General features: G+C 43.3%; 4 protein-coding genes across 4 annotated transcripts; all 4 read right to left on the bottom strand.

Moving 5' to 3' along the window:
* Positions 1 to 24,541: 24,541 nt before the first annotated feature.
* Positions 24,542 to 27,347, bottom strand: LOC139262001 (protocadherin beta-15-like). Its single transcript, XM_070877170.1, has one exon. It carries the CDS (start codon positions 27,340 to 27,342, stop codon positions 24,733 to 24,735), a length of 2,610 nt encoding a protein of 869 aa, XP_070733271.1. The 5' UTR covers positions 27,343 to 27,347; the 3' UTR covers positions 24,542 to 24,732.
* Positions 27,348 to 27,764: 417 nt separating this feature from the next.
* LOC139262000 (protocadherin-10-like) lies at positions 27,765 to 30,518 on the bottom strand. Its single transcript, XM_070877168.1, has one exon. The coding sequence runs from the start codon at positions 30,516 to 30,518 to the stop codon at positions 28,137 to 28,139; it is 2,382 nt and encodes a 793-aa protein (XP_070733269.1). The 3' UTR covers positions 27,765 to 28,136.
* Positions 30,519 to 34,284: 3,766 nt separating this feature from the next.
* LOC139261999 (protocadherin-10-like) lies at positions 34,285 to 37,005 on the bottom strand. Its single transcript, XM_070877167.1, has one exon. It carries the CDS (start codon positions 36,883 to 36,885, stop codon positions 34,492 to 34,494), a length of 2,394 nt encoding a protein of 797 aa, XP_070733268.1. The 5' UTR covers positions 36,886 to 37,005; the 3' UTR covers positions 34,285 to 34,491.
* Positions 37,006 to 41,670: 4,665 nt separating this feature from the next.
* Positions 41,671 to 44,074, bottom strand: LOC139261998 (protocadherin-10-like). The gene has a single exon (XM_070877166.1). The coding sequence runs from the start codon at positions 44,072 to 44,074 to the stop codon at positions 41,690 to 41,692; it is 2,385 nt and encodes a 794-aa protein (XP_070733267.1). The 3' UTR covers positions 41,671 to 41,689.
* Positions 44,075 to 72,089: the final 28,015 nt, after the last annotated feature.

Genomic DNA, 72,089 nt, shown 5'->3' with positions numbered 1-72,089 from the left:
GCGGATGGGATGCAACCTCGGATGCTAAGGGAAAAGAGGGCGGAAATTGTGCAGGCCTTGATCATAATATTCCAATCGTCCATAGATGTGGAGGGGCCAGAGGACACAAGAGTTGCAAATGTTACACCATTGTTCAAAATAGTGTATGAAGATAAACACAGCAACAACAGGCCACTCAGTTTAACCTCGGTAGTGGGGATCTTTTAGAAACAGTATTCAGAGACAACATGAACAGTCAATTGCAAAGGATGTATTCAGTCAGGAAGGCACGCAAGGATTTGTTAAAGACGAATTGTGTTTCACCAACTTGATCGAGTGTTTTCATGAGGTAACAGAGAGGGTTGATGAGAATAAAGTGGTTGATGTCATGTACACAGATTTTCAAAAGGCTTTCAACAATGTGTCGCACAATAGGCTTGCCAGCAAAGTTAAAGTACATAGAATAAAAGGTATAGTGGCAGCATGGATAGGAAATTGGCTAAGTGACAGGAAACAGAGAGTGGTGGACTATAGGAAGGCTTACAGTGGTTCTAGGACCACTGTTTATCTGATATATATTAATGACTTGGACGTGGGTGTACAGGGCACAATTTCATAATTTGGAGTGGGCACGAATCTTGGAACTTTATTGAACAATGAGGAGAATGATAGACTTCAGGAAGATATAGATATGCTGGTGAAATGGACAGACATGTGTCAGATGAAATTTAATGCAGAAAGGTGTGAAGTGATGCATTTTGGTCGAAAAATAAGGAAGACATATAAACTAAATGGTGAAATCCTAAAGGTGGTGCACGAGTAGAGAGACCTGGGACTACATGCATAAATCATTGAATGTAAAAGGGCAGGTTGAGAAAGCAGATAAAAAGGCTTACGGTATTCTGCACTTCATAAATGGAGGTATAGACATCATAAGTGTGGAAATGATGATGAACCTGTATAAACCACTGATTCGGCCCCAACTGGAGTAATGTGTCCAATTTTGCGCACTAAACTTTAGAAAGGATGTGAAGTCCTTAGAGAAGATGCAGAAAAGATTTACGAGAATGATTCCAGAAATCAGGGACTTCAGTTACGTTGATGGACTGGAGAAGCTGGCGTTGTTCTCCTTGGAGCAGAGAAGATTGAGAGGAGATTTGTTAGAGATGTTCAAAATCATGAGGGGTCTGGACAGGGTAGATAGAGAGATGGTGTTACCATTGGCAGAAGGGTCTACAACCAGAGGACAGAGATTTAAGATCATTTGCAAAAGAACCAAAGGTGACATCACAAAAAATGTTTTTACACAGCGAGTGGTTAAGATCTGGAATGCACTGCCTGAAAGGATGGTGGAGGCAAGCTCAATTTTAAAAATCAAAGGGGAGTTGGATAAATATCAGGAGGAAATAGGTGCTGGGCTATGGAGGACGGGCAGGGGAGTGGTACTAGCTGAGAGTCGGCGCGGGCTTGGGCCGAATAGCCTTCTTCCATGCTGTAAATATTCTATGAATCTATGATTCCATGACCACCTTCCCTCCATTATAATGTCAGAAGTGGGGATGTTCCCTGATAATTGCACAATGTTCACTTCCATTCGCAACTCCTCAGAAAATGAAGTATTCCATGCACGCTTGCAGCAAGACTTGGAAAACCTTCAGGCTTGGGCTGATAAGTGGCAAGTAACATTCACGCCATATAAGTGCCAGGCAATGACCACTTCCCCTTGATATTCAACGGCATTACCATCGCCGAATCGCCCACCATCAACATCCTGGAGTCACCAGCACCCTGCCCTTGTGCCTTTCTCATTAGTGTGTCTACAAGAGCACGTCAGAGGCGGGATATTCTGTGGCGAGTGTGTCACTTCCTGATTTCCCAAATGCTATCCATCATCGACAAGGCACAAGTCAGGGATGTGATAGAATATGCTCAACTTTCATGAATGATACAGCTTGAACATCACTCAAGAACTCGGCACAATCCAGGATAAAGCAGCCCAATTGTTTGGCAATGCATCCACCACCTGCAACATTCTCTTCCTCCTCCACTAGTGCAATGTGGCTGCAGTGTGTACCAGATACATGATGCACTGCAGCAACTCACCACGGCTTCTTCGGCAGCACCCCCCAAACCGCAACCTCTACCACCTAGAAGGACAAGGGCAGCAGGTGCACGGGAGCACCATCAACTATAAGATCCCTTCCAAGTTACACACCTTGTTGACTTGGAAATATCCCACTGTTCCTTCATTGCCTCTGGGCCAAAATCCTAGAAGTGCTTCCCTACAGCACTGTGAGAGTACCTTCACCATAATGACTGCAGCGGTTCAAGAAGGCTGTTCACAAACACGTTTTCAACAGCAATTAGGGTGGGCAATAAATGCTGGCCTTGCAAGCGATGCCAACATCCCCGAATTAATTTAAAAATATTCACTAACCTTGTCCTTTCGAGTGAGGTTATTTAACTTCTTCCAGCAATGCATCCAGGTCCGAGGGGCAGCAATCTTGGCATTGACGTCCTTGACTATCTCCTCTAACTGCCTTCATAGTGTCTGAAAGAGGGTCTTTATCCCCCCCACCCCGTGGAAACAGGACCTCTCTCTTCCTTTCTGCCTAATGTACCAAGGCATCCAGTGCTGCATCTGAGAAATTTGAAGCCCTTTCTCTGGCCTGGATCTTTCTCAGGTTTAAATTCCATCAATTGGTAATGTCACACTGCGCCTCCCCCTTAAGAAGTGAATTCTTGCTTTAAGAAGTGCAGGCTGCCTTTAATTGGTGCTAGCCTAGCACGGAATTAAACTCGCCGCAGAGCATGAGCTAAATATGCTGGGCTGCACGCCAATATTATTTAAATTGGCAGCCAGTACGAAGTTTACAAGCTGCCTGCAATACGTTGAACAGGCGTGGGTTGATCACGCATCTCAATCCCAGTGCCCATTTTGTGGGGCTATCAATTTTTTAGCCCAATATAACTTCATACAATATCCATAATAAAACAGGAAGCTGGGAGCAATAATGTGTTGCAAGGAACCAAATATAGTAGGGATTACTCAGGCATGGCTACAGAAAAATCAGGACTGGGAAATAAACATTGCAGGGACAACATACTTTAAAATATATAGAGGCAAAAAGGGTAGCTGTACTCATTAGAAATAAAATAATAGAAGTAGATAAAGGTGAAGCAGCTATCAGAAAAATAGAAGTAGAATCCATGTGGATAGAGATAAAAGATCAATTACACTAGTATGGGTAGTCTACAGACCACCTAATAGTAGAAGCGAGGTGGAGGAAGAACTTTGCAAACAAATTAGGGAAATTACTAAAAAATAATAGAAAAATAATCATGAGGTATGTAATGCCCGACCCCACCCGCCACCCCAACCAAAATCAATTACCAATAGAGGTATGCATAGGGGATGAGAGTGAAGTTGCTCGAATGTGTGTTGAACTACTTTCTTACCTGGTATGTCAGAAGCCCCACAAGGGAGGATTCGCTCGTGGATCTAGTAATGGAGACTGAAGCAGAGCAGATAAGAGATATAACAATAGGGGAACATCTGGGCAATAGTGACCATAATATAACACACTATAAGTTAATATTGGACAAAAACATAAGTATGCCCTTATGAGGACAAAGGTTTGGAGGAAATCTGTTTATTGAGGGGCTGAGAATAGAAATTGGGAAATTAAATGGACAACAATATTGGAAAACAATGATATAGAAAATCAATTGGAAACATTTAAAACGGTGTTCAACAGAGTACATGAAAAATATATTCCACTAAAAAACAAGAACAAACTAAACAGATGAGATGCCATGCATAAGTAAGTTTACAAAAGGAAACATTGAAGGTAAGAAAAGAGACATGCACTCAGTGTATAGAATAACATCATTTATATAGTGCTTTTCACAAGCACCGGACATCCCACATTGTTTTACATCAAATGAAGTACTTTTTGAAATGTAGTCACTGTTGTAATGTAGGAAACACGGCAGCCAATTTGTGCACAGCAACTCCTCCACGACCCGCCCTCAACAGCAATGTGATGATGACCAGATGATCGGTTTCAGCGGTGATGGTTGAGGGACAATTATTGGCTGGGACACACGCGAATTACTGCCCTGCTATTCTTCGAAATAGTGCCAAAAGGATATTTTACATCCATGGGAGATGGCAGACAGGGCCTTCATTTAGCATTTCACCTGAAAGACGGCACCTTTGACATTGCAGCACATGCTCAGCAGTGGAGTGTCAGTCTATATTTTTATGCTCAAGTTTTTGGAGTGGTACTATGAATCCACAAGCTTCTGACTCACATGTGAGCATGCTACCAACTGAGCCACAGCTGGCACTACTATGAACAACAGGGGTAAGCAGGTCAAGAGGAAATACGAAGAGACTAGGAGAGAATTCAAAATAAGAGTTGAATGGAAAGCAGTAAATATGAAAATTAATATCAAGGAAAAGAAATAGCAAAATATTCTACGCGCACAGCAATAAAAAAATAAGTTGCGATGGGAATAGGGCCACTAAAGGATGGACAGATAAAATTACACGCTGTGATGGCGAAATGGCAGAAATATTAAATAATTACTTTGCTTGTGTATCTACATGTGAGACAGATCAAGTGAGATTAGAAATGACATAACTGTATTTAAAATAAAAAGAGAAGAAATATTAAATTAACCAATCAAAGTCAAAGAGGAGAAAACCTCTGGGTGCAGATTGTCAGCTCCATCTGCTCCGTGTTTCAGCCTGGAGTAGCTGTAATGGCGGCGGTAAGCCTCCAGCACCCCGCAGCGATCATCGGGTCCAGTTTGGCGACGGCATTGAGCAGCACCACCGGTGAGAGCTGCACCCAGTGTGCAACGGCCCTCGTTGCAACACAAGCGCGAATTTCGACTACTATCATTCCCTCCCCCGGCCCCCCACCAAGCACGCATCGCACTGACCGCCTGGGATATTAGGCAGTCCAACTATACCGACTGCAGAGAGGAAGCTAATGGACTCCTAAGGTAAGGGCGATTGTTTTTTCTTTTACTTGTTTGCATTTGGGTTGTGGTGGCATTGACAATGGTTTGGGAATGTTTTGTGGGGGGCTGTTTAAGGGTCCCCACCCCCCGCCACCCACCTCCCCCCCCCCCCCCCACAGGCGTCTCTCAGAGCGCTCCTGGCCTGGCAATTTAGATCGGGAGTTTCCCATACTAATGCCCTAAGAGAGATGTACAATGCCTTAGTCCTGCGTTCCCTGATGCAGGGCCCAGCCGACCAAAATTACCTACTGATGCGCAAACTATTCCCTGGCGCTATCTTTACGGCCCCACTGCCATTATAGCCCCAAAGACATCAAAGCCAAAAATCCAGTCCAAGCTTAAAGCCTCAAGGGATTACAATCTAGGGAAGAGATGGCAGAGGCACTATAACACGTATTTAATTTAAAAATTTTGAAAATACTGTATTGCTGCAGGACTATATATAAATCTGTAGAGCTCTGTATATGTGTGTGTGTGTGTATAAAAAGGGGGCTAGAACATATCCAGGAAAATATAAACCAATCAACTTAACACCAGTTGTAGGAATAATGGAGTCGCTACAAAAGGAGAAAATACAAAAACATCTAGCAACCAAAAATATAACAGGCAGCATGGATTTCAAAAGAGAAAGTCTTGCTTGACCAGCATTATTGAAGTCTATGACGAGTAAACAGAGAGTCAACAAAAGTTAATAGGTAAATGTAATTTATCTAGATTTTGAAATTTTTGATGAGGTGCCACATAAGAAACTAATGAATAAAGTCAGAGCATGCGGAGTCAGGGCTCAAGTAGCAATATGGATAGCTAGCTTGCTTCAAGACACAAAACAGAGAGATGGACTAAAGGGTGGTTATTCAGAAAGGCAAAAGGTGGAAAGGATTGGTGTTGGGAAAAATGTTGTTCACAGTTTATATTAAAGCTTTAGACTTTGGAATCAAAACATGTAGAATTCAAATGTGGAGAAGTTAAGATAAACGTGTAAAACATATGGGTAGACTGTGCAGTATGGTGCAAAATTTCGGTCGCCATATTATAAAAAGGATAGAAGGCACTGAAGAGGGTGCAAAAAGAATTACAAGGGTGATAGCAGAAATACGAGGTTTTACCTATCAGGAAAGGATGGACAAGCTGTATGTATTTTCTTTTGAAACGAGCAGGCTAAGTGGTGACCGAACAGAGGGGGCAGAAATTGCCCACCGCTGCGGTTCAGGTCGACTCTTTCAATTAATTGCGCTCTTTGGGTTTTTTTGATCCAGAAGTTGATGTAAATGTGTAAATGAGGCTACTCCTGCGGGGCAAAGACGTCGTGGTGACATCATCTGAGGGGCAGAAGTTGGGGGTTGTGCGGAGGCACCTACATGATGACATCATCATGTGTCGCTTCACAATGGCTCTGCCCTTCACTTGAAGGGAAGTGTCTTCACGATTTTTAAAGTTCGGCCCACTGGACCACCAGGAATGGATTTGGCCAGGCCATTGGGCTGGAACAAAAGGGGGTGTAGGCTGCCGGTTGGCTACCCAGCCGAACACGGGGGCAAAATTGTTGGGAAGCCATGGTGGTCGAGCGACAAAAAACATGGGGGCAGCGGTAGCGATCCCTCCCATTCAGGGAAGTCGCACGGCCACTGCAGAAGACCAGAGCCACACTGGATCACTGAGTAAAAGGTGGGTTTGGAACCGCTGTCCGGGCCAGCAATTTTTCAAAGGGAATGTCACCGTCTGCGGTGCGCATGGTGATGACATACTTAGCACTGATTGGCAGCAGCGAAGCGATATAGGGGGGAATCAGGGCACCGCCAGGAAAATCGGGAGTGCAATTAGACTAACAGCTGCCATTCAACCAAAAGTCGGCGGCGACTCCATTCTGCAGCCTGGCAGCGGATTTGCATTGGTAACATGCCTTAAGCAAATGGACAATTTCGGCCCCGAGGTCTTTAAAATGATAAAAGATACATAGAAACACAGAAAATAGGTGCAGGAGTAGATCATCCGGCACTTCGAGCCCGCACCACCATTCAATATGATCATGGCTGATCATTCAACTTCAGTATCCCATTCCTGCTTTCTCTCCATACCCCTTGATCTCTTTAGCCGCAAGGGCCACATCGAATTCCCTTTTGAATATATCTAACGAACTGGCCTCAACAACTTTCTGTGGTAGAGAATTCCACAGGTTCACAATTCTCTGAGTGAAGAAGTTTCTCTTCATCTCGGTCCTAAACGGCTTTCCCCTTATCCTTAGACTGTGACCCCTGGTCCGGGACTTCCGCAACATCGGGAACATTCTTTCTGCATCTACCCTGTCCAATCCCGTCAGAATTTTATGTGTTTCAATGAGATCCCCTCTCATTCTTCTAAATTCCAGTGAATATAAGCCTAGTCGATCCAGTATTTCTTCATATGTCAGTCCTGCCATCCCGGGAATCAATCTGATGAACCTTTCCTGCACTCCCTTAATAGCAAGAATGTCCTTTCTCAGATTAGGAGACATTAACTGTACATAATATTCAAGGTGTGGCCTCACCACTGTACAACTTCAGTAAGACCTCGCTGCTCGTATACTCAATTCCTCTCGCTATGAAGGCCAACATGCCATTTGCCTTCTTCACCGCCTCGGTACCTGCAAGCCAACATTCAATGACTGATGTACCATGACACCCAGGTCTCGTTGCACCTCTGCTTTTCCGAATCTGTCAACATTCAGATATTATTCTGCCTGCGTGTTTTTGCCACCAAAGAGGATAACCTCACCTTTATCTGCATTATATTGCATCTGCCATGCATTTGCCCACTAACCTAACCTGTCCAAGTCACCCTGCAGCCTCGTAGCATCCTCCTCGCAGCTCACACTGCCACCCAGCTTAGTGTCATCTGCAAATTGGAGATATTACATTCAATTCCTTCGTCTAAATCATTAATGTATATTGTAAATAGATGGGGTGCCAACACTGAACCTTACGGTACTGACTAGTCACTACCTGCCATTCTGAAAAGGATCTGTTTATTCCTACTCTTTGCCTCCTGTCTGCCAACCAGTTGTCTATCCACGTCAAAACATTACCAAGTGCTTCAATTTTGCACACTAATCTCTTGTGTGGGACCTTGTCAAAAGCCTTTTGAAATTCCAAATACACCACATCCACTGGTCCACCCTTGTCCACTCTACTAGTTGCATCATGGAAAAATTCTAGAAGATTTGTCAAGCTTGATGTCCCTTTCATAAATCCAAGCTGACTTGGACCGATCCTGTCACAGCTTTCCAAATACGCTGCTATTACATCTTTAATAATTGATTCCAACATTTCCCCCCCTACTTATGTCAGGCTAACTGGTCTATATTTCCCTGCTTTCTCTCTCCATCCTTTTTTAAAAAGTGGGGGTACATTAGCTACCCTCCAATCCATAGGAACTAATCCAGAGCCTATAGACTGTTGGAAAATGACCATCAATGCATCCACTATTGCTAGGGCGACTTCCTTAAGTACTCTGGGATGCAGACTATCAGGCCCTGGGGATTTATTGGCCTTCATAGAAACATAGAAACATAGAAAAATAGGTGCAGGAGCAGGCCATTCAGCCTTTCTAGCCTGCACCACCATTCAATGAGTTCATGGCTGAACATGAAACTTCAGTACCGCCTTCCTGCTTTCTCGGCATACTCCTTGATCCCCCGAGTAGTAAGGACTTCATCTAACTCCCTTTTGAATATATTTAGTGAATTGGCCTCAACTACTTTCTGTGGTAGAGAATTCCACAGGTTCACCACTCTCTGGGTGAAGAAGTTTCTCCTCATCTCGGTCCTAAATGGCTTACCCCTTATCCTTAGAGTGTGACCCCTGGTTCTGGACTTCCCCAACATTGGGAACATTCTTCCTGCATCTAACCTGTCTAAACCTGTCAGAATTTTAAACGTTTCTATGAGGTCCCCTCTCGTTCGACTGAACTCCAGTGACTACAAGCCCAGTTGATCCAGTCTTTCTTGATAGGTCAGTCCCACCATCCCGGGAATCAGTCTGGTGAATCTTCGCTGCACTCCCTCAATAGCAAGAATGTCCTTCCTCAAGTTAGGAGACCAAAACTGTACACAATACTCCAGGTGTGGCCTCACCAAGGCCCTGTACAACTGTAGCAACACCTCCCTGCCCCTGTACTCAAATCCCCTCGCTATGAAGGCCAACATGCCATTTGCTTTCTTAACCACCTGCTGTACCTGCATGCCAACCTTCAATGACTGATGTACCATGAGACCCAGGTCTCGTTGCACCTTCCCTTTTCCTAATCTGTCACCATTCAGATAATAGTCTGTCTCTCTGTTTTTACCACCAAAGTGGATAACCGCACATTTATCCATATTATACTTCATCTGCCATGCATTTGCCCACTGACCTAACCTATCCAAGCCACTCTGCAGCCTCATAGCATCATCCTCACAGCTCACACTGCCACCCAACTTAGTGTCATCCGCAAATTTGGAGAAACTACATTTAATCCCCTCTTCTAAATCATTAATGTACAATGAAAACAGCTGGGGCCCCAGCACAGAACCTTGCGGTACCCCACTAGTCACTGCCTGCCATTCTGAAAAGTACCTATTTACTCCTACTCTTTGCTTCCTGTCTGACAACCAGTTCTCAATCCACGTCAGCACACTACCCCCAATCCCATGTGCTTTAACTTTGCACATTAATCTCTTGTGTGGGACCTTGTCGAAAGCCTTCTGAAAGTCCAAATATACCACATCAACTGGTTCTCCTTTGTCCACTTTACTGGAAACATCCTCAAAAAATTCCAGAAGATTTGTCAAGCATGATTTCCTTTTCACAAATCCATGCTGACTTGGACCTATCATGTCACCATTTTCCAAATGCGCTGCTATGACATCCTTAATAATTGATTCCATCATTTTACCCACTACTGAGGTCAGGCTGACCGGTCTATAGTTCCCTGTTTTCTCTCTCCCTCCTTTTTTAAAAAGTGGGGTTACATTAGCTACCCTCCACTCGATAGGAACTGATCCAGAGTCAACGGAATGTTGGAAAATGACTGTCAATGCATCCGCTATTTCCAAGGCCACCTCCTTAAGTACTCTGGGATGCAGTCCATCAGGCCCTGGGGATTTATCGGCGTACAATCCCATCAATTTCCCCAACACAATTTCCCAACTAATAAAGATTTCCCTCAGTTCCTCCTCCTTACTAGACCCTCTGACCCCTTTTATATCCGGAAGGTTGTTTGTGTCCTCCTTAGTAAATACTGAACCAAAGTACTTGTTCAATTGGTCTGCCATTTCTTTGTTCCCCGTTATGACTTCCCCTGATTCTGACTGCAGGGGCCCTACGTTTGTCTTTACTAACCTTTTTCTCTTTACATACCTATAGAAACTTTTGCAATCCGCCTTAATGTTCCCTGCAAGCTTCTTCTCTTACTCCATTTTCCCTGCCCTAATCAAACCCTTTGTCCTCCTCTGCTGAGTTCTAAATTTCTCCCAGTCCCCAGATTCGCTGCTATTTCTGGCCAATTTGTATGCCACTTCCTTGGCTTTAATACTATCCCTGATTTCCCTAGATAGCCACGGTTGAGCCACCTTCCCTTTTTTATTTTTACACCAGACAGGAATGTACAATTGTTGTAATTCATCCATGCGGTCTCTAAATGTCTGCCATTGCCCATCCACAGTCAACCCCTTAAGTATCATTCGCCAATCTATCCTAGCCGATTCACGCCTCATACCTTCAAAGTTACCCTTCTTTACGTTCTGGACCATGGTCTCTGAATTAACTGTATCATTCTCCATCCTAATGCAGAATTCCACCAGATTATGGTCACTCTTCCCCAAGGGGCCTCGCACAATGAGATTGGTAATTAGTCCTCTCTCATTACACAACACCCAGTCTAAGATGGCCTCCCCCCTAGTTGGTTCCTCGACATATTGGTCTAGAAAACCATCCCTTATGCACTCCAGGAAATCCTCCTCCATCGTATTGCTTCCAGTTTGGCTAGCCCAATATATGTGCATATTAAAGTCACCCATTATAACTGCTGCACCTTTATTGCATGCACCCCTAATTTCCTGTTTGATGCCCTCCCCAACATCACTACTACTGTTTGGAGGTCTGTACACAACTCCCACTAACGTTTTTTGCCCTTTGGTGTTCTGCAGCTCTACCCATATAGATTCCACATCATCCAAGCTAATGTCTTTCCTAACTATTGCATTAATCTCCTCTTTAACCAGCAATGCTACCCCACCTCCTTTTCCTTTTATTCTATCCTTCCTGAATGTTGAATACCCCTGGATGTTGAGTTCCCAGCCCTGATCATCCTGGAGCCACATCTCCGTAATCCCAATCACATCATATTTGTTAACATCTATTTGCACAGTTAATTCGTCCACCTTATTGCGGATACTCCTAGCATTAAGACACAAAGCCTTCAGGCTTGTTTTTTTTAACACCCTTTGTCCTTTTAGAATTTTGCTGTACAGTGGCCCTTTTTGTTCTTTGCCTTGGGTTTCTCTGCCCGAAACGTTTACTCATCTCCTTTCTGTCTTTTGCTTTTGCCTCCTTTTTGTCTCCCTCTGTCTCCCTGCATTGGTTCCCATCCCTCTGCCATATTAGTTTAACTCCTCCCCAACAGCACTAGAAAACACTCCCCCTAGGACATTGGTTCCGGTCCTGCCCAGGTGCAGACCGTCCAGTTTGTACTGGTCCCACCTCCCCCAGAACCAATGCCCCAGGAATTTGAATCCCTCCCTGCTGCACCACTGCTCAAGCCACGTATTCATCTGCGCTATCCTGCGATTCCTACTCTGACTAGCACGTGGCACTGGTAGCAATCCCGAGATTACTACTTTTGAGGTCCTACTTTTTAATTTAGCTCCTAGCTCCTTAAATTCGTTTCGTAGGACCTCATCCCTTTTTTTACCTATGTCGTTGGTACCAATGTGCACCACGACAACTGGCTGATCTCCCTCCCATTTCAGAATGTCCTGCACCCGCTCCGAGACATCCTTGACCCTTGCACCAGGGAGGCAACATACCATCCTGGAGTCTCGGTTGCGGCCGCAGAAACGCCTATCTATTCCCCTCAGCATTGAATCCCCTATCACGATCGCGCTCCCACTCTTTTTCCTGCCCTCCTGTGCAGCAGAGCCAGCCACGGTGCCATGAACTTGGCTGCTGCTGCCCTCCCCTGATGAGTCATCCCCCCCAACAGTACTCAAAGCGGTGTATCTGTTTTGCAGGGGGATGACCCCAGGGGACCCCTGCACTACTGTCCTTGCACTGCTCTTCCTGCTGGTCTTCCATTCCCTATCTGGCTGTGGACCCTTCTCCTGCGGTAAGACCAACTCACTACACGTGATATGTCATTCTCAGCATTGTGGATGCTCCAGAGTGAATCCACCCTCAGCTCCAATTCCGCAACGCGGACCGTCAGGAGCTCGAGGCGGATACACTTCTCACACACGTAGTCATCAGGGACACCGGAAGTGTCCCTGAGTTCCCACATGGTACAGGAGGAGCATATCACGTGTCCGAGCTCTCCTGCCATGCCTTAACCCTTAGATACCCTTAAATTGGTAATACCTATGTTACAGTTCACTTACTGATATAAAAAAGAAAAAGAAAAGCTACTCACCAATCACCAGCCAATCACTTACCCCATTGGTTGTGACATCACCTTTTGATTCCTTTCTACTTCTATTTTGCTTTCTCTCCCGCTGTAGCTGCACAAGCTCCGCCTTTATAGGCCGCTCCCGCCTCTCACCAACTGCCGCTGGCTCTCGATCTCCCGCTGGGCCTTTTATAGGCCGCTCCCGCCTCTCACCAACTGCCGCTCAATCCCATCAATGTCCCTAACACAATTCCCTGACTAATAAGGATTTCCTTCAGATCCTCCTTCTCGCTAGACCCTCGGTCCCCTTGTATTTCCAGAATATTATTTGTGTCTTCCTTCATGAAGACAGAACCAAAGTATTTGTTCAATTGCTCTGCCATTTCTTTGTTCCCCATTATAAATTCCTCTGTTTCTGACTGCAAGGGACCTACATTTGTCTTCACTAATTTGTTTTACGTCGGATATCTATAGAAGCCTTTGCAGTCATTTTTATGTCCCGTGGAAACTTAGTCTCATACTCTATATTCCCCCTCCTAATTAAACCGTTTGTCCTCCTCTGCTGACTTCTAAATTTCTTCCATTCCTCAGGTTTGCTGCTTTTTCTGGCTCATTTATTTGCCTTTTCCTTGGATTTAACACTATCCCTAATTTCCCTTGTTAGCCATGGTTGAGCCACCTTCCACGTTTTATTTTTACGCCAGACAGGGATGTACAATTGTCGAAGTTCTTCCATGTGATCTTTAAATGTCTGCCATTGCCTACCCACCGTCAACACTTTAAGTAACATTTGCCAGTCGATCCTAGCCAATTCGCATCTCATACCATCAACGTTACCTTTCCTTAAGTTCAGGACCCTCGTCTCTGAATTAACTGTGTCACTCTCTATCTTAATTCTACCATACTATAGTCTACCATTAAAAAGGTTTTTATACAGAGAGAATGTTTCCATTTGTAGGGATGAGCATAATTAGATCAATATAAGATCGTCATCAATAACCCAGAGAGTGGTGAGAATGTGGAACCCGTTACCACAGGGAATGTTTGAGTGGAATAGTCTAGATGCATTTAAACGGAGGTTAGATAATCATATGATGCGGAAGGAATAGAGAGTAATGGTAATAGATTTAGATAAGAAAAGAATGCAGGAGGCTCAAGTGGAGTATAAACACCAGCATGCACTGTTGGACCGAACATCTGTTTTTTGTGCTGTATATTGTATGTCATCTATGTACGTTTGCGAGGAAACAAAGACAAAAGTGTTGAAGTTACGACAAATAAATACTTTAGATTCCAATCTCTTGCAATATTTCTAACCAATGATAGATTTTAGCATCCCCTACATCCAGAAGAGCTTGCCTTTACTTTCATGTTGAGTGTATTATAGTGGGATAATTCTACAACATGACGTGAATAGCACAAATGGTCGCAAGTCGAATTCTGAGAGGTGCTGGTACTACAAAACAGTGGCAGAGTTACTGAAATTGATTAAAATTACTTTGCAACCAACTCATCAATGAGTTTAAATGTGTTTGGTAAAAAGTAGATATATAGCTGATATCATTGCTCCTAATACAAAATAGAATAAGGTTTTGGGATAAAGTCCGTAAGTAACTTAAGACATTGTGTGGTAAGTGGGAGCTAAAATGTGAGTTAGGTTGCAAAAGCTCTTCACCACTGGTATTTTGCTCGTGTCATTTTGGGTCCTGATACAGTCTAACTGATATAGATTGATTGGTATGATTCGTCAATAACCCCGTTATCATTGTCATATCACATTCATCAACAATCCATCCACGGTCAGTATACCGAAACTGCAGTGTACACTATCACCATGATGCAGTGCAGCAATACGTCAGCATCTACACCACCGCAGCAGATACATGGGAACACCAACACCTACAACTTCCCGTCAATCACACACCAAGCCGACTTGAACATATATTGCCATTCATTCATTTTATTGTGTCCTGGAATCTCCTTATCCAAGAGCACTCTGGGAGCACTTTCACCACAGGGCACAGAATGCACTCTAGGTGGGGGCGTTCAATGTCCATCATCAAGAGTGGTCGGTAGCACCATTACTGACCGAGCTGGCTAAGTCCTGAAGGACATACTGCTAGCCTAGACTTGTGGCAGTTGGTGAGAGCACCAACTCGAGGACAAAACGTTGATGTGGTGTATTTAGACTTTCAGAAGGCTGTCGACAAGGTCCCAACATAAGAGATTAATGTGCAAAGTTAAAGCACATGGGATTGGGGGCAGTGTGCTGACGTGGATTGAGGACTGGTTGGCAGACAGGAAGCAAAGAGTAGGAGTAAATGGGTACTTTTCAGAATGGCAGGCAATGACTAGTGGGGTACCGCAAGGTTCTGTGCTGGGGCCCCAGCTGTTTACTTTGTACATTAATGATTTAGACGAGGAGATTAAATGTAGTATCTCCAAATTTGCGGATGACACTAAGTTGGGTGGCAGTGTGAGCTGTGAGGAGGATGTTATGAGGCTGCAGAGTGACTTGGATAGGTCAGGTGAGTGGGCAAATGCATGGCAGATGAAGTATAATGTAGATAAATGTGCGGTTATCCACTTTGGTGGTAAAAACAGAGAGACAGACTATTATCTGAATGGTGATAGATTAGGAAAAGGGGAGGTGCAACGAGACCTGGGTGTCATGGTACATCAGTCATTGAAGGTTGGCATGCAGGTGCAACAGGCGGTTAAGAAAGCAAATGGCATGTTGGCTTTCATAGCGAGGGGATTTGAGTACAGGGGCAGGGAAGTGTTACTATAGTTGTACAAGGCTTTGGTGAGGCCACACCTGGAGTATTGTGTACAGTTTTGTTCTCCTAACTTGAGGAAGGACATTCTTGCTATTGAGGGAGTGCAGCGAAGGTTCACCAGACTGATTCCCGGCATGGCGGGACTGACATATCAAGAAAGACTGGATCAACTGAGCTTGTATTCACTGGAGTTCAGAAGAATGAGAGGGGATCTCATAGAAATGTTTAAATTTCTGACGGGTTTAGACAGGTTAGATGCAGGAAGAATGTTCCCAATGTTGGGGAAGTCCAGAACCAGGGCTCACAGTCTAAGGATAAGTGGTAAGCCATTTAGGACCAAGATGACGAGAAACGTCTTCACCCAGAGAGTGGTGAACCTATGGAATTCTCTACCACAGAATGTTCTTGAGGTCAATTCACTAAATATATTCAAAAAGGCGTTAGATTTAGTCAATATTACTAGGGTGATCAAGCGGTATGGCGAGAAAGCAGGAATGGGGTACTGAAGTTGCATGTTCAGCCATGAACTCATTGAATGGCGGTGCAGGCTAGAAGGGCCGAATGGCCTACTCCTGCACCTATTTTCTATGCTTCTATGTTTCTGTGTTCAGCCACGAACTCATTGAATGGCGGTGCAGGCTCGAAGGGCCAAATGGCCTACTCCTGCATCTATTTTCTATGTTTCTATCTTTCTATATTTCTATGTTTCACCAATCTACTTTTCGAAGATGCATCTGTCCATGACATTATTTTTACGAGTGACCACCTCCTTGTGGAGACAAAGTCCAGTCTTCATACTGAGGACAACCTCTACGTGTTGTCTGAGACTGCCGCCATGGTAAACGTGATAGATTCAAAACAAATCTAACAACTCAAAAGTAGACATACATGACGAGCAGCAGAAGAATTTTATTCCACCACAATCTGTAATCTCATGGCCTGGCATGTACCTCATTTTACTCTTGCAAGCAGACCATGAGAGCTATCCTGGTTCAATGAGGGGTGTATAAGAGCACGCCAAGAACAGCACCAGGCATAACTAAATCGAGGTTACAACCTGGGGCTGCTGCAACACAGGACTACATGCAAGATAAACAGTGGAATCAGCATGCTATAGACAGAGCTAAGCGATCCCACAACCAATAGATCAGATCAAAGATCTGCAGTCCTGCCACATCCTGTTGTGAATGGTGGTGACAATTAGCCACCTAATGGGAGGAGAAGGCTCCATGAACATCCCCATGCTTAATGATGGTGGAGCCCAGCACACGTGCAAAAGACAAAACTAGAGCATTTGTAAAGCTCTTCAGCCAGAAATGCCGAGTTAATGATCCATTTCTGTTTCCTCCTGAGGTCCCCACCATCACAGAAGCCAGTCTTCAGCCAATTAAAATCACTCCACGTGATATGAAGAAATGGCTGAGCGCACTGGAACAGCAAAGGCAATGGGCCACGACATCCTCCCGGCTGTATTGCTGAACACTTGTGTTCCACACCTTTCGGTGCCTCTACCCAAGCTGTTCGAGTACAGTTAGAACACTGGCCTCTATGTGACAAAGTGAAAATTAAGCAGTAATGTACAGTCTGCAAAAAGTAGGACAAATCCAATCGGGACAAGTACCACTTCATCAGTATACTCTCAATCATCAGCAAATTAATGGAAGGAGTCGTTTACAGTGTTATCAAGCGGCACTTACTCACCAATAACATGTTCAGTTTGGAATTCGCCAAGAACACTCAGCTCTAAACCTGATTACAGCCTTGGTCCAAACATGGACAAGGAAGCTGAATTCCAGAGGTGAAGTGAGAGTGAGTTCCCTCAACATCAAGGATGCATTTGACTGAGTGTGGCATCAAGGGCCCCTGTAAGATAATTAATTTACTTGTTAATTTGTCTATTAACACTTATTTTCTCCATACACATATATAGCCCGAGCAAAATTGAAGTCAATGCGAATCGGAGCAAAACTTTCAACTGGCAGGTTTTCATACGTAGCACAATGGAATGTGGTTGTGGTTCTTGGAGGCAAAATCATTTCAGCCCCACGACTTCAAAGCAGCAGTTCCTCAGGGGATTGTCCTAGACCCAACCATCTTCAGCTGCTTCATCAATTAACTTCCCTCCATCATAAGGTCGGAAGTGGGGATATTTGCTGATGATTGCACAGCGTTCCATTACATTCACAAGAAATCAGATAATGAAGCTCTCCGTTCCCACATACAGCAAGACCTTGATGACATTTATTCTTGGGCTGATAAGTGGCAAGTAATATTTGCGCCACACAATTGCCAGGTAATGACCATCTCCAAATTGAGAGAGTCTAAACACCTCCCCAAAATTTTCAGTAGCATTTCCATTCTCGAATCCCAAACATCAACTTCCTTGGGGTCAACATCGACCAGAAACTTAACTGGACCAGGCACATCAATACTTAGCTACAGGATCAGGTCAGAAGCTGGGTAATTCTGTGGCGAGTGACTCACCTCATGATTTCCTATAGCCTTTCCACCATTTAAAAGGCACAAGGAGTGTTATGAAATAATCTCTACTTGCCTGGTTGAGTGCAGCTCCAACCACAGTTAAGAAGCTGGACACCATCCATGACAAAGAAGCTGGCATGATTACTCCCATTCTCCACCACCTTAAGCATTCACTTCCTCCACCACCAGCACACCGTCGCTGCAATGTGTACCATTTACAAGTTGCACTGCAGCTACTCGCCAAGGCTTATTCGACTGCATCTCCCAAACTCAGGACATCTACAAACTAGAAGTACAAGTGCAGCAGGCTCATGGGAACTACCTGAAACGTCCCCTCCAAGTCACACACCAGCCTTATTTGGAAACATACCACTGTTCCTTCATTGTCGCTTGGTCAAATCCTGGAACTCCCTCTCTAACAGTACTGTGTGAGTACCTTCATTATAGGGACGGCAAAGTTTCAAGAAGGTGGTTCACCACCACCTTCTCGAGCGCAGCTAGGGATCGGCAATATATGTTGGCCTTGCTAGCGATGCCCATGTCCCGAGAACGATTTTTTTAAAGGTGTATGTCTGAGTCTTTTACTGAATCTTGCAACTACACTGGCTATATTCCGGCCTTCGTGTGCTACTCGGATATTTACAGAATTCTGAAATATATGGGAAGGCAATATCAATTTCTTCCTTTAATTTCTTGAAGATTCCAGGGTGTATCTCATTTGGTTCCGCACCCTTGTGGATGATTAATCCGTCCAATTCCTGCATACCTCATATTTCATCAACTTTCATTTATGTATCGATAGTTTATCCCAATTTACTGTGATTGAAGTTAGTGGGCAGTTCTCTTTTGTGATTACTGATGCCAAAAGTAAATGTTATATATCTACCACATCTTGTTCATCTGTAATTGTTCTACTCAAGTTATTCTTTAATGGACTCAATTGCTGCAGAGTCCAAAACCCTTTTGGATTATCTTGAAATGCTTCGTACCAGCGAGATGCAGTTTTTGGTATTAACATTCCTTCAAAACATTGCATCAATCTTGTGTTAACTTTAATTACGCACTAGATGCAGCCGTAATTTGTCTTGTCTTTTATTCAACAATGTAACAATTCTCATGCCTAAACGATTATTGAGTTATAATTATTCCCACCATTCTTTCAGGAAAACAAAACGATTTCAGCTATTCTGTGCATTTTATGACAGTTAATTGGGCCGTCGTAGATTTGAAATTCTCATTAAATCCAACTGCCTTGTGTGGTTTCAAGTTTTATATTTCGCAAGTTGAGCTGTCTGATACTGGCAGGAGCAGCATTTACATGGGTAAAAACGTTAAAAACTCTGCACCCTTCCCTATTCACAATATGACGTATTCACAGTGCGGTTTATTCAACAAATCAACATAAAGAACATTTTTGATGAATATAGTTTTTTTCAAATGAATGTTACAGCCATTTCATAACAAGGTCTTCCAAAGTGTTTTTGTTTGATTGGCTAAATATAAATAATGTAACGTCAGAAGAATGCACGAATTGTAATATTTCGGGTCAAGTATTGAAATTGTAAATCAGATTTACAGCAGTTCCCCTCATTCGCCCTGTTAATTGGTGTTTTCATTTCTAGTCAAATGTGGTGTTCTATTCACAAATCGAGACAGAAATTGGCACCAAGATTCTTAACAAATTATGTGGAAGTAGACAAATCAATACCGGACTTGGTATTCGGGAGTTAATGAATTACATTGCATACCGAAGCAAAATACTGCTGATGTTGGAAATCTGAAATAAAAACACAAAATCCTGGAAATATTTAGCAGGTTAGGCAGCATCTGTGAAGAAAGAAACGGAGTTAACGTTTCAGATCGATGATCTTGAATCAGAACTAGGATTACATTGCATTGTGTGATGTTAGCATAGCTACCGTTAACTTCTCCCGCTTGCTAAAATGCATAAAGTAATTTAACCCTATTCGGGTAAAACGACAGATGATCAGTGGGAGATGTTCAATAAATAATGTAAGGTGATACAGGACTAGATGACACCCCTGAGGGGCAAGAGCTCTATTTGCCAAAAAGAAAAAGCACACTAAAATGCAAAAAATAGCACAAATCCTGGCGAATGGGAAAGATACAAGAACAGCAAAGAACCGCAAAACAGATACTAAGAACTACAAAAAGGGAATATGAAAATAAATTTTCAAGGGATATCAAAATCAACACAAAGAATTTTTATAAAATCAGGAAAAAAGTGTAGTCAGAAGCAATGTTGGCCCAATAAAAACTGATAGTGATGATATTATCAAAGATAATAAGGAAAAGGCGAACATGCTAAATAATTACTTTGCGGCAGTATTTACAGTAGAGAAAGAGATGCCAGAAATCATAAAGCAACTAATATTATATTATATCAGGGACAGGGACTCAATACAATTAACGTAAGTAAATTAACAGATATGCAGAAAATAATGGCACTAAAGTGTGACAAATCCACAGGACCAGATGGTTTCCATCGCAGAGATTAAAGGAAGATGGTATACATTTTGAAGATGCCCTAACTATAATCTTCCAGTGCTCTCTTGTTTCAGGAACCATTCTTTTATATTGGAAAATGGCTCATGTCATTCTTCTTTTTAAGAATGGCGAGAGAGGGATACTAGGAATTATAGACCAGATAGCCCAACATCTGTCGCCGGGAAATTGCTGAAGTCTATAATTAAGGACAGTGTGACTGAACACCTCGAAAATTTTCATTTGATCAGAGAGAGCCAGCATGGATTTATGACAGGTAGGTCATGATTAATTTTTTTGACGAGGTGACTAAAGTAGTGGACAGGGGAATGACGATGGATATAATTATATTCACCTCCAGAAGACATTTGATAAAGTCCCACATAAGATTTTATTAACTAAAGTGAAGCCCATGGTATTGAGGGAAAATGATTGACCTGGTTAAGAAATTTGGCTGAGCAGCAGGAGACAGGCAGTAGGGATAATGGGAATGTACTTAAATTGGCAGTATGTGACTAGTGATTTCCTGCAGGAACATGTGTTGGTGCCTCAGCTACTCACAGTGTTTATTAATGACTTAGATAATGGCGTATAAAGTCATATAGAATATAGAAACATAGAAATTTACAGCACAGAATGAGACTATTTCGGCCCATCGTGTCCACAACGGTGACAAAGAGCTGCACGGCCCTTGGTCAGCAGCCCTAAAGGTTATATATAAACCTATGAACAATGATGAAAAGGCAAAGAGCACCCAGCCCAAAAACCAGTTCGCCTCACACAACTGCGACACCTCTTGTACTGAAAAATTCTACACTCCACCCCAACCGGAGCCACGTGATCTCCTGTGAGAGTCAAAAACTAGATAAAAACTCAGGCCAATTTAGGGAGAAAATATCTGGGAAAATTCCTGTCCGACCAATCCAGGCGATCGAAGCTAGTCTAGGCGATCACCCTGGCCATACTCTATTCCCTGCTATACTTACCATTATATCTGCACCATCCAACAAAAGGTCATCCAGTCTAATCCCAATTACCAGCTCTAGGTCCATAACTCTGCAGGTTACTGCATTTAAAGTGCCCATCCAACCATCTCTTAAAAGTGGTGCTGATTTCTGCATCCACCACTCTTCCAGACAGCGAGTTCCAGATCCCCCCCCCTCAAATCCCCTCTAAACCTTCCACCAACCACCTCCAAACTATGTCTCTCGTAATAGATTCCTCCATCAATGGAAATAGACCTTTACTATCCACGATGTCCAGGTCTCTCAATATTTTGCACACCTCAATGTGGTCTCTCAATCTCCTCTTTTCCAATGAGAACAAACTCAGCCTATCCAATCTGTCCGCATAACTAAGATTCTCCATTCCAGGCAGCATACTAGCAAATCTCCTTTGCACCCTCTCTAGTGCAATCACATGCTTCCTATACTACAGCGACCAGAACTGCACGCATTACTCCAGCTGTGGCCTAACCAAAGTGTTATACAATTGAAGCATAACCTTACTGCTCTTATATTCTATGCTTCAGCAAATAAAGGCAAGCATTCCATATGCCTTCTTAACCCCCTTATCCACCTGACTTGTTACTATCCGGGATCTGTGGACGAGCACTCCTTTGTTCAGCTACACTATTAAGTGGCCTACTGCTTAATGTGTAAACCTTTTCTTTACTAGCCATCCCAAAGTGCATCACCTCACACTTCTCTGAATTAAATTCCATTTGTGACTGCTCTGCCCACCTGACCAGTAGATTGAAATCCTCCTGCAGCCTATGACTTTCCTCTGCATTATCACCCACACAGCCAATTTTAGTGTCATCTGCAAACTTCTTAATCATACTCCCTGTATTCAAATCTAAATCGTTGATTTCAATCGTTGATATATCCCACAAAAAGCAAGTGACCCAGTACTGAGCCCTGTGGAACCCCACTGGTAACATCCTTCCAGTCACAAAAACATCCATCAATCATTAGCCTTTGCTTCCTTCCTCCAAGCCAACTTTGGATCCAACTTACCACTTTGCCCTATAGTCCATGGGCTATAAACTTCATGACCAGCCTTCCATGTGGGGCCTTATCAAAAATCTCGCTAAAGTCCATCTATACTACATTGTATGCACTACCCTCATCGACCCTCTTGGTTACCACCTCAAATAGGTTACCTATTCACATTTTCTGATGACACAAAGATAGGCTGAATTGTAGGCAGTGCAGATGAATGCATCAAATATGAAAGGTTTATCAACAGATTAAGTGAATGGGCAAAACTATCGCAAATGGATTTTACTGTAGGCAAATGCAAAGTAATCCACTTTGGACCGCAAAAGGATAGAATGGTATATTTTCTAAATGGTGAAAAGCTTAAAAACAGTGGAGTTTTGGGGGTCCAGGTACATAGATCAAGAAAATGTCATGAACAAATATAGAAAATAATTTTAAAAGCTAATAGGATGCTGGCTTTTATATGTAGATATCTAAATTACTAGGAGGTAGAAGTTATGTTATACAAAACTATACAAAACCCTGGTTAGACCACACCTGGAGTACTGTGAGCATTTCTGAGCAACACCACCATCATTATCATAGGCAGTCCCTCAGAATCGAGGAAGACAATCTTTCACTCCTGAAGTGATTTCCTTGGTGATTGAAAAGTCAAATACAAGAGCCACAGACTCTATCACAGGTGGGATAGATAGTCGTTGAGGGAACTGTTCGGTGTGACTGGTTTGCCGCACGCTTTTCCATTGCCTGATCTTGATTTCTGCATGCTCTCGGCGTTGAGACTCGAAGTGCTGAGTGCCCTCTCTGATGCACTTTCTCCACTGAGGACGTTCTTTGGCCAGGGACTCCCATGTGTCAGTGGGGATGTCGCACTTTATCAGGGAGGCTTTGAGGGTGTCCTTGTTATGTTTCTGCTGCCCGCCTTTGGCTCGTTTTCCAAGAAGGAGCTCAGCATAGAGCACTTGCTTTGGGAGTTTCTGATCACCACAATCTGGGTTTACCAAATAATAACTGGACTTCAAGGGTTAAACAATTTAGAGTTGTATTCCCTAGAATTTAGAAGTTTAATAAGTGATCCTCTGGTTGGGGATTCCAGGACTATGGGGCATAGTCTAACAATTAGAGGCAGACCTTTCAGGAGTAAAATTAGGGAATACTTCTACACGCAAAGGATGGTAAAAGTTTGGAACTTTTTTCCACAATTGGCAATTTATGCTACAACAACAATAACTTGTGTTTACATAGCACTGTTAATGAAGTGAAACATCCCAAGGCCCTTCACAAAAGAGTTCTAAGACCAATATTTGACATCGAGCCACATAAGAAATTAGGGCAGATAGCCAAAAGCTTGGTTAAATAGGTAGGCTTTAAAGAGCGTCTTAAGGGAGCAAAGAGGGGTAGTGAGGCAAAGAGGTTTAGGGAGGGTGTTCCAGAGTTTAGGGGCTAGACAGCTGAAAGGTCTGTCAGGATCGTTGAGTGATTATAATCAGGGTGCTCAAGGGGCCATAATTTGCTGAGCGCAGACATCTCTAGGGGTTCTGCGGCTGAAGGAGATTACAGAGATAAGGAGGGGCCAGGACATGGAGGGATTTGAAAACAAGGATGAGTATTTTGCATTCCAAGTGTTGCTTAACCGGGAGTCAAAGGAGGCCAGGGAGCACAGGGCTGATGGGTGAACGGGACTAGTTGTGAGTTTATTCTCGAAATACCTTGGAAGTGAAAGAGGTTTGTTTTCTTGTTTAAGAATGGTACAAATTCCAGCTCAACTTCATCATGCGAACTGCTTAAAATGTCCTTATGGCCAGCAACCTGGCAGATCGGGGGGAAGAACCTGTGTATATGACCTCGGTACAATTAATGCAGTTTTATATTACAACTATTTCGGGTCCATTTAGTTAAAGGATGAGAGTTATGCTACAAGAGTAAATGAAAGAAAAATGTTAGTGTGGCTAAATCTCAAAATTTACTTGTAATATTAGCACTACAAATTAGTACTACATATTTGCTGTCCATATCACGTCGAGGTGTGCAATAATATGTGAAGGTGCACTAGCTTAAACCATCAAATATGTTAAATAAATGCATTGGTTTCTTAGATAAGTGGCAAGAGATCACTGAAATAAAACAAAAAGAGGTTGAACCCAGATCATTTCACTATTTATTTATTCATTCGTTCAATTAATTATTTATTTGTGATTGAGTGCTTATTTATCGATATCCATACAATTTACATTAAAGCAAGACTTTGTATTCCAACTCAGTTCTTATAGCAGTAAGTCGGTATATGTAACCAGAACTAAGTCATTCTGCCTATTTTAATATCACAGTGGCAGTACCTAACATTGCTCTTGAGGCAACGGTGAAATATAGGGCTTCAAGTACAAAAAATCTGTCTTGGATGATTCCGGGGATAAACAAACCGTATAATGATAAGGTTCAGCGTCGGGAACCATCTGTCCAACACCAGTATAATTTACAGGTTCAGTCGGCGTAGGTCTCCCGGTATAGGTATAATTGGAATCCTCCCGTCTGTAGCAAGATATTGGGGAGTTGTAGCCTTCAATAAGATTTCTGTCCTGTGTACACTTGATGGCAACCAGGAAAATTATTGTTACAAGAAATATTAAGGTCGTCGAACCCAAAGCGATAATTAAATAGAGATTTAGATCAGAGACATATTCAGGATTTCTGACCAAGTTGCTACTTTCAGAGAATATTTCAGTAACATTATCCAGAATTGAAAAGAGAGCTGTAACGGTGCTGGAGAGGCTTGGCTGCCCATTATCCTTCACCTGGATCACCAGACTTTGTGTGGTGGCATCTTGCTCCAAAATGCCTCGGGCTGTTCTGATTTCTCCAGAGTTAAGCCCCACATTGAACAAACTGGGATCAGTTGCTTTCAGCACTTGGTAGGAGAGCCGTGCGTTCTGGCCAGAATCAGCGTCAGTTGCGATTATCTTGGTGACCAAGTACCCCTGACCCGCTGACTGAGGCACGATCTCCACTGCTGCTGATCCGCTCGATCCTGGAGGTGAAACAATTACGGGAACGTTGTCATTTTGATCCAGGATAATCACATTCACTGTAGCGCTGCTGCTCAGTGAGGGGACTCCGGCGTCTCGGGCTTGAACTTGGATCTGAAAGGTCTTCAGTTGCTCGTAGTCAAAAGAGCGCAGCGCGTAAATTTCCCCATTTTTGGAGTTAACATTGATGTAATGAGACGTCGGCAGATCTTGGATCAGATTCGCCATCATGGCATAGGAAACATGGGAATTCTGATCCGTATCGGGATCCAAAGCAGCAACAGCAAAAATAGAGGCACCAGGAGCATTGTTCTCCATCACATACACGGTATACGACATTTGGGTAAATCGTGGCGCGTTATCATTTACGTCAGAAACCGATATCTGAATGGTTTTATTTGTTGATAGTGCTGGAGACCCCGAATCCCTGGCTAAAACGGGTATGTGATACATAGGGACATTTTCACGATCCAGCAATCCAGTGGTAACCAATTTGTAACGGTTACTGGAAGATTTTTGAAGCTTAAAGGGGAGGTTCTTTGGAATCTGACAGTGAACCTCTCCGTTTACTCCGGAATCACGATCGATTACATTGATCAAAGTTATCACAGTTCCAGGCGAAACATCTTCGGAAACCATGCTCGACACTGATGTCGCTTTTATCTCGGGGGCATTGTCGTTTACATCAATTACCTTGATCAGAACCTTGGCATGTCCTGCAATTACTGGGTAACCGTTGTCCACAGCTTGTACGTCAAGTGAATAACTGGTTGCATCTTCAAAATCTAGCGTTGTTTCAACTCTAATTTCACCGGTGTGTTGGTCCAAACTGAACAGTTCACGCACTCTTGGCGAAGCAAGTTTGCTGAAAGAATATGTTACCTCGGCATTCGGACCTTCGTCCAAATCATTGGCGCTGACTTTGATCACCAAGGTACCTAGGGCTGCGTTTTCTGTTAAGGTGCTCCTGTAAATCGCCTGATCGAATACAGGCGGGTTATCGTTGCTGTCCAGCACGGTGATGAGTATCTGAGCTGTGCCGGATCTGGGAGGGATCCCACCATCAATCGCCGTCAGCACCAGTTGAAAGGACGACTGCTGCTCGCGGTCCAAAGGCTTCTCCAACAATAACTCGGCGCTTTTAATACCATCTTCCGATGTCTGCATTGCTAGGCCGAAGTGCGCGTTTGTACTGATTCTGTAAGCTGCCACTGTGTTTGCTCCAACGTCCGGATCCTGCGCGCTGTCGAGAGGGAAGCGGACCCCTGGTGCAATTGATTCGGCCATCTCTAAGGAAATGATGCTGTCCGCAAAGCTGGGGGAATTGTCATTCAGATCCAAAATCTCCACTTCACCGCGATACATCTCCAAAGGGTTTTCTATTAGTATTTCGAAAGGAAGAATACACGAAGATAATGGTCCGCAAATATGCTCCCTGTCGATTCTTTCACGAAGAGATAAAACCCCATTATCCAAACTAACCTTCATGTACTGCCTTCCGTCGTCAGAGGCTAGCCGAAATTTACGAGCTGACAACTGCCGTACATTCAATTCCAAATCTCCAGCGATATTCCCAACAAAAGCGCCTTGCTCCATTTCCTCGGGAATAGAATAGCGAAGTTGTCCGCAAATCAGATGCGCCGTGCATAGCAGAAAAATAAAAGCGAACGTCTTGCATGCTGAGGCGTTGCTGCTCTGCGAGCTCGCCATTGTTCCGGACTTGAATCTTTTCCAAAACCAGGCCTGTAGTCGATTAAATCTCAAAATACGTGCCCCAATATGTCTAAATGCCGAATCTACAAAGACGCGATCTCTATCCTTCTGAACTTGCCTCCACAACCGAAACGCAGGGACTGCTCGCCTTTCTGGTTCATTCCGATCTATGTCTGTGAAGGGGGCGGCGCAATGGATCCATCGCTGCATTTGAGCTTCTCATTGGTGCACAGCGACACAAGCAGTCCTCTTCAATAATTACATCAGCAATTCTTAAAGCTAGACTGTTCTCGTAGATGTTTAATAGTGTACAACCATAAAATGTACTAATTGAAAAAATTCCACTGTGTAGATTCTCTTGCAGCATTTCTCTTTCAAAATCGTTAAGACCACTTTAGAGTGTAATTTAGGCAAAAATGTTGAGATTCCACATCGATTCTCCTTCAACGTAATAAGCAACGAAAATATGTCCTCAATTTTTCTGTGACCCAACATATTGTGTAGGCCATCGTGAATCTCGGTCATGGGAATTATTAATAAAAGAGAGTCACAGACTCTAAAAACAGTGTCTTCATAAGTCAAGCACAATTAATTATTATGGGGACTAAAATTAAACATGTTTTCACGCCATGGCAACCAAGATCAACGATAGAAGGAAACGTGTTTTGGAAGTGTGTCTGTTTCATACCTTCGTTAACAGTCGTTAGTACCGAACCCTACTTGTGCGAGGAGTGTTTTTAGTTGTTTTTTTATCTGCTTCAAGAATAGGTGACATCAAATTCGAAAAAATGTTTAATTTCAATTTCAATATCTGGAAATTGAAACAGATCTCTACGAGAATAGCAATTTTGCATTTGCTGCCACTTGTTACACTGGCAGTTTGCACTTTTTTCAGGCATGGTAAAGGCGATTGAGGCGCACACAAACCTATTATTACACTTCATCTTAAAACATATATTATTACAAATAGCTTCTGTTCCTCATTTTCGCCAATTTCAAACAAATTAGCGCTGCTCCTGAGACAGGGCTGGATTGCAAGGCTTTAGAAATAAAAAATCGCTCTTGGATGATTCTGGTGACAGACAGACCATGTAACGTGACGTATCGGGGACAGTTTGACCACAATAATTGGAAGAATCTTTAGGCACCGAATTCCGAGTAAAGACATCATTCGAATCTTCTAGTCTGTAGCAACATATTGGGGAGTTGTAGCCTTCAGTGATGTTTCCATCCTGTTTACACTTGATGCCAATCAGGAAAATGATGATTGCAAGAAATATAATGGAGGTTGACCCCAAAGCGATGATTAAATAAAGATTTAGATCAGAGACAGTCTCAAGAGTTCTGACCAAGTTACTACTTTCAGAGAAGCTTTCAGTAACATTGGCTGAGATTGAAAAGAGAATTGTAACAGTGCTGGAGAGACTTGGCTGTCCATTGTCCTTCACCAAGATCACCAGAGTTTGCGTTGTGGCATCTTGCTCCACAATGCCTCGGATTGTTCTGATTTCGCCAGAGCTCCGTCCAACCGTGAACAAACTGGGATCAGTTGCTTTCAGCACTTGGTAGGAGAGCCGTGCGTTCTGGCCAGAATCTGCGTCACTTGCGATTATCTTGGTGACCAAGTACCCCTGACCTGCTGACTGGGGCACGATCCCCGCTGCTGCTGATCCGCTCCGTGCTGAAGGCGAAACAATTAAGGGAGCGTTGTCATTTTGATCCAGGATTATCACATTCACTGTAGCGCTGCTGCTTAGTGGTGGGACTCCAGCGTCTCGGGCTTGAACTTGGATCTGAAAGTTTTTGAGATGTTCATAGTCAATAGAGCGCAGCGCGTAAATGGTCCCATTCATGGAATTAATATCGAGGTATGTGGACACTGGAGGGTTTTGAAGATTACCTTTGAAAGAATAAGAAACATAGGAATTCTGGTCCAGATCAGCATCGAACGCAGTCACCCTGAAAATAGAAGCACCCGGAGCGTTGTTCTCCATCACATACACGGTGTACGAGGGTCGGGAAAACCTTGGGGCGTTATCATTCACATCAGAAACCGAAATCTGGATGGTTTTATTTGTTGATCGTGGAGGAGACCCTGAGTCCCAGGCTAAAACAGGTATGTTATACTTTGGAACCGTTTCACGATCCAACAGGCCACTGGTAATCAATTTATAATGGTTATTCGAAAGTGTTTGAAGTTTAAAAGGGATGTTCTTAGGGATCTGGCATTGCACCTGACCGTTTTCTCCAGAATCCCGATCGATTACATTGATCAAAGCTGTCACAGTGCCGGGAACAGTATTTTCAGGTACCCTGCTGGTCACGGACGTCAATAATATCTCTGGGGCGTTATCATTCACATCAATTACCTTGATCAGGACCTTGGAATGTCCTGCAATTACTGGTGAACCACTGTCCGCAGCATGAACATCAAGTGAATAACTGCTTGCTTCTTCAAAATCGAGCAATCCTTCAACTCTAATCTCTCCTGTTCGCGGATCCAAACTGAACAAATCTTGCACTTTTTGTGAAGCACGGTTACCGAAAAAATATGTTACCTCAGCATTCGGACCTTCGTCTGGGTCAGAGGCATGCACTGTAACCACCGGCGTACCCTTGGGTGAGTTTTCTATCAGACTGACCTTGTAGACCTCGTGTTCGAATGCAGGCGCGTTATCGTTGCTGTCCAGTACAGTAATGACAATCCGAGCTGTCCCAGATCTTTGAGGATCTCCTCCATCAGTGGCCGTCAGCACCAGCTGAAAGGAAGACTGCCGTTCGCGGTCCAAGGGTTTCTCCAACAGCAACTCAGCAGTTTTAGTGCCGTCCTCTGCAGTCTGCACTTTCAGACCGAAGTGTTCATTAGGGCTGATCTTGTAATCGGTGACTGTGTTTGTCCCCACGTCTGGATCAAGCGCGCTCTCTAGCGGAAAGCGGGCACCTGCTGCAATGGACTCAGCCATCTGCAAGAGAATGGAGCTCTCCGGGAACCTGGGAGAATTATCGTTTATATCGATAATCTCCACTTCACCGCGGTACATCTCCAGAGGCTCTTCTATTACAATTTCAATAGAAAGGACACAAGCAGGCATCTGTCCGCAGAGCTGTTCTCTATCTATCCTTTCATTAGCAACTAAAATCCCTTTTTCTAAATCCACCTCCAAACACTTCCTTCTGTCAGCAGAGGTCAGTCGGAATTTTCGAGCTGACAATTTCCGAATGTTCAAGCCCAAATCTTCGGCGACATTGCCAACAAAAGTGCCAGGATCCATTTCTTCGCGAATAGAATAGTGAATTTGTCCGAAAACCAGATTCGACGCGGAAAGCAGGAAAATTATATCCAACAGCTTGAATTTCAAGGCGTTGGTTCTCAATGAATTCGCCATTTTTACTAACGGACCGGGATATTTTCGGAGACCCACAGAATTCAACCCGCAGTCTATTCAGGTCAAGAGCTTCCCAATCACAAAATATATCGACCGATACATCCAAATGCGGAAAGAATTGATACAGTTGTCTCCGCAAACTGAACGCAGACAACGATTGACCTTTTTCCGTTCTCGTTTTATGCTGGAGGAGGAGCAATAGATCTCTCCTTGTATTTCGGATCCTCATTGGTGCACAGCGACACGACGAGTCCCTGTCAATAACTGCATCAGTTATTCTTAAAGCTGCATTTTTCCTGATGTGAGGGCCATCGACCACAATGAGCCTTTTAATAGTGTGCAACTATAATACGCACATATTGGCATAAGCGAAGGTCAATTTCCTTTCACAATCTTTCGCCTAAAGGTCGTCATTAATCATTTAAAGGGCAATTTATGTTATAATGTTGAGACTTTCCATCCGTTTCTCTTGTATAAAATATGTGACGAAACCATTTCATTTTTTATCACCTCGATAGCATACTTTTTTTCACGTATCACTGGGTGATCGTCTTAGTTTGGGAAGGAAGAAGTTCTGTACCTTTAAATATAATTTATTAATGACTGTCTTAACTTAATTATTTTCAAATTATGACCGATTTTTCAACTGCTACCGGAAAGAACATTCGTTGTGAAAGTCTTTCAGTATTCCTTCCCCAGAGACTGAAATCGAACATTACTTTTGAATGCAACCTTAATTATTTTGATCAGAATATTTTAAGCTTCTTTCAAGAATAGTAGACCAGTTATCTTCTGTCTTGTGAAATCACTGATTCTGCAAACAAGCATTTGCTCTATGACACACTTGTGTGAGCGAATTATAGATACTCTAAGTTGACTTGGCTTATAGCTTTAGCCAAGGCTTTCGGTTATAAATAGGAGGTGAATTGTATAACTGCTTCGTCTTTCGTATTGTAGTCGCAAAAAAGCAAATTAAGTATCAATATCTAATGCAGATATCCAGTCCAAAGCTTTCAGTATAACAGCGTGGATATCTTGTAAGCTGCCTGCGGATTTCCTCTGAGGGCATTGTTCGTTGTTGTACTCCAAGGTCTGATTAGGAGCTCCTCATTTACATGATGGGGGTGCTTTAATCTCCCATCTATGGAGAAGCTGGCAGCAACTACCATGACTGGTTCAGAGGTGATTGATAGTTGTCCACTGTTTGCGAGGAACGTTTGTTCATTCATTCAGGTTGTACTGTGGGATCCTTTACATGGAATCCATTTGGTATGTCGCAGTTCATCCAAACATTTCGCCAGCAGTCATCAAGACTGAGGGGGGATGGCTTAAGTTCGTCAGTGATGGTCCAAAATGGCCTTCTAGATTTGAAAGGGGTTTGTGGTACGTTGATCAGGTTGGCCTGGATCATCATATCTTTGCTGGTGGAACAGTTGTATTCTCTGGTGACTACATATCCACGGCATAGGTGTGATGTTTTCAAACACGGGCAGCCAATGTGTTGGTGTCCCTAAAAGCATACCGGTGATAATTCTCATAGTAGCGTTCAGCTGCACTTCAACGGATTTGACGTGTGGACTTGTGTGACTAAAAGGCTATAATGACACCTGATATGTAAAAATAAAAATGAGAACATAAATCTCATTATGTCCATGCTGGTCAGATATGGAAACGCACGCATATACTTACAAAATACTTTTCTTAATAAAAGTAAAAAGAATGCTAAGGTAAGCAAATAAACCAATGTTCTAACTTTACAATGTACTGGTCAGAACACATTCGATCCTAAAATAAATGTCATTTCCTATGTTGGTGTACGAATAATTGGCACGTTTTGTGGCATTTCCCTGCTGGTTACTTTGATTGTAATCTTAACCAAATTATTTTAGGTAGGTCGGTCCCTCCATGTGATTGTTACAGAGGAATGTGGTATGAGTATAGATTTATGGATTGGTGCTACAAATTGAATTTCTAGATTCTGGTTGTGTTTATGGCTGATCACAAGCCACGAGGAACATATACAACCATTAATGAAGGCGCAAAGAGCAACATAATATCAATGGAATGAGCTATGACATAAGGTGACTGAAGTTTCATCCCTAGAACAAAATGTGGTTTTAGAGAAAAACAAAATATGCAACGGAAATTAAACCTGAACAGAGCTGCAAATTAATATGAAGTGATTTTAAAGCGACATTAGGAAGTATTTATTCATCAACGAACATTAGCATTGGTTTGAAAGTATTGCACGCCGCTACTATAGTTATTAAGTAAATGTACCATGAAATTGGAGGTGAGATCCCCAATGGGATATCAGGCTGCACTGAGCCTCTGGGAGAATCAAACCCGCTTCACATCCATGCTTCACGTTGGTTGGCTAAAGTCCTTTCTACTAAAAACCTTAAAACAGTTTCACACTAATTCAAATATATGTCCCCTGCTATTACTTTGCAGGCTTAATTTAAAGTCACCCTCTGTTTAATCTGTACCATTGTACATTTTGATTTCTCCTACAACTACATTCTTTCTGCACTGTGGACCTGAAGCGTCTGCACGGATACCTTACCAACTTCGTACTTTCCATACTTCAAGTCTAGAGCCCACCCCTCCAGCACCAATCGTAAATGAGCAAAACCCTCGCACAATGTTCATCTGTTGACTCCTCAAACGGAGACACCGCCCTACCTAATATCAATGTGTTAACACCGCCAATAAAGTAACAACCAGCTAAAGGTCACACGAACATGCCAAATATGGTCCCAAACAATTCTGACAAAAGGTCATCGGTCATCGAACTGATGTTGCTCTCTCCACAGATATTGCCTGGTCTGCTGAGCAGTTCCAGTATGTTTTCTTTTTAACGCAAACAGTAAATGTTGACTAGTGTGTCCTGACCAGTGAATTGTAAAGACCCTGAATAACATTTGGACCGTAGGTTTTCTGCTTCTGCGCCAGCCGGCGTGGTTTTGGTCCAACTCATTTTAATGGGCAGAAAATCGCGGCTTTTTTGAAATTATTTTGGAAGCGATAAATCTCATTGAGTCTTTGCTGGCCTTCTGTCTTAACCCCCGATTTACAATCAGTTTAGCGTCAGTGCCAAATCAACCGTTTCCGAATAATATTTATAAAATATTATGCTGATGTGGTTAGATGACGAGAGGTGGGAGTTGGGTATTGTGGAGCATAAACACAGACAGGGCCTGTGTCTGTGTTGTGCTTTCTATGTAAATTGTATAATTCTGTGTAATCTATCACTGCACGAACCAGTGTTAATTTGGAGTAATAAATGGGTGATCTATGAAGGCCAAATACCCTTTTCTCATCCCTTACATATTAACGTTGTTATATACCAATTGTCCTGCTCCCCAAATATGTTATACTTTATTATACTACTATTTTATACTTTATGTTACTAATATTTAATATTTTGGCAGCAGTTATACTGTCAACTTCGTGTCTTTGCTAAGCAATATCAGGTGCGCATCAATGCGGAAATCGCGATAAGACTCCGTTGGACAATCTATGAACTTTTAAAACTTCACTCAAAATCCTTTTCAGTGGTACGGGGGAACAGGGGCCTCCGGCAACTTGTGTTGCCATTAAAAAAAGAGACTTTAAAGCGGAATTCTGCCCATGCGTTCAGGTACCCATGCCCCTTGTCCTTTGTGCAACTGGCCTTACAACAAACTGAATTGTGTAGTTCGTAGAATGACTTGTCTGCCGGCTTCCCTTCACAGTGAACAGATGCCAGTATCAGCCATGTTGCTGTGGTATCATGGAGCCTTTTATTTTGCAATATTTCCTTTGATTAACAACACTGACAGTTATATTACAAGAACCATCTCCTGCTGCCAAAAAAAATCCTTAAACGGAACGAATTTTCGGTACTTCAACCCGAACTGCTACACGTAAATAGATAGCAAAAGGTTGCAAGCAACATCTTCCTGCCTTGATGTTACCAAATCTTTGTAAGTTAACATTGGGCTAGAGACATGGGTGGTGTGCAGGGCTTCAAAAACAGAAAATCGCTTTTCGCTGATTCTGGAGACAGACAAACCGAGTAATGGTATGCGTCAGGCATGCGAACAATCTCACCAGCCCCAGTATAGGTTAAAGATTCCTTCAGTGCAGATCCTCGATTAAACGCATCGCTAGAATCTCCCAGTCTGTGGCAACAAGTTGGGGAGTTATATTCTTCGGAGATGTTAGTGTCCTGTTTACACTTGATGCCAATCAGCAAAATGATGGTTAAAAGAAAGATACAGGAAGTTGAACCTAAAATGACGATTAAATAGAGATTTACATCAGAGACATATCCAGGATTTCTCATCAAGTTGCTACTTTCAGAGAAACTATCAGTAACATTATCCAAAATTGAAAAGAGGATTGTAACCGTGCTTGAGAGGCTCGGCTGCCCATTATCCTTCACCAAGATCACCAGAGTTTGTTTGGTGGCATCTTGCTCCAAAATACCTCGGGCTGTTCTGATTTCTCCAGAGTTCAGTCCAACATTGAACAGACTGGGATCAGTTGCTTTCAGCACTTGGTAGGAGAGCCGTGCATTCTGACCAGAATCTGCATCAGTTGCGATTATCTTGGTGACCAAGTACGCTTGACCCGCTGACTGGGGCACGACCTCCCCTGCTGCTGATCCGCTCCGTGCTGAAGGGGAAACAATTAAGGGAGCGTTGTCATTTTGATCCAGGATTATCACATTCACTGTGGCGCTGCTGCTCAGTGGTGGCACTCCAGCGTCTCGGGCTTGAACTTGGACCTGGAAGTTTTTGAGATGCTCGTAGTCAAAGGAGCGCAGCGCGTAAATGGTCCCGTTCATGGAATTAACATTGAGGTAGGTGGACACTGGAGAGTTTTGAAGATTCCCTTTGAAAGAATAAGAAACATAGGAATTCTGCTCCAGATCAGGATCGAATGCAGTCGCTGCAAAAATTGAAGCACCCGGAGTATTGTTCTCCATCACATACACGGTATACGAGGGTCGGGAAAACCTTGGGGTGTTATCATTCACATCAGACACCGAAATCTGGATGGTTTTATTTGTTGATAGTGGAGGAGACCCCGAGTCCCAGGCTACGATAGGTATGTTATACAGAGCGACGGTTTCACGATCCAACAAGGCGCTTGTAATCAATTTATAATGGTTACTCAAAGATGTTTGCAGCTTAAAGGGAACATCCTGGGGAATCTGGCAGTTAACTTGTCCGTTCTCTCCAGAATCGCGATCGATTACGTTGATCAAGACTATCACTGTCCCGCGCGCAGCATCTTCGGGGACCTTGCTAGATACCAAGGTCACCTTTATCTCAGGTGCGTTATCATTCACATCAATTACCTTGATCAGGACCTTGGAATGTCCTGCAATTACTGGTGAACCACTGTCCGCAGCTTGAACATCAATTGAATAACTGCTTGCTTCTTCAAAATCGAGCATTCCTTGAACTCTAATCTCTCCTGTTCGCGGATCGAGACTGAACAATTCTTGCACTTTTTGTGAAGCGCGGTTACTGAAGGAATATGTTACCTCAGCATTCGGACCTTCGTCTGGGTCAGAGGCATGGACTTTAATCACCGGCGTACCCCTGGGTGAGTTTTCCACCAGACTTACTTTGTAGACCTCGTGATCGAATGCAGGCGCGTTATCGTTGCTGTCCAGCACAGTAATGACAATCCGAGTTGCCCCAGATCTTTGAGGATCCCCTCCATCAGTGGCGGTCAGTATCAGCTGAAAGGAAGACTGCCGTTCGCGGTCCAAGGGTTTCTCCAACAGCAACTCGGCCGTTTTAGTGCCGTCCTCTGCAGTCTGCGCTTTCAGACCGAAGTATTCATTAGGGCTGATCTTGTAACCGGTGACTGTGTTTGTCCCCACGTCTGGATCGAGCGCGCTCTCTAGCGGAAAGCGGGCGCCTGGTGCAATGGACTCCGCCATCTGCAAGAGAATGGTGCTTTCAGGGAAACTGGGTGAATTATCATTTATATCGAGAATCTCCACTTCACCCCGGTACATTTCTGGAGAATTTTCAATCACTATTTGGAAAGAAAGAACACAAGTAGTGATTGATCCACAAAGCTGGTCTCTGTCTATCCTCTCATTGACAAATAAAATCCCGTTTTCCACATTTATCTCCAAATACCGCATTTTGTAGTCAGAGACCAGCCGACCTTTCCCTGCTAACAATTTGCGAAGGTTCAGTCCCAAATCTTCAGCGATATTACCAATTTCAGCGCCCTGCTCCCGTTCTTCGGGGACCGAGTAGCGAATCTGTCCGGAAACCACATCAAATGCACAATTCAGGAAAATGAAAACCAGCACCATGAATTGTAAGGCGCTGTTGCTCTGTGAAGACGCCATTGTTACCGGATTGGATTATTTCGCAGAGGCACAAATGTAAGGTAGTAGTCGGGTGAATTTCACGAGCCAGTATTTCCAATATTTCTCCCAATACCTCGAACTGTGGACTTTGCAAAGTATTGCCCTCTGCGCTTCACCAGTTGGTCGCATAACCTAATCGCAAGCACTGATTCTCTTTCTCTCTGATTCTGCTCTCGTTCCGTGATGGGGGAGGAGCAATGGATCTCTGGCTGCATTTGTGATTCTTATTGGTGGACAGCGACACAGCGAGCCCCTGTCAATAATGACACGCAACCTTCTTAAAGCTGGGCTGTTCCCGGAATACTGGCGGTCGCAATGAGCGTTTTTATGGTGTGCAACCATAATACCAAGGCAATTATAGACGCCGCTGCTCAATTGATTTTGTAACATTTCTCTTCAAGGTCGTCGCCAATGCTTCGAAATGTGAGTTGGGTTAAGATTTTCTGTGTCCCTATCCACTAGATCAGAAGCCAAATCTATATTAAAAAAATGCCTACTTGGTCTCCTCGTTCTGGATATCAAGTTTCTCTGCGTGGAAGCAGTTAACTTCTTAACTGTGTCTAGTGCCTTGCCCTCAACTACTCTTCCTACAACCCAACTATTGATTTATTTCTGTATAAAGATAAGCATCCTTACTCAACTCCTACGCAACAGAAGCAGTATTTCAAAACATGTTATCATATTTCTAGTCCTCGCACTAGTAAAAGTACGTATTTGGAGAATCACTATGATTTATGGAGGTATAATTTAGTTTCCATTTTATATTGATTTTCATATTAGTGTGGTGTCGAGTGGAGGGAAAAATGTGAGGGAGCTCCTTGAGTGGTATCGTGTCACACCGCTTGTGTTTGCCTCCATATAGAGTACAATGCAGTGCCAAACCTCGATTGAAAAGTGTTGAGCGGTTCCAATGGAATCTTACAGCTCATCCATGATATTTTCGCATGTATTGCCAACGTGGATGATCATATCTGTGATCCTAAAACATTTAGTGGAGCTGTGCACTTGCACACATGTGTGTATCCACAGAGCTCTCCACAGACCACGAGAATTCCAAGCAGAATCAGACAGCAGACAAGCAGTATGCAAAAGAAATTGCCAGCCTGGAAACTATATCGTAGCATTGGCTATCAAGTTTGGAGTTATGCTTTCACTTGAGCATTGGTACAAAATGGAAGTAGTTGTAAAAAGTGTCAATGCAACTCCTCCCTACAATGCAGCATTATTAATGAATTTCAGAAATTCCAATGTGCATGCACTTTATAATATTAAACCAGTTTCATAACGACAAATGGGGCTTAAAGTAGACTAGGTGATGTATAAAAAATTAACTAATAGCAATTGATCACCTAAAAGTGGAAGGGAAGTGGAGGAGGAAATGTGTTGGCAAATCTATGAAATTATTAAATTGGATTGAATAATAATAATGGGAGATTTCAACTATTCCCAAATAAACTTGCAAGAATAAGTATGTAAAGCAGAAAAGGAAATGTAGTTTTCACATTGTGTTCGGGACTCTCCTTACTCCGTATTAGGAATCCCAACTAGAGAGAAATTATTACCGGATCTAGTAATGGAAAATGAACCAGAACAGACAAGAAAAGTAAGCACATGGGAACATCTAGGGTATAGCGATTATAATATAATAAGGTTAAAATATTGATTGAAAAAGACCTAAGTAAGACAAAGACACACAAAAACCTAATAGCCAATAATGAAATACCATGGCTGAATAAATAGATAAGGCTAAAATTGAAACTAAAGCAAATGAGTTATGGTAAGTACATAGACAATGAAGGAGAGGATGACAAATGGGAATATGGAGAGTTTAGGAACAAATGCCAAAAAAATAATAGAAGTGGAAAGGAACTACAAAATGTAATTACCGAGGAATATAAAAATAAATAGTGAGGTATTCGACGGACATATAATTAACAAAAGAAAAGTCAGGATATGGATAGGGAAACTAACGGATGTATAAGATAAACTCACAGGTAATGACAATGAAATGGCAGAAATATTTAATAGTTACTTTGCCTCAGTATTTACGAGGGAGACTTCAAGGGGGCATGATATTAGAAGAAATCAAAAAATATGTAAAGACATTTAAAATAGAAAGGGGAAGATAACTGATAAACTAATCAAAATTAAAGAGGATAAAAGCTCTTGTCCCAATAGATTGCATCTGTGCATAATACAAGTAGTTAGGGAAGAGATAGCAAAGGTAATATTACACATATTAGAAAAGGGAATAGTACCAGAAGACTGGCGGACAGCTAAAGTTAGTCCTTTATCTAAAAAAGGACTGAGAACAAGTCCACGGAACTAAAGACCAGTAAGGCTAACGTCAGCAATAGAAAAGATAATGGAATGTTTAAGCAAAAATATAATAGAAATATACCTAGAAACCAAAAATATAATAAAGAGTAGTCAGCACTGATTTCAAAGGGGAAGTTCGTGCTGGACCAACCTTACCGAATTAATTGAAGAAGTAACTGAAAGAGTAGAAACGGTTAATGTAGAAGATGCAATATATTTGGATTTTCAAAAGGCCTTCGATAGGTACTGCATAGTACACTCGTGACTAAGGTCGGCTTATGTAGAGTCAGGGGGCAGGTAGCAGAATGGACAGCAATGTCGCTAGAAAACATAAAACAGAGAGTAGGGGATGAGGGCAGCTACTCAGACTGCAAAAGATGGGAACTAATGTTCCACAGGGATCGGTGCTGGGAGCACTGTTCAGAATTTATATCAATGACCTGGACTCAGAAATCGGAAGTACAATTTCAAAGTTTAAAATGAGAAAATGTGGGATGTGTAGTTAAAACAAAGGAAGAATGCGACAAAATACAGGAAGGCATTAATAAACTTGCAGAATGGGGGTGCAATTGGCAAATGAGTTTCAATACAGACACGTGACACGTGTGAGATGGTCATTTTGCTGGGAAGAATAATGAGGTCACATACTGCTTAAATTATAAGAGTTTGAATGGGGTAGAGTAATAAAGTTATCGAGTGGTATAGATAGATAAATCACTAAAAGTAGCTTCGCAGGTTAATAAGGCCATAAAATGCAAAGCAAGCACTGGGGTTTATTTCTACGGTGAAAAAATGGAAAAGCATAGATGTGATGTTCAACTTGTATAGAACCTTGGTGAGTAAGGAGTATTTTAGATTTCCAGCATCCACAGTATTTTGTTCTTGTATAGGATACACTCATCAGGAAAGGTTGAACCGTCTGGGGCTCTTTTCCCTAAAAAAAAAACAGGCTGGGAGGTGACCTGATAATGAAAGTGTTTTAGAGAAAAAGTTTCCACCATTGGGGTGTCGAAAAGTAGAGGTCATCAATATAAGATAGTCACGAATAAATCAAAATGGGAATTCAGGAGAAACTTGTTTACATAAAAATGGTAAGAATATGGAGCATGTTAAAGGGATCAAGGGGTATGGAGAGAAAGCAGGAATGGGGTACTGAAGTTACATGATCAGCCATGATCATATTGAATGATGGTGCAGGCTCGAAGGGCCGAATGGTCTACTCCTGCACCTATTTTCAGTTTCTATATTTGTGTGAGTACTGTGCACAGTTCTGGTTACTTTCTTATAACAAGGGTGTAGAGGCACTGGAGAAGGTGCACAACAGATTCATGAAGATTCATCAAAACTGGAGGATCAACTGAAATAAAAAGAGAAATGCTGGAAATATTCAGCAGGAGTTTATTTTAGATTTCCAGCATCCACAGTATTGTATTCTTGTTTGAGAGGATACACTCATCAGGAAAGGTTGAACCGTCTGGGGTTCTATTCCTTTAAAAAAAAAGCAGGCTGAGAGGTGACCTGATATTGAAAGGGTTTCAGAGAAAGATTCCACCGTTGGGGTGTCGAAAACTAGAGGTCATCAATATAAGATAGTCACGAATAAATCCAAATAGGAATTAAGGAGAAACTTGTTTGCACAAAAATGGTAAGAATGTGGAAGCTGTACTTAAGGGGAAGCTGGATAACCATATGAAGGAGAAAGCAATTGAAGGATATGGTTATCGGGTGAAATGAGGAGCGGTGGGAGGAAGCTCGTGTGGAGCATAAACACTAGCATATACAAGTTGGGCCGAATGGCCTGTTTCTGTGTTGTAGACTCGATGTAACTCGAAGAAACAACTGAGGTGAAAGGAATTACAGATCCGAGACTATGAATCGCTATCAATACCATATTAACGGTCTTCTGCTCGGAGTAGTTTACAATGTATCTTTGCCTCCATTTCTACTTCTACGTTAGTGTTCCAACTAAACATTTAGGCATCCCTTTGATACAAAGGGGCCAGTATAAGTCCATTGAACTGCCTGTAACTTAAAATAACTTTCTATGGAATATTTTTAATATCAAGAGAGAAGGACATTTCGCCAATCATTTTCTAACTAAAAATTAGTGGCTCGGAATGAGAGCTCTGGTCTCGTGCCCAGCAAACATATTCAGAGCAATGCTTTGGCGAGCTAACTACTAATTGGACCGATTTACAGTGAGCGGTATTTCTCTGGTCTACCGGCTCCACATTGCAATTCAAAGGCACCGATATTTGCCATGTAACTAGACCGTTTTATTGGGTGCCATGTTATTTTCTTTAAAACGTTACCCGCCCCATTACAGCATTAACCTTCTTCTGTAAAGCGATAGAGTTGGTTGAAGGGAAATAAAATGTAGTACTTCCAGCCGAACTTAAGTAAATCAGAACATTTTATCAAGAGGACGAAACGATTGCCCTCGAATTTACCACATGTTTGTAACTCAGCATTGCCCTTGAGGCGCGGGTGGATTGTAGGGCTTCAGGAACAGAAATTCGCTCTTCGATGATTCGGGAGACAAACAAACCGAGTAATGATAAGACTCGGGGAAGGGGATATTCTGAGCAGTTCCAGTATAATTTAAAGGGTCTGTTGGTGCAGGTGCCCGAGTAAAGATGTCCTTCGAATTCATCGGCCGGCAACAGCAAACTGGGGCCCAGTGACCTTGAATAATGTTTCTGTCCTGATGGCACTTCACGCCAACCAACAAAACGATGGTTACAAGAAATATAAACGAAGTTGAGCCGAATGCGACGATTAAGTAAAGATTTAGATCGGAGGAATATCCAGGATTACTGACTAAATTACTAGTTTCAGAGATTTTTTCCGTAACATTGGCCAAGATTAATAGGAAGATTGTAACCGTGCTCGAGAGGCTCGGCTGTCCGTTGTCCCTCACCACGACGACTAGACGTTGCGTGGTCTCATCCTGCTCCGAAATGCTTCGCATTGTTCTGATTTGACCCGAATGGCGCGCTACGGCGAAGAGAGTGGGGTCGGTTGCTTGAAGTATCTGGTAGGAAAGCCTTGCGTTCTGACCAGAATCTGCGTCAGTTGCGATTATCTTGGTGACCAAGTACCCCTGATCCGCTGACTGGGGCACGACCTCCCCTGCTGCTGATCCGCTCCGTGCTGAAGGTGAAACAATTAGGGGAGCATTGTCATTTTGATCCAGGATAATCACATTCACTGTAGCGCTGCTGCTCAGTGGTGGCACTCCAGCGTCTCGGGCTTGAACTTGGACCTGGAAGGTTTTGAGATGCTCGTAGTCAAAAGAGCGCAGCGCGTAAATGGTCCCATTCATGGAATTAACATTGAGGTAGGTGGACACTGGAGAGTTTTGTAGATTCCCTTTTAAAGAATAAGAAACATAGGAATTCTGGTCCAGATCAGGATCGAACGCAGTCACTACGGAAATAGAAGCTCCTGGAGCGTTGTTCTCCATCACATACACGGTGTAGACGGGTCGGGAAAACCTTGGGGCGTTATCATTTACATCAGAAACCAAAATCTGGATGGTTTTATTTGTTGATAGTGGAGGAGACCCCGAATCCCTGGCTAAGACAGGTATATTATACAGAGGGGCGGTTTCACGATCCAACACACCACTGGTAATCAATTTATAATGGCCTTTCAAAATGGACTGAAGTTTAAGAGGCATTTCGGTAGGGATCTGACAGTGAACTTGTCCGTTCGCTCCAGAATCGCGATCCATTACATCGATCAAAGCTATTACTGTCCCGGGCGCAGCATTCTCGGAGACCTTGCTCGACAACGAGGTCAACGTTATCTCGGGGGCGTTATCATTCATATCAATTAGTTTGATCAGCACTTTGGAATGTCCTGCAATTGCTGGTGAACCATTATCCACAGCTTGAACATCAAGTTCATAATTGTTTGCTTCTTCAAAATCCAGCAGTTCTTGAACTCTGACCTCTCCAGTTTCCGGATCCAAAATGAACAATTCACGCGCTCTCTGAGAGACAAGATTGGTGAAAGAATATTTTAGCTCAGCATTCGTGCCTTGGTCTCGATCCACAGCGTTGACTCTCATCACCAATGTACCTAGGGGTGCGTTTTCCATCAGGCTGGCCCTGTATACTTCATGCTCGAATACAGGCGCGTTATCATTGATGTCCAACACAATAATACTGATTTGAATCGTCCCAGATCTGTGCGGTATCCCACCGTCGAGGGCCGTCAGTATAAGCTGAAAGGACGCCTGCCGTTCGCGGTCCAAGGGTTTCTCCAACAGCAACTCTGCAATTTTAGTGCTATCCTCTCTGGTTCGCACTTTTAGACCGAAGTGTTCATTAGGACTGATCTTGTAATCGGTGACTGTATTTGTCCCCACGTCTGGATCGAGCGCGCTCTCTAGCGGAAAGCGAGAGCCTGCTGCAATGGATTCGGCCATCTGCAAGACAATCGCGCTCTCCGGGAAACCGGGCGAATTATCATTTACATCGAGTATCTCCACTTCCCCGCGGTGCATTTCGAGAGGGTTTTCTATTATTATTTGGAAAGCGAGGATACATGTTGGGGCTTGTGCACAAAGCAGTTCTCTGTCTATTCTTTCGTTAACAAATAAGACGCCAGTCTCCAAATTTACCTCCAAATACTGCCGTCCGTCAGCAGAAACCAGACGACATTTCCGAGCTGATAGTTGTCGAACGTTTAGTCCCAAATCTTCAGCGACATTCCCCACAAAAGTACCACGTTCCAATTCCTCAGGAATAGAATAGCGAATCTCTCCAAAACCCAGGTTCAATGTACAAGCCAGGAAAATAACAGCCAGCATCAAGGCGTTGTTGCTCTGTGAATTCGCCATTGTACCCTCGCCGGATTATTGTGCAAATCTACAAAATCGTTTCAGCGCAAGAGCTGGCTTGATCACAAAATGCGTTGCTCCATACATCTAAATGCCGAATGCACAGAAAATCGACCTTGATCCCTCCGAACGTGACTCCACAATCTAAATGGATGCAACCGATCGTTCTCTTTCAGTCTGCTCCTTCTCTGTTGGGGAGGGGCAATGGATCTCTTGTTGCATCTGAGCTCCTTATTGGTAGACAGTGACACAGCGAGTTCCTGTCAATAATTAAATATTGCAATTCTTAAAGCTGGACCCTTCCAGGAACGGGCGATTTATTGGTGTGCAATCAAAATACATAGAGATTGACATAACCAGCGTCATTGTATGCTTTGAAATATATTCTTCAAAATCTGTACAAACACTTCAAAGATTTGTAATTTTCTCGTTTGGTATTTTGATATTCTTCTGCTTTTATTTTCAAAACTTACAACAGCAAAAACATTTCAGGTAAATGTTATGCCCCTGGTAGCTACAAAAGGACTTTTCCCACGCCAGATATTACTGAGGAGATTTTAACTTTTTAACATTTTAACTTCTTTGTATATTTATTAATGATTCTTGTAATCGAACGATTTAAAAATCGAGTCCAACTTTTAGGAACATAAGACCAGGAGTAGGCCATTAATCTCTTCGAGCTTGCTCACTCATTCAAGTCGAGCCTGGCTGCTCTGTACCTCAATGGCATTTACACACCTTAACTTCATATCCCTTGATACACTTACCTAACCCAAATCTATGCTCTCAGTCTAATTATCCCAGCATCCGCGGCCTTTTAGGGCCAGAGAATTCCAGATTTTTACTGCTTAATATCAGATAGAATTGTGGTTTCGAAATAACTGACAGGTTTTTTTAAATCCAAATATGGAAATTCAACGTATCATTGAAAGTAGTATTAGTTAATTTAGATAGGCATGTTTTAATACTGTTAATGATTGTAAATACTGCCCATTCTTCTACAAACTTTATCCCTTGCCATTCATATATTTCAATCAATAAAGCTTAAAGTACAACACATGGGTATAAAGAAAAATATATTAACCTAAGAAGTAATGGTTAGCTAAGCTTGTGAGTCAGAAACCAATAGATTGTAGGATAAGGTGAAGGTTGAATAAGATAGCGAGTTTTGCAATGAAATTGTAATGAGGAAGAATAATAACTGCCATCGTATGTCTGCAACTTAAGAAGAATAAAATATGAAAATTCAATGCAAAATTGAACATATTAGCATCGATAAATTAGGGCAAGGTAAAGTAATACTAAAGGGAGATAATGAATGCTAAATATATCGTCAAATGGAAAATATTTGTTGTACCCTGTCCAGGAGTGGCAGAGATTTCCTAGAAGCAAATTCACAGATATGGAGTTACTGTTCAAGACTTGAACATAATTAGGCTCTTTAGAGAATTAGGCATTGTTGGAATGGAAAGAACTGTTCAGAAAAATAGCGGGCACCAGGCTTCTTAAATGCTGTGTTGGCAAAGGAACTGAAATTGAAGCCTTTTTTTTTAGCTCAGGGGAGCTAGTGATGCAAGACAACATAAGATGAAGATATAGACGTTATCAGAGGTACCAGTTAGTTGAACAAGCAGAGCAGCTGAAGATATTTTTATTAGTAACATTGAAATTAGACTCTTGTTTCTCCGTGGAAGAGCATGTAGAAGATCAAGATGTGTTTCACCATTGTGCGACAAAACACGACATAGTCAATGTATTTACTGAGGCATATGAAAGCATGGGCCTTACGCTAAACATCCATAAGACAAAGGTCCTCCACCAGCTTCTCCTCCCGCACAGCACTGCCCTCCAATCATCAAGATCAATGGCACGGCCCTGGACAACGTGGACCACTTCCCATACCTTGGGAGCCTCTTATTAACAAGAGCAGGCATTGAAGTATAATGTGGATAAATGTGAGGTTATCCACATTGGTGGTAAAAACAGAGAGACAGACTATTATCTGAATGGTGACAGATAAAGGGCAGGTGCAAAGAGACCTGGGTGTCATGGTACATCAGTCATTGAAGGTTGGCATGCAGGTGCAGCAGGCGGTTAAGAAAGCAAATGGCATGTTGGCCTTCATAGCAAGGGGATTTGAGTACAGGGGCAGGGAGGTGTTGCTACAGTTGTACAGGGCATTGGTGAGGCCACACTTGGAGTATTGCGTACAGTTTTGGTCTCCTAACCTGAGGAAGGACATTCTTGCTATTGAGGGAGTGCAGCGAAGGTTCACCAGACTGATTCCCGGCATGGCGGGACTGACATATCAAGAAAGACTAGATCAACTGGGCTTGTATTCACTGGAGTTCAGAAGAATGAGAGGGGACCTCATAGAAACATTTAAAATTCTGACGGGGTTAGACAGGTTAGATGCAGGAAGAATGTTCCCAATGTTGGGGAAGTCCAGAACCAGAGGTCACAGTCTAAGGATAAGGGGTAAGCCATTTAGGACCGATATGCGGAGGAACTTCTTCACCCAGAGAGTGGTGAACCTGTGGAATTCTCTACCACAGAAAGTTGTTGAGGCCAATTCACTAAATATATTCAAAAAGGAGTTAGATGAGGTCCTTACTACTAGGGGGATCAAGGGGTATGGCGAGAAAGCAGGAATGGGGTACTGAAGTTGAATGTTCAGCCATGAACTCATTGAATGGCGGTGCAGGCTAGAAGGGCCGAATGGCCTACTCCTGCACCAATTTTCTATGTTTCTATGTTTCTATGTTTCTAAGACGAGATCCAACCTCACCTTTGGTGCACCAGTACAGCCTTCGGCAGCCTGAGGAAAAGAGTGTTTGAAGACCAGACCCTCAAAACTGCCATCAAGCTCATAGTCTACAGGGCTGCAGTAATACCCGCCCTCCTGTGTGGCTCAAAGATATGGACCATGTACAGTAGACACCTCAAGTCGCTGGAAAAACACCCCCAACGATGTCTCCGGAAGATCCTACAAATCCCCTGGGAGGACAAATGCACCAACATTAGCGTCCTCGACCATAGAAACATAGAAACATAGAAAATAGGTGCAGGAGCAGGCCATTCAGCCCTTCTAGCCTGCACCGCCATTCAATGAGTTCATGGCTGAACATGAAACTTCAGTACCCCCTTCCTGCTTTCTCGCCATAACCCTTGATCCCCCGAGTAGTAAGGACTTCATCTAACTCCCTTTTGAATATATTTAGTGAATTGGCCTCAACTACTTTCTGTGGTAGAGAATTCCACAGGTTCACCACTCTCTGGGTGAAGAAGTTTCTCCTCATCTCGGTCCTAAATGGCTTACCCCTTATCCTCAGACTGTGACCCCTGGTTCTGGACTTCCCCAACATTGGGAACATTCTTTCTGCATCTAACCTGTCTAAACCCGTCAGAATTTTAAACGTTTCTATGAGGTCCCCTCTCATTCTTCTGAACTCCAGTGAATACAAGAGTGTTGACCAGGCCAACATCCTCAGCGTTGAAGCACTGACCACACTTGATCAGCCCCGCTGGGCAGGCCACATAGTTTGCATGCCAGACATGAGACTCCCAAAGCAAGCGCTCTACTTTGAATGACTTCACGGCAAACGAGCCAAAGGTGGGCAGCGGAAAAGTTATAATGACACACTCAAAGCTTCCCTGATAAAGTGCAACATCCCCACTGACAGCTGGGAGTCCCTGGCAAAAGACCACCCTAAGTAGTGCATCCGGGATGGCGCTGAGCACCTCGAGTCTCATCACCAAGAGCATGCAGAAATCAAGCGCAGGCAGCAGAAAGAGCATGCAGCAAACCAGTCCCACCCACCCCTTCCCTCAACGACTATCTGTCCCACCTGTGACAGAGACTGTGGTTCTCGTATTGGACTGTTCAGCCACCTAATAACTCATTTTAAGTATGGAAGCAAGTCTTCCTCGATTCCGAGGGACTGGTATGATGATGATGACAAAACAAATGAAGGTTGTATGCATTGCAGACATAGATGGAAAGCAAATTCATGGGTGCATAGCACAATGGCACAAGAAGAGATAAACTGGTATGACGAAGGGAGCAGGTAGTATAGGGCAAGAGAAGTAATGCAGCCTTGAGATATCTGATTTGAGAGAAAATATGTCAGAGGGTGAGCCAACTTCAGCTGACTTCGATGGAAACCTGGCAGCCACCATTGGCAGAAGACAATCAAGTCATGGGGCGTGGTACTACCAAAACTATGCAGATGGCCAAGATTGCAAACAGTCAACAAAGTGCTTAACTGCAGAGTTCCCAAGATGTTTAACACAGAAAGGAGATCGCCATTGGCCTGCTATACTGGAAACTATAGCGCCCACCATGACTTAGGTCAAAACTTTCAAATTTGGTGTATTTATTTGAGGGTTAATGGTAATTCCATAATTTTAGAAAGTATATGTGGAAACAAAAGGCGAAGATTAGAAGGGTAAAATAAGTTATCTTTCTTACCCAGAATGAACAACGACACGTTGCCAGAATACAGGAGATATTAATTGGGAGTAGGAAAGACTGGAGTGATGGAATAGGGCGCAAGTGAGGTTGGAGGCACCCATTTTGAGGATGATGATTAGTGTGGATAGAATTTGAATATGCCATCTAATTTAAGGAATTTTAGGTCCACCTAGCTTTAGCACTAGCCAGCTACTTCGATAATGCACTGAACATAAAATTATCTATTAGATGTACTGCAGCAACTCACCAAGGCTTCTTCATCAGCATATCCCAAACCCGCGACCTAGGGGACAAGGGCAGCAGGCGCATGGGAAAACCATCACTTCCAAGTTTCCCTGCAAGTCACACACCATGCTGACTTGGAAATGTATCGCCATTCCTTAATTATCGTTGGATCAAAAGCTTAGAACTCCCCACGTAACAGTACTATAGGATTACCTTCACCACAGGGACTGCAGAGGTTCAAGAAGGTTGCTCACCACCACCTTCTCAAGGGCAATTAGGGATCGGCAATCAAAGCTGGCACGACGCCCACATCCGATGAACGAGTAAAAAATTATGTGTAAAAGACTGGAAAATGCAAGAAATATGGAACTGCTGACAACTAGATCAGGGACAATACAGATCTGAGCGTCTCAATTCAATCACTAGTCCAGCAATTGTGCCGTTCGTAAATATTTTGTCCAGTAATGTTTTTAATAGCTACCAGTTCATTTCATTTGTTTCACTTACCATTTGGTATATTGTTCACGTTCTTCTGTGGAAACAGTAGATTCAGTTGAAAGAGAAATTATCTGGTGGGTGAAAGCATCATTGTCCAAGGGGTGGGGTTATTTTACATTTTCGGTCTTATTTTCGTGTCATGTATTCTCGCAATAAACATCATAGTGTCAGGTGACACACGTGCAATATTATGTGCCGCCTTGACTCACCTGGTAGCACTTTGACCTCTGATTCAGAAGTTTGTTGTTTCCTACCAGCCTCCAGATTTTGAGTAAAAATTTCGGCGAACGCTTCTGTGCAGTAATGTGGGAGCGATCCATAATCAAGTGCGCCATCTGTTGGGGTAATTGTGAAACTGACGCCTTAGCTGCCTGTTAAGGCCGTCCTTAATAACAACTACAATAATTTTATTTATATGGACCCTTGAACGTAATAAAACGTCCCAAGGCGCTTCATAGGAGTGTTATGAGGCAAAACACTTTTTGACACCGAGCCTGATAAATTATGGCAGATGACCAATGGATTTGTCAAAGAGGAGCGTCTTGAAGGAGGAAAGAGAGGTAGAGAGACGGAATCGTTTAGGGAGGGAATTCCAGAGCTTAGTGCCTAGGCAGCTGAAGGCACGGCCACCGATGAGCAGTTATAATCAGGGATACTTAAGACAGCATAATTTGAGGAGTGCAGATATCTTGGGGATTGTGAGCTGCAAGGAGATTACAGAAATAGGGAGGGAGTGAAGCTATGGATGGATTTGTATACAAGGATAAGAATTTTGAAATCGAGGTGTTGATTAACCAGGAGCCAAATTAGGTCAGCGAGCACAGGGGTGACAGAAACATAGAAACATAGAAATTTACAGTGCAGAAGGAGACCAATTCAACCCATCCTGTCCGAGCCGGCCAACAAAGAGCTGCACCACCCATGGTCAGCAGCCCTCAAGTTTACCTATAACTCTATGAACAATGACGGAAAGGCAAAGAGCACCCAGCCCAACCAATCCACCTCACACAACTGCTTCACCCCTTACACTGAAAACATCTACACTCCACCCCAACCGGAGCCATGTGATCTGCTGGGAGAGGCAAAAACCAGATAAAAACTCAGGCCAATTTACGGAGAAAATATCTGGGAAATTTCCTCTCCAACCCATCCAGGCGATCGACACTAGTCCAGGAGATCACCCTGGACGTATTCTATTCCCTGCAGTACTTGCCATTATATCTGCGCCATCCAACAAAAGGTCATCCAGTCTAATCGCAATTACCAGCTCTAGGCCCATAAGCCTGCAGGTTACTGCATTTTAAGTGCCCATCCAAACATCTCTTAAAAGTGGTGAGGGTTTCTGCATCCACCACTCCTCCAGGCAGCGAGTTCCAGATCCCCATAAGCATTTGCATAAAGTAGCGCCCCATCAATCCCCTCTAAATGTTCCACCAACCACTTTAAAACTATGCCGCCTTGTAATAGACCCCTCCAACAAAGGAAATAGACACTTACTATTCACTATGTCCAGGTCCCTCAATATTTTGTACATCTTGATGAGGTTTCCTCTCAACCTTCTCTGTTCCAATGAGAACAAACCCAGCATATCCACTCTGTCCTCATAACTAAGATTCTCCATTCCAGGCAGCATCCTAATAAATCTCCACACCCTCTCTAGTGCAATCACATCCTTCCTATAATATGGTGACCAGAACTGCATGCAGTACTCCAGCTGTGGCCTAACCAAAGTATTATACAATTTAAGTATAACCTCCCTGTTCTTATATTCTATGCCTCGGCCAATGAAGGCAAGCATTCCGTATGCCTTCTTAAGCACCATATCCACCTGGCCTGCTACTTTCAGGGATCTGTGAACAAGCACTCCAAGATCCCTTTATTCATCTACACTATTAAGTGGCCTACCGCTTAATATGTATAACCTTTCCGTATTAGCCCTCCCAAAGTGCATCACCTCACACTTCTCCGAATTAAATTCCATTTCCCACTGCTCTACCCACCTGACCAGTAGATTGATATCCTCCTGCAACCCATGACTTTCGTCTTCATTATCAACCACACAGCCAATTTTAGTGTTGTCTGCAAACTTCTTAATCATACTCCCTAGATTCAAATCTAAATTGTTGATATATACCATAAAAAGGAAGGGACCCAGTACTGAGCCCTGCGTAATCCCACTGTAAACATCCTTCCAGTCACAAAAATATCCATCAATCATTACCCTTTGCTTCCTACCTCCAAGACAATTTTGGATCCAACTTGACATTTTGCCCTGTCTCCCATGGGCATTAACCTTTTTTCCAATAATTTTTCCAGCAGTGAGGTTAGGCTGACAGGCCTGTAATTATTCAGCTTTTCCCTTTTTCCCTTCTTAAACACGTGTACTACACGACCAATTCTCCTGCACCATCCCCAGATCCAAAGAGGACTGGAAAATGATTGTCAAGGCTTCTGCTATTTCCTCCTTTACTTCACTCAACAGCCTGGGATGCATTTCATCCAGGCCTGAGGACTTATCTACCTTCAAAGCTAAACCCCTTAAAACTTCCTCTCTCGCTATATTTATTTCATCCAGAATATCATACTCCTACTCGATAGCAGTATCTGCATTACCCCTTTCCTTTGTGGAAAAAAGATGCAAAGTATTCATTAAGAACCCTATTAACATCTTCCGACTCCACACAATGATTACCCTCAAGGTCTCTAATAGGCCCGAACCTTCCTTTAGTTGTCCTCTTAATCTTAACATATTTATAAAACATCTTAGGGTTTTCCTTAATTTTACTGACCAAGAATTTCTGGTGCTCCCTCTTAGCATTCCTAATATCCTTTTCACTTTTCCCTCTTAACTTTCTCTTTTCCTCTAAAGATTCTAAAGTATTTAGCCATTAGTATAAGCGTCTCTTTTTTTCTTAATCCTCCCCTTTAAGTCCCTAGACATCCAGAGGGCTCTAGAATTATTTTTCCCAGCCATTTTCTTTAAGGGCACATGTTTGGCCTGAGCCTTCCAGATCTCCTCCTTGATTGGCTACCACTGTTCCAACACTGATTTACCCACAAGTAGCTGTTTCCAGTCCATATTGGCCAAATCACTCCTTAACTTAGCAAAATTAGCTTTTTCCCATTTCGGAACTTTTATTCCAAGCGTATTCTTGTCCTTATCCATAACCAAATTGAATCTAACTTAATTATGGTCACTGGCACCCAAGTGCCCCCCCCCTACTAATATCCCTTCAACCTGCTCAGCTTTATTCCCCAAAACTAAATCAAGACCGCCCCCTCTTGTGTTGGGCTTGCTACATACTGACTAAAAAAGTTCTCTTGAATGCATTTCAAGAATTCCGCACCCTTAATATCCTTCACACTAAATTTGTCCCAGTCAATATATGGATACTTAAGATCCCCTAATATTAATACCCTATGGTTTTTTGACTTCACAGCAATTTGCTTACATATTTGCTCATCTATTTCCCTCCCACTGTTTGGGGGTCTATAATACATGACCAGCAGTGTGATCACCCCTTTTTTATTTTTCAATTCGACCCATATGGCCTCATTTGATGATCCCTCTAACATATCATCCCTCCTCACCGCTGTAATAGTTTCTTTAATCAGTACTACAAAACCCCCACCCCCTTTTTACCCCCCTGTCTATCTTGTCTAAAAATCTTGTAGCCAGGAATATTGATTTGCCAAACCTGCCCCTCTCTCAGCCATTTTTCTGTAAAGGCTATAATGTCATATTCCCAAGTGTTTACCTGTGCTCTTAGTTCATCCGCCTTATTCGCTATACTCCTTGCATTAATGTATATACCAATCAGCACAGGAAGACCTCCTTGCTTACTACATACTAACCCTGTTTCCTCTGTCTTACAGATTCGCTTTCTAGATTCTTGCTGTATTATTTCTGCTTACTTCCTTCCCTTTTGAATTTTGTTCTCAGGTTCCCATCTGCTTGTCAAGCTAGTTTAAACTCTCCCCAACAGCACTAGCCAAACTCCCCACGAGGATATTGGTCCTGATCCTGTTGACGTGCAACTCATCCGGAGTGTACAGGTCACATCTTCCCCAGAAGCGGTCCCAATGCCTCAAGAATTTAAAGCCCTCCCTCCTACACCAAATTTCCAGCCACGTGCTCATCCTATCTATCCTTCTATTCTTATATTTATTAGCACGTGGCACTGGTAGTAACCCGGAGAGTACTACCTTTGAGGTCCTACGCTTTAATTTTCTTCTTAGCTCCCTGAATTCTTCCTTTAGGACCTGATCCCTCATTTTACCTATGTCGTTGGTCCTGATATGGACCATGAGCTCCAGCTGTTTAGCCTCCCCCCCCCCTCCCACCAGGATGCCCTGAGTCTGCTCTGTGACATCCTTGACCCTGGCATCAGGGAGGCAGAAATCCATTCGGGAGTCCCGTCTACGGCCACAGAAACATCTGTCTGTTCCCCTAACTATAGAATCCCCTATCACTAGGCTCTTTTATTCTTCGTCCCTCCCCCCTGTGCAGCTGAGCCACCCGTGGTGGCTTGGAATTGGCTCTGGCTGCACCCCCCAGAGGCACCATCGTCCTTGCCGATGCTGAGAAGTGAATATCAGTTTGAAAGCGAGATGGATTCATGGGGGTACTCCTGAGCTATCTGCCTAGCATACTTACTATGTCTGGTGCTCTACCTGCACGCCTTTAAGCTGTGGGTTGACCACCTTCTGAAACGTGCTATGCACGTAGCTCTCAGCCTCATGGATGCATCGCATTGAGTCGACCCCCTGCTCCAGCTCCAAAATGTGGAGCTCAAGCATTTGAAACTGGAAACACCTCCAGCACACATGGTTGTGTAGGCTGCGCAAAGCATCCAGGACTTCCCACATGCTGCAGGATGTGCACTCCATGGGACTGAGCTGCTCTGCCATCCCTCTAGTTAGCCTTATCTAGTTTAAAATATATTTAAAAAGAAATAGAGAAAAGAGAGCTACTCACCAACTCACCTCACCAACCTCTGTGGCCTCCCGAACTCACCAACCTCTGTGGCCTCCCGACCTATCAGCCTCCGAACTCCAGACCTAATTAAACAGAAATAGAGAAAAGAGAGCTACTTACCAACTCACCTCACCAAACTCCAAGGCCTCCAAACTCCTGGCCTCTGAACTCCCAACTCGCTTACCTCACAGGGTCTACCGACTCGCCGACCTCACAGGGCCTACCTACGCGCCGAGCTCAGGGCCTACCAACTCACTTATCTACTCACCGACCTCTGCGACCTCCCGAATCACTGACCTCTGCCGCCTACCAAACTCACCGACCTCCTAAACTCGGACTCCCCTGGAACTCGGACACTCCCGAACTCGGACTTTCCTGCTCTCCGACTCTCCCGGAACTCCCGAACTCTCGACTTCTCATGATGAGTGAACTGTGATGGTTGAGCAGGACCTGGTGGAGTTAGGACATGGGCTGCCGAATTTTATATGATCTCAAGTTTACACAGGGTAGAATTTGTGAGACCTGCCAGGAGTGCATTGGAATAGTCAAATCTAGAGATAACACAGGCATGGATGAGGGTTTCAGCAGCAGATGACCTGAGGCAAGGGCTGAGAAGGGCAATGTTACAGAGGTGGAAATAGACAGATTTAGTTATGATGTGGATATGGCCAGAAGCTAATTGCAGGGTCAAATATGACACCAAGTTTGCGAAGAGTCTGAACAGTTAAAGCTGATATGGCATAGTTTATTTTCAAAAGAAAGCTGGAAACACGAGTTGACCCTGGTCAGTATTCTCCTCAGGGCCAAGACCAGCATAAATAGATTAAAAATGAAAGATTGCATTTCCACAGCGCCTTTCATGACCACCTGATGTCCCAAAGCGCTTTACATGCAATGAAACACTTTTGAAGTGTAGTCACTGTTGTAAGGAAGGACACACGGGAGGCAATTTGCGTACAGTAAGCTCCCACATTTAACAATGTGATAATGACCAGATAATCTGTTTGTGATGTTGTTTGGCCAGAACAACGGGGATAATTACCCTGCTCTTCTTCAAACTAGGAACGTGAGATCTTTTACTTCCATCCGAGAGATAGCAAACAGGGCCTCGGTTTAACATCTCATCCAAAACACAGCACCTCCGACAGTGCAGCGCTCCCTGTGTGTCAGCCTAGATTTCTTTGTTCATATCTCTGGAGGGGGACTACGTGCCCAGCACCTACTGACTCAGAGACACGAGAGCTACCCACTGAGCCACAGCTGCCACAGCAGGAGCATTCAACTCGCTGCTGCTTATGGGACTTTCGACTGTTTCTTTTGCCTACCCCTCTACAGTGGCTGTAGTTCAAAGTAAGTAATCGTATGGGTTTGAAATGTTTCTCAGCAATGTGATAAGGTGCTATGTAAATGAAAGTTGTTTTTTTTCTCATAGCCATTGAAAATGATAGGCTGGAAATCGGCCGATGTACATTTAGTGCATTCATGTAATATTCCTCGGTTCACCATTTTAATGGCGGCACCGTCCATTTAAGTTTAATTATTTGGTTTATCTATCAAAGTAGCAGATAATGGAATGCCAGACAAACACGGTAAGGCTTGATTTGCGCATATCACCAGCAATAATTTCTAAGCTGATGGCATTCGATATGCAGGCAATATATCATAATGGAAAGGAAAAGACTTGCACCTTTCCCGGCCTCAGGACATTCCACATTGATTTACAACCAACGACTTACACTGAAGTGTAATCAATGTTGTAATGCAGGGCTACGCAATAGCCAATTTGTGAACAGCAAGATTCCACGAACAGCAATGACAGAAATGACCAGATAATCTTTTTATGATGTCAACCCAAACATTACTAAAATAACTTGCACTTATAACACATTTGTTTTGCGACTTCAAGATGTCACTTCAGAACTCAATTAAGAACCTTTGCAGTCTGTTACTGTTTTAATGTATGAACCTACAACCTTCGAGCTCAGAGGCTAGCGTATTACCACTAAGCCATGGCTGACACTATGGTACCAAGCAGTTTCCGTTATTTCTTGTGTTCAAGATAGTCCTTGACGTGCTGCATTATTTGATAACATCACGATTAAGAGAGGGACAACAGACAGGACATCAAGAAACTACAACCTCCGTAGGATTAGCTTGATGAAACAGAGCGTGCATAGTTAGAAAAATACATTTCGTACAGTTACCCTGATTTTGCTCCCTCTCTCATAGAAACATAGAAACATAGAAAATAGGTGCAGGAGTAGGCCATTCTGCCCTTCGAGCCTGCACCACCATTCAATATGATCATGGCTGATTGTGCAAATTTAGTACCCATTCATGCTTGCTCTCCATACCCCTTGAGCCTTTAGCTGTACGGGCCACATCTAACTCCCTTTTGAATATATCTAACAAACTGGCCTCAACAACATTCTGTGGTAGAGAATTTCACAGGTTCACAATTCTCTGAGTAAAGAAGTTTCTCCTCATCTCGGTCCTAAATGGCTTGCCGCTTATCCTTAGACTGTGACGCCTGGTTCTGGACTTCCCCAACATCGGGAACATTCTTCCTGCATCCAACCTGTCCAATCCTGTCAGAATGTTACATGTTTCTATGAAATCCCCTCTCATTCTTCAAATTCCAATGAATATAAGCCTAGTCGATCCAGTCTTTCTTCATATGTCAGTCCTGCCATCCCAGGAATCAGTCTGGTGAACCTTCGCTGCACTCCCTCAATAGCCATAATATCCTTCCTCAGATTAGGAGATCTAAACTGTACACAATATTCAAGGTGTGGCCTCGCCAAGGCCCTGTACAATTGCAGTAAGACCTTCCTGCTTCTATACTCAAGTCCTCTCGCTATGAAGGCCAACATGCCATTTGCCTTCTTCACCACCTGCTGTACCTGCATGCCAACCTTCAGTGACTGATGTACCATGACACCCAGGTCTTGTTGCACCTCCCTTTTTCCTAATCTGTCACCATTCAGATAATATTCTGCCTTCCTGTGTTTTCCACCAAAGTTGATAATCTCACTTTTATCTACATTATACTCCATCTGCCATGCATTTGCCTACTCACCTAATCTGTCCAAGTCACATGCAGCCTCTGAGCATCCTCCTCACAGCTCATTTTGCCACCCAGCTTAGCGTCATCTGCAAACTTGGAGATATTACATTCAATTCCTTTGTCTAAATCATTAACGTATATTGTAAATAGCTGGGGTCCCTGCACTGAACCTTGCGGTACTCCACTGGTCACTGCCTGCCATTCTGAATGGGAGCCATTGATTCTTACTTTTTGCTTCCTGTCTGCCAACCAGTTGTCTATCCACGTCAATACATTACCCCCAATAGCGTGTGCTTTAATTTTGCACACTAATCACTTTTGTGGGACCTTGTCAAAAGCCTTTTGAAAGTCCAAATACACCACATCCACCGGTTGTCCGTTGTCCACTCTACTAGTTACATCCTCAAAAATTCTAGAAGATTTGTCAAGCATGATTAACCTTTCATAAATCCATGCTGACTTGGACCGATCCTGTCACTGCTTTCCAACTACGCTGCGTAACTGGTGATGCGCCGTCTACTACTATCACGTCACACAATTTCAGCCCTAGCGTTCGTTCAATGAAGTAACATCATTGCAGGATCTTTCACCGTGGTGAACATTCTATTGATTCAGGTGCCTCTTGACATTAAAATCTTGACATCTTCAGTTTGAATAGGTAACAAAATGACAGGCATGAGAGCCTGATTGAATTAATTGAAGGAAAACCTCTATATACAGTGGCACGCTTAGCTAACGATAAAAACATGGCGTTTCAGTTGCACTATATTTCTTATCTAAGTCCCAAATTGAAAATTCTTATTTTATTCTTCTATTTCCCTTACATCCAATTTATGATTGATTCAAATATTCCAGGTATGCTGAAGTTATTTATTGTAACTTGCACAGGAAGTTTGATCATGCAACAATCGGACTCGGCACGAGACGACCACACATCAGGGCTCGGAATTGGATAAGTCCAGCTGTAGCATGTTAACAATTGCAGACTGTTGCTGCTCAGTAGTTACAGGAAATAAATGGTCTTAATTGGTGCATTCATTTAGGTATGGTACCGATGTAAATGTATCCTGACAGTAAGCGGCTAAACATCCTTCTGACTATGAGGATATATGTACTAATCTGTCTCTTCAAGAAACTCAGCCTGCAATATAATTACACGTCTCGTCACTATAGCGTGAATGTAGGTTCTAGTATATCCAAACGATTTCATGTGAGGTATCAACCTGTGCTCACTTTGTGTTGTGTGGGCTCCTTCAAAGAGTATTCAATTCTCCTCCACCTCTGCCTACTCCCTGCCCCGAGGGTGTAACCATAGAAGGTCTTATATTCATTGTATCATAACATGCTCTAGCTGAAGAAGGTTGATGCATCCTTGTGCAATACATAGAAATATAGAAACATAGAAAAATAGCACCTATAGGAGTAGGCCATTCGGCCCTTCGAGCCTGCACCACCATTCAATGAGTTCATGGCTGAACATGCAACTTCAGTACCCCATTCCTGCTTTCTCGTCATACCCCTTGATCCCCCTAGTAGTAAGGACTAAATCTAACTCCTTTTTGAATATATTTAGTGAATTGGCCTCAACAACTTTCTGTGGTAGAGAATTCCACAGGTTCACCACTCTCTGGGTGAAGAAGTTTCTCCTCATCTTGGTCCTAAATGGCTTACCCCCTTAGCCTTAGACTGTGAGCCCTGGTTCTGGACTTCCCCAACTTTGGGAATATTCTTCCTGCATCTAACTTGTCTAAACCCGTCAGAATTTTAAACGTTTCTATGAGATCCCCTCTCATTCTTCTGAACTCCAGTGAATACAAGCCCAGTTGATCCAGTCTTTCTTGATATGTCAGTCCCGCCATGCCGGGAATCAGTCTGGTGAACCTTCGCTGCACTCCCTCAATAGCAAGAATGTCCTTCCTCATGTTAGGAGACCAAAACTGTACACAATACTCCATGTATGGCCTCACCAAGGCCCTGTACAATAGTAGTAACACATCCCTGCCCCTGTACTCAAATCCCCTCGCTATGAAGGCCAACATGCCATTTGCTTTCTTAACCACGTGCTGTACCTGCATGCCAACCTTCAATGACTGATGTACCATGACACCCAGGTCTCGTTGCACCTCCCCTTTTCCTAATCTATCACCATTCAGATAATAGTCTGTCTCTCTGTTTTTACCACCAAAGTGGATGACCTCACATTTATCCACATTATACTTCATCTGCCATGCATTTGCCCACTCACCTAACCTATCCAAGTCACTCTCCAGCCTCATAGCATCCTCCTTGCAGCTCACACTGCCTCCCAACATAGTGTCATCCGCAAATTTGGTGATACTACATTTAATCCCCTTGTCTAAATCATTAATGTACAATGTAAACAGCTGGGGCCCCAGCACAGAACCTTGCGGTACCCACTAATCACTGCCTGCCATTCTGAAAAGTACCCATTTACTCCTACTCTTTGCTTCCTGTCTGACAACCAGTTCTCAATCCACGTCAGCACACTACCCCCAATCCCATGTGCTTTAACTTTGCACATTAATCTCTTGTGTCGGACCTTGTCGAAAGCCTTCTGAAAGTCCAAATACACCACATCAACTGGTTCTCCCTTGTCCACTCTACGGGGAAAATCCTCACAAAATTCCAGAAGATTTGTCAAGCATGATTTCCCTTTCACAAATGCATACTGACTTGGACCTATCATGTCACCTCTTTCCAAATGCGCTGCTATGACATCCTTAATAATTGATTCCATCATTTTACCCACTACTGATGTCAGGCTGACCGGTCTATAATTCCCTGTTTTCTCTCTCCCTCCTTTTTTAAAAAGTGGGGTTACATTGGCTACCCTCCACTCCATAGGAACTGATCCAGAGTCTATGGAATGTTGTAAAATGACTGTCAATGCATCCGCTATTTCCAAGGCCACCTCCTTAACTACTCTGGGATGCAGACTATCAGGCCCTGGGGATTTATCGGCATACAATCCCATCAATTTCACCAACACAATTTCCCGACTAATAAGGATTTCCCTCAGTTCCTCCTTCTTACTCGACCCTCTGACCCCTTTTATATCGGAAGGTTGCTTGTGTCCTCCTTAGTGAATAACGAGCCAAAGTATTTGTTCAATTGGTCTGCCATTTCTATGTTCCCAGTTATGACTTCCCCTGATTCTTACTGCAGGGGACCTACGTTTGTCTTTACTAAGCTTTTTCTCTTTACATGTCTATGGAAGCTTTTGCAATCCATTTTAATGTTCCCTGCAAGCTTCCTCTCGTGCTCTATTTTCCCTGCCCTAATCAAACTCTTTGTACTCCTCTGCTGAGTTCTAAATTTCTCCCAGTTCCCAGATTCACTGCTATTTCTGGCCAATTTGTATGCCACTTCCTTGGCTTTAATACTATCCCTGATTTCCCTTGATAGCCATGGTTGAGCCACCTTCCCTTTTTTATTTTTACGCCAGACAGGGATGTACAATTGTTGTAGTTCATCCATGCAGTCTCTAAATGTCTGCCATTGCCCATCCACTGTCAACCCCTTAAGTATCATTCACCAATCTATCAAAGCCAATTCATGCCTCATACCTTCTTTAAGTTTTGGACCATGGTCTCTGACTTAACTGTTTATTTCTCCACCCTAATGTCGAATTCCACCATATTATGATCACTCTTCCCCAAGGGACAATATTTATCTCATGCAGTGACACTATTCAAACTCATCAATAACAAGCAGAGTCGGCTCCATCGATATTGTCAACACTACTACTTTGGAAAAATTGGATGCACATAATTAATTTGCACTAAAACATTGGCCAGCATTATTCAGTCACCCATTCGTTGATGCCATGATTAGAATAGAGATCTGATCAGCAGAATCTTTATCAAGCCTTATCCATTCCCCTTTTAACTGTTAGGGTGTAGTTATGCCTCAGGACTGTACATATTTCAGATAGAGCAGAGTTATACTGTCCCTTTATTCATGTGAACATGTTGCACTCCGAAACATGTTACTCATTTCATGGGCATGCGCCTACCAGTGACCTTGGTCTACTTGTTGACGTCAACATGATGACGCGCATCATCAATGAATGTTCACATTGGTAGAAAACATGGAGGAAAGTTCTGCAAAGTAGACATAAATAACAGCGACAGTTTGCAGCGAAATGCCTCGATTCTTTGTGGGGAACATCTCCCACTGATCAATACTTGTCGTGACAGTTAAATGTGTTCCTGAAGAGCTCTTGTATTTTCAATTTAGAACATAAGAAATAGGAACAGCAGTAGGCCATAGGGCCCCTCGAGCCTGCTCTGCCATTCACTATCATGGCTGATCTGATCATGGACACAGCTCCACTTCCCTGCCCGCTCCCCATAACCCCTTATCCCCTTATCGGTTAAGAAACTGTCTATTTCTATGTCCCAGCTTCCACAGCTCTCTGAGGCAGCAAATTCCATAGATTTACAACCCTCTGAGAGAAGAAATTTCTCCTCATTTCTGTTTTAAATGGGCAGCCCCTTATTCTAAGATCATGCCCCCTAGTTCTAGTCTCCCCCATCAGTGGAAACATCCTCTCTGCATCCACCTTGTAAAGCCCCCTCATAATCTTATACATTTCGATAAGATCACCTCTCATTCTTCTGAATTCCAATGAGTAGAGGCCCAACCAACTCAACCTCTCCTCATAAGTCAATGCCCTCAACCCCGGAATCAACCTCGCAAACCTTATCTGAACTGCCTGCAAAGCAAGTATATCCTTTCATAAATATGGAAACCAAAACTGCACACAGTATTTCAGGTGGGGCCTCACCAATACTTTTTTATCTCTGTAGCAAGACTTCCCTGCTTTTATACTCCATCCCCTTTGCAATAAAGGCCAAGATATGATTGGCCTTCCTGATTACTTGCTGTACCTGCATACTATCCTTTTTTGTTCCATGCACAAGTACCCCCAGGTCCCGCTGTAGTGCGGCACATTGCAATCTTTCTCCATTTAACTAAAAACTTGCTCTTTGATTTTTTTCTGCCAAAGTGCATGACCTCACACTTTCCAACATTATACTCCATCTGCCAAATTCTTGCCCACTCACTTAGCCTGTCTATGTCTTCTTGCAGATTTTCTGTGCCCTCCTCACACATTGCTTTTCCTCCCATCTTTGTATCAGCAGCAAACTTGGCGACACCCAGTCCCTTCTTCCACATCATTAATATAGATTGTAAAAAGTTGGGGTCCCAGCACCGATCCCTGTGGCACCCCACAATTTACTGGTTGCCAAGCAGAGAATAAAGCATTTATCCTGAGTCTCTGTTCTCTGTTAGTTAGCAAATCCTCTATCCAAGCTAATATATTACCGCCAACCCCGTGAACTTTTATCTTGTGCAGTAACCTTTTAAGTGGCACCTTGTCAAATACCTTCTGGAAGTCCAAATACACCACATCCACTGGTTCCCCTTTATCCATCCTGTCCGTTACATCCTCCAGGAACTCCAGAAAATTTGTCAAACATGACTTCCCCTTCATAAAACCATGCTGAATCTGCCTGACCGAATTTTGCTTTTCCAAATGCCCTGCTACTGCTTCTTTGATAATGGACTCCAACATTTTCCCAACCACAGATGTTAGGCTAACTGGTCTGTAATTTCCTGCTTTTTGCCTGCCTCATTTTTTAAATAGGGACATTATATTTGCAGTTTTCCAATCTTCTGAGACCTCCCCAGAATCAAGGGAATTTTGGTAAATTACAACCAATGCATCCACAATCTCTGCCATTACTTCTCTTAAGACCCTAGAATGCAAACCATCAGGTCCAGAGGATTTATCTGCCTTTAATCCCATTATCTTACTGAGTACCACCTCCTTAGTGATTGTGATTGTGTTAAGTTCCTTCCCGACCCCCCGACCCCCACCCCCCCCCATAGCCCCTCGACTATTCATTGTCAGAATATTGTTAGTGTCCTCTACAGTAAAGACTGATAAAAAAATATTTGTTCAGAGTTTCTACCATCTCCATATTTCCCATTACTAATTCCCCGGTCTTGTCCTCTAAGGGACCAACATTTACTTTATCCACGTTTTTCCTTTTTATATACCTATAGAACCTCTTGCTATCTGTTTTATTATTTTGTGCTAGTTTACTTTCATAGACTATCTTCCCTTTCTTAATCATTGTTTTTTGTCATCATTTGCTTGCTTTTAAAAGCTTCCCATTCTTCTGTTCTCCCAATTTCTATTCAAATAATAAAGGAATTCTAAAATAAAAGGTCTATCCATGGTGTTGGTTCTTAATCCGCTCTGAAATGCGATATAAAATTAATCTTATACTAAGATTCGAATTTTCGCTTTTCTTCATTTCCATCAGTGAGCAATACAAAATACAGAAACCAAAGTGTCTCGGGATAAGAAGGGTTAAAAACAATTCAAAACATAACATACACATTAAAAGTCTCAAACATTTTGCTCAACTTTGCAGCATATAAGCTAACTATCCATGTATTATGTCATCAGCATCTGCTTATCCACATCCATAGTTGGAAACCAACACAACTCTTAGCACTGTCCCTCACCACCACCCCCAACGCTATCCTTCATTGCTAGTGCTTCTTAATGGCACTGCTGCTCTAGTGATAGATATCAGCTGCACACTGTGGGTGTGGATTTGTTTTACCAAATTACTGATCACCCACCTTCCTTTTCTGGCTCCCATGTTAGCTGACATTGTTAACAGTGCTCTCTACTCAGGTAGTGTTACCTCTCTCTCAAATCTACCATCATCAATCCTCTCCTCAAAAAAACAACATTTCACCCCTCAATCATTGCAAACTTCCACCCAATCTCCAATCTTTCCTTCCTCTCCAAAATCTTTGAACATGTTGTCACCTCCGAAATCGGTGCCCATCTTTTTCACATCGTTGAATCCCTCCAAACAGGTGTCCACCCCTCCAAAGAAATGAAACGTCTCTCTTCAACATAACAAATTACATTCATTGTTACTGTGACAGAGGTAAAGTTTCCTCCCTCATCCCTCTTGACTTGGCCAACCCATCCTCCTCCAATGCCTCTCCAACATCGTCCAGTTGGGTGGGACTGGATTCACCTTGTTCCATTCTTATCTATCTAATTGTAGCCAGAGAAGCATCTGCAATGGCTTCTCTTCCCGGTCTCGCATCATGACGTCTGGAATTACCCCAAGGATTTGTCCTTGGCCCCCTCCTCTTTCTCATCTACATATTGCCCCTGGGCAGCATCCTCCAAAAACACAGCATCAGTTTCCACATATACGCAGATGGCACCCAGCTGTACCTCACCACTATTTCTCTCAACCTCGCTATGATCAGACTGCTTTTCCAACATCCAGTTCTGGACGAGCAGAAAGTTTCTCCAATTAAATGTTGGGAAGACTGAAGCCAGTGGTTTTGGTCCCCATCACCAACTCCATTCTGTAGCCACTGACTCCATCCCTGTTGCTAACATTTGCCTGAGGCTGAACCATACTGTTTGCATATTGGTGTCATATTTGACCTTGAAATAAGCCTACAGCCATGCTATAACGAAGAGATCCTATTTCCACCACCGTATCATCACCCGCCTCTGCCGTTGCCTTAGCTCATCCACTGCTGAAACCCTCATCCATGCCTTTGTTACCTCCAGACTTGACTATTCCAAAGCGATACTGGCTGTACTCCCACTTGCTACCATATACAAACTTGAGGTCATCCAAAATTCGCTTGTATCCCAACGCACACCAAGTCCCATTCATCCAATACCCCTGTGTTCGCTGACTTACATTGGCTCCCGGTTAAGCAACAACGCGATTTCAAATTGTTCATCCTTGTTTTCAAATCCCTCCATGGCCTCGCCCCTCCCTATCTCCTGCAGCCCCACAACCCCCAAGATATCGGTGTTCCTCTAATTCTGCCCTCTTCAGCATCCCTGATTATATTCTCTCAAAATTGGTGGCTGAACCTTCTGTTGCCTAGGTCCTGAGCTCTGGAATTCTGTCACTAAACCTCTCTGCTTCTCCACCTCATTTGCCACAAACGTGACATCACAGCCTAGGGGGTAAGTGATTGGCTGGTGATTGGTGAGCAGTTTTTCTTTTTCTTCTTATTTTAGTCAGTAACTTTTAGCATTGTTGTTGCCAATTTAAGTGTATCTAAGGGTTAAGTCATGGCAGGAGAGCTTGGTCGGGTGTTATGCTCCTCCTGTACCATGTGGGAACTCAGGGATGCTTCCGGTGTCCCTGACGACGAAGTGTGCGGGAAGTGTATCCACCTCAAGCTCCTGACGGTCCGCGTTACGGAATTGGAGCTGAGGGTGGATTCACTCTGGAGCATCCACGATGCTGAGACTGACGTGAGTATCACGTGTAGCGAGTTGGTCGTACCGCAGGGAAAGGGTCCACAGCCAGATAGGGAATGGAAGACCAGCAGGAAGAGTAGTGCAAGGAAGGTACTGCAGGGGTCCCCTGTGGTCATCCCCCTGCAAAACAGATACACCATTTTGAGTACTGTTGAGGGGAATGACTCATCAGGGGAGGGCAGCAGCAGCCAAGTTCATGGCACCGTGGCTGGCTCTGCTGCACAGGAGGGCAAGAAAAAGAGTGGGAGAGCAATAGTGATAGGGGATTCAATGGTGAGGGGAATAGATAGGCGTTTCTGCGGCTGCAACCGAGACTCCAGGATGGTATGTTGCCTCCCTGGTGCAAGGGTCAAGGATGTCTCGGAGCAGGTACAGGACATTCTGAAATGGGAGGGAGAACAGCCAGTTGTCATGGTGCACATTGGTACCAACGACATAGATAAAAAAAAGGGATGAGGTCCTACGAAACGAATTTAAGGAGCTAGGTGCTAAATTAAAAAGTAGGACCTCAAAAGTAGTAATCTCGGGATTGCTACCAGTGCCACGTGATAGTCAGAGTAGGAATCGCAGGATAGCGCAGATGAATACGTGGCTTGAGCAGTGGTGCAGCAGGGAGGGATTCAAATTCCTGGGGCATTGGGACCGGTTCTGGAGGAGGTGGGACCAGTACAAACCGGATGGTCTGCACCTGGGCAGGACCGGAACCAATGTCCTAGGGGGAGTGTTTGCTAGTGCTGTTGGGGAGGATTTAAACTAATATGGCAGGGGGATGGGAACCAATGCAGGAGACAGAGGGAAACAAAAAAGAGGCAAAAGCAAAAGACATAAAGGAGATGAGGAAAAGTGGAGGGCAGAGAAACCCAAGGCAAAGAACAAAAAGGGCCACACTACATCTTAATTCTAAAAGGACAAAGGGTGTTAAAAAAACAAGCCTGAAGGCTTTGTGTCTTAAAGCAAGGAGTATCCGCAATAAGGTGGATGAATTAATTGTGCAAATAGATGTTAACAAATATGATGTGATTGGGATTACGGAGATGTGGCTCCACGATGATCAGGGCTGGGAACTCAACATTCAGGGGGTATTCAACATTCAGGAAGGATAGAATAAAAGGAAAAGGAGGTGGGGTAGCATTGCTGGTTAAAGAGGAGATTAATGCAATAGTTAGGAAAGACATTAGCTTGGATGATGTGGAATCTATATGGGTAGAGCTGCAGAACACCAAAGGGCAAAAAACGTTAGTAGGAGTTGTGTACAGACCTCCAAACAGTAATAGGGATGTTGGGGAGGGCATCAAACAGGAAATTAGGGGTGCATGCAATAAAGGTGTAGCAGTTATAATGGGTGACTTTAATATGCACATAGATTGGGCTAGCCAAATTGGAAGCAATACGATGGAGGAGGATTTCCTGGAGTGCATAAGGGATGGTTTTCTAGACCAATATGTTGAGGAACCAACTAGGAGGGAGGCCATCTTAGACTGGGTGTTGTGTAATGAGAGAGGATTAATGAGCAATCTCATTGTGCGAGGCCCCTCGGGGAAGAGTGACCATAATATGGTGGAATTCTGCATTAGGATGGAGAATGAAACAGTAAATTCAGAGACCATGGTCCAGAACTTAAAGAAGGGTAACTTTGAAGGTATGAAGCGTGAATTGGCTAGGATAGATTGGCGAATGATACTTAGGGGGTTGACTGTGGATGGGCAATGGCAGACATTTAGAGACCGCATGGATGAATTACAACAATTGTACATTCCTGTCTGGCGTAAAAATAAAAAAGGGAAGGTGGCTCAACCGTGGCTATCTAGGGAAATCAGGGATAGTATTAAAGCCAAGGAAGTGGCATACAAACTGGCCAGAAATAGCAGCGAACCTGGGGACTGGGAGAAATTTAGAACTCAGCAGAGGAGGACAAAGGGTTTGATTAGGGCAGGGAAAGTGGAGTACGAGAAGAAGCTTGCAGGGAACATTAAGGCGGATTGCATAAGTTTCTACAGGTATGTAAAGAGACAAAGGTTAGTAAAGACAAACGTAGGTCCCCTGCAGTAAGAATCAGGGGAAGTCATAACGGGGAACAAAGAAATGGCAGACCAATTGAACAAGTACTTTGGTTCGGTATTCACTAAGGAGGATACAAACAACCTTCCGGATATAAAAGGGGTCAGAGGGTCTAGTAAGGAGGGGGAACTGAGGGAAATCTTTATTAGTCGGGAAATTGTGTTGGGGAAATTGATGGGATTGAAGGCCGATAAATCCCCAGGGCCTGATGGACTGCATCCCAGAGTAATTAAGGAGGTGGCCTTGGAAATAGCGGATGCATTGACAGTCATTTTCCAACATTCCATTGACTCTGGATCAGTTCCTATGGAGTGGAGGGTAGCCAATGTAACCCCACTTTTTAAAAAAGGAGGGAGAGAGAAAACAGGGAATTATAGACCGGTCAGCCTGACCTCAGTAGTGGGTAAAATGATGGAATCAATTATTAAGGATGTCATAGCAGTGCATCTGGAAAATGGTGACATGATAGGTCCAAGTCAGCATGGATTTGTGAAAGGGAAATCATGCTTGACAAATCTTCTGGAATTTTTTGAGGATGTTTCCAGTAAAGTGGACAAAGGAGAACCAGTTGATGTGGTATATTTGGACTTTCAGAAGGCTTTCGACAAGGTCCCACACAAGAGATTAATGTGCAAAGTTAAAGCACAGGGGATTGGGGGCAGTGTGCTGACGTGGATTGAGAACTGGTTGTCAGACAGGAAGCAAAGAGTAGGAGTAAACGGGTACTTTTCAGAATGGCAGGCAGTGACTAGTGGGGTGCCGCAAGGTTCTGTGCTGGGGCCCCAGCTGTTTACATTGTACATTAATGATTTAGACGAGGGGATTAAATGTAGTATCTCCAAATTTGCGGATGACACTAAGTTGGGTGGCAGTGTGAGTTGCGAGGAGGATGCTATTCGGCTGCAGAGTGACTTGGATAGGTTAGGTGAGTGGGCAAATGCATGGCAGATGAAGTATAATGTGGATAAATGTGAGGTTATCCACATTGGTGGTAAAAACAGAGAGACAGACTATTATCTGAATGGTGACAGATTAGGAAAAGGGAAGGTGCAACGAGACCTGGGTGTCATGGTACATCAGTCATTGAAGGTTAGCATGCAGGTACAGCAGGCTGTTAAGAAAGCAAATGGCATGTTGGCCTTCATAGCGAGGGGATTTGAATACAGGGGCAGGGAGGTGTTGCTACAGTTGTACAGGGCCTTGGTGAGGCCACACCTGGAGTATTGTGTACAGTTTTGGTCTCCTAACTTGAGGAAGGACATTCTTGCTATTGAGGGAGTGCAGCGAAGATTCACCAGACTGGATCAACTGGGCTTGTATTCACTGGAGTTCAGAAGAATGAGAGGGGACCTCATGGAAACGTTTAAAATTCTGACGGGTTTAGACAGGTTAGATGCAGGAAGAATGTTCCCAATGTTGGGGAAGTCCAGAACCAGGGGTCACAGTCTGAGGATAAGGGGTAAGCCACTTAGGACCGAGATGAGGAGAAACTTCTTCACCCAGAGAGTGGTGAACCTGTGGAATTCTCTACCGCAGAAAGTAGTTGAGGCCAATTCATTAAATATATTCAAAAGGGAGTTAGATGAAGTCCTTACTACTCGGGGGATCATGGGTTATGGCGAGAAAGCAGGAAGGGGTACTGAAGTTTCATGTTCAGCCATGAACTCATTGAATGGCGGTGCAGGCTAGAAGGGCTGAATGGCCTGCTCCTGCACCTATTTTCTATGTTTCTATGTTTCTAAGACGCTTCTTAAAACCTACCTCTTTGACCAAGCCTTGGTCATCTGTCCTAATTGCTCCTTATATAGCTTGGTGTCAATTTGTTTTTCTTATAATATGCCTGTGAAGTACCTTGGGATGTTAAAGGTGCTATATAAATTTGTTTTTATTGTATGACATCAGGAATCCCCATTGATAGCATGCATCAATGTTCCATCACCAAGAACAGGAGCAACTTCAAACAGGATCAAGGAATGCCAATGAAGGGGAAGAAATAGGAGTGCCTGTGTGATCTGGGAGGGGTTTATAGTGCCATTGAGGGAGATGAACATTGCTAACATGAAATGAACCAGAAATAAACTTGGCCACATAAACTAGAATGGGAGGAGCTTCCCAGCATAAACAAGAAGGGATTGTGAACTTAGAGTAAAGATGAGAAAGAAGAGATGAATGTGGAATAAACTGATTGGAATGGGCAAGGGGAGCTAAATACTGGAAAGAAATGGGGAAAGGCAGAAGCTTGATAACTTGAAGTGAATTGGAAAGAGAGGAGAAAATATTGGTAATATGAGTTTGGGGCAGCGAAGAGTTCTGGCATGGGAGGGAAAATTCCAACATAAATCAGGGAGCAAGAGTGCCAACATCTGCAGAGGGGAGACGACCTTGAAGTATCACCTTGAATTGAGTGAGAAGCAAAATGAGAGTGTCAGTTTGTATGGGGAGAAGGGAGAAGATTGCCAACATTTGATTAAAGAAAGGGAGGTAATTTCTAGCAAGAACTGAGAATGGAGATCAAAATGCCTTGAATCAAATGTAGAAGGGAGCAGTGTCAACAGCCACTGGAGAGAAAATAGCATCAGAATATACAGGGCAGAGAGAAGTGTGCTAATATAAACTCACTGAGAGGAAGAAGGCTACCAGCATGAACCAGAGTTGCATGTATAAACATGACAGCACGAACTTAAAGGAAAAGATTTATCATTAGATGTTAGAAAACAGCCTGATAGCACAGAGGGAGTGGAGCGGTCAAGTGGAATGTTGGAGAAATAGAGCTCAACGTTATCAGCATATCCATGGAAGCTGACCAGATGATATTATCAAGGGACAGCATATAGATGAAGAAGAGAAGGAAACAAGCCATTGCTAGAAGTTCTGGATTTGAACAGATAGGTAAAAGTGGAACCAAGCTATGGCAGTCCCATCAAGCTGCACGATAGGCAAGAGACATTGAAGGAGAAAAGTGTGATGAAACTTGTCAAACACTGTATGAAGATTAATGATGACAAGGAAGGCGAATTTTGTTCATGAATTTGATTAGGGCGACGTTGGTGTTATTGGAGGGGTAGAAAGCTGATTGGAGGGACTTAAACAGGGAGTTATAGAAAAAAGTGGACATGGATCTTAGAGGCAATAACACATTCAAGAATCTTGGCAATGAAAGGGAGGTTAGAAATTGACTAATAGCTAGCAAACACAGAGCGGTTATGGTGCTTATTTCATGAAGAAGTTTGGTGGCAGGGGTTTACAATGGGAGGGGGCTAGTGTTTGAGAAGATGGACCAATTACAATGCTAGCTAGCATGTGGGTCAATAATGTAAGTTCGGTGGTCAGGAATTTAGTTGGAATGGGGTTCAGAGAACAGAAGATCATTCTTATGCCCAAGATGAACTTGGAGAGAGTAAGGAAGAAATGGGGAAAAATTAGAGAGATATGAAAGCTAAGGACTAAAGTAGGAGGTAGATTGGAGCAAGCTTTGGCTTGGGGGATATAGGGAAGGGGAAGCAGTGAAGGCAGCTGAATGGATGGTCTCTATCTCTGGCTCCTTTCACTTGTAGTTAGAGATGAAAATGGAGGTGGCAAGAGAGAAGGTCTTGAGAAGGCAACTGGTAGTGCCAAAAGGGGACGAGGAGTTATTCCTGTTTTCCAATATTATTGTGGATAAATGGGTAGTTTTATTAGAGGAGAACAAGGTCCAATATAACTTGATGTGTTTGAGCCAAATATAACAATAATGGCACCAGGTTTGTTCAATTGCTGCACATTGAACTGAAAGATTGAGGTTAGTAGCTGCATTGGGGCAACAATAGCAATGGGGATCTAAAGGTTATTCTGGGGATGAGAGAATTGACATTGTCAGTGAAAGAATGATTGAGCAAATCAACAGCTTCAGAGGCATTGTGTCGAATAGTGGGCTATAACTAGGCAGTTGGGAGTTGAGAGTTTGTGTATGTATTTAGAAGTGACTTGAAGAGAAAGTTTGTTTTCCTCCACAAGGGAAGTTTCAGAATATAGTGGGGATGAAAGAAAGTGGGCAATATGGATGGTGAGGAATATAAGAAAGTGATCAGATATCACCTTGTTGGTGGTCTACACCATGGCAGTAGAAAGATAGAAGATGGTGAATTCAAGGGGCTGGCACTGGATAGTTTCTGCTCAAAATCACCAACATCAATCTATCTTTAAAAAACTCACCTCAACCTTTCTGTTCTTGTACACTACTGACCCATCTCTAAACTTCCTTTCCATTCCAAAATCCTTGAATCTGCTGTAGTCCCCTACGCCCATGCCCATCTTTCCTGCAACTCCATGTTTGAAAGTGTCCAATCTGATTTTGTCCCCTGCCACAGACCTGAAATG

The sequence above is a fragment of the Pristiophorus japonicus genome, chromosome 4, assembly GCF_044704955.1.
Source record: "Pristiophorus japonicus isolate sPriJap1 chromosome 4, sPriJap1.hap1, whole genome shotgun sequence".
Lineage (NCBI taxonomy): Eukaryota > Metazoa > Chordata > Chondrichthyes > Pristiophoridae > Pristiophorus > Pristiophorus japonicus.
Note: the sequence above shows the minus strand (reverse complement) of the source record. Positions and strands in the feature narration are given on the sequence as shown.

Coding starts and splice junctions, on each gene's coding strand:
- LOC139262001 (XM_070877170.1), bottom strand. CDS start 27,342: ATGCAGCGATGGATCCATTGCGCCGCCCCCTTCACAGACATAGATCGG.
- LOC139262000 (XM_070877168.1), bottom strand. CDS start 30,518: ATGGCGAATTCATTGAGAACCAACGCCTTGAAATTCAAGCTGTTGGAT.
- LOC139261999 (XM_070877167.1), bottom strand. CDS start 36,885: ATGGCGTCTTCACAGAGCAACAGCGCCTTACAATTCATGGTGCTGGTT.
- LOC139261998 (XM_070877166.1), bottom strand. CDS start 44,074: ATGGCGAATTCACAGAGCAACAACGCCTTGATGCTGGCTGTTATTTTC.